At 40.5% G+C, this 71818-nt stretch overlaps 1 protein-coding gene across 1 annotated transcript; it reads left to right on the top strand.

Annotated features, from left to right (window-relative positions):
- The first annotated feature begins 21871 nt into the window (after positions 1-21871).
- Positions 21872-22606, top strand: LOC149029095 (uncharacterized). Its single transcript, XM_089142070.1, has one exon. It carries the CDS (start codon positions 21872-21874, stop codon positions 22604-22606), a length of 735 nt encoding a protein of 244 aa, XP_088998196.1.
- The last annotated feature ends 49212 nt before the right edge of the window (positions 22607-71818 follow it).

Genomic DNA, 71818 nt, shown 5'->3' with positions numbered 1-71818 from the left:
CCAAGGACAGAAGTGTCGTTAGGACACCCCCCAATCCCAAGTCATACGTAAGCAATCACATATCCAATCTCATCATTTCTCATGCATCCAATGCATATTCATAATAGTAATCAAATCATGATATTGAAACAAATCATTATAAACATAAGCAAATCAAAATGATAAAGTAACACAACAAGAGTATAAAGATTTAAATGCTATTGTTCTAACACATATGTAACAGTCTCATAATGATTGAAAGGAAATTTAGGGATTCCATTCTTTAAATAAAGCATAGTTCAATATTTGATAACTTATATGTTTATGTATATAACCATCCTTACCTTGGATGAATTGATGATGAATTGAGAATACCAAGAATAGTCCAATAGAATTGTTAAGGCCCTAAACAAACATCAATAATAAGTTAGAAAAGAAGTCGGGAAGTTCGGATGTCATTTGGGTCAAAACTGACTAAGGTTGCTGTCAGCAACAACTTTGGTCGATGGTCTTGGTCGATGGTATCGACCAAAAGGATCGACCAATATTGTCCTCGGGGCAGAATAGTGGATTTTGGGGATTTTGGTCCGAAATGAGTCTTCTGGTGTTCGGATCAATATGAAACTTGGAGGCATACTTAACAACAGTAGTAGGACACTATAAATCAAGGAATTAACCCAATCCAATGGTCTAATTAAAAACCCCCCAATTTGAGCTATCAAGTTCAAGTGATAAACATCATGGCATGAGTTGGAATTGATTGCATTGATGAGGAATAGCATGCAATAGTTAAAGGAACTAATAGAAATTCGATTGGAATCATATGGCAATGTTAAACATGAACATAATATACTCTATAGCTCAGTTTGATATCAAATGGTATGATGTTAGTAGGTAAATCATGGAATACATATGCTAGGCATGAGATATAAGCATAGCATCAATGAATCGCTAAGGAAATCATGGATTGAGCATGAGTAGGCACTTGGAGTGGTGGTTGCAAGGTTGCAGCACCATTCCAAATGTCTCAATAGCAAGGTGACAATAGAAAAGTGTAGAAAATGGTAGGGTAGAGAGTGGAATGAGGAGTCATACCTTAGTGTGGAAGATGAAGACAAGAATCAATGATAAACTAAGTGTCTTTGATGAGATACCCTTCACACTAACCAAGGAGCTGCTTTGGGAAGCTCTCCCCACGTTCCCAGGTGAGAAAAATGATTGCAAAAGGCTCAAGGCTCGAGGTCATATTAAATAGAAAAGGAATATTCCATGGAATCATTAACTTGGCAGACTGGGATATTTTGGTCGATGGTCCTTGGTCGATGGTATCGACCAAAAGGATCGACCAAAATATTTTCAGCAGAAAACTCAGGTTTAGAACAGCAACTTCAAGTAGGGATTTGAAAGGCTATACAAGGTCAAATTGAGTGAGGTTTTCTTCCACAATTCAATCAAGAAGTCTAGTTTCGGGGAATACCTTCGGATTATGCACAAGTGGTCATTTGTTACATCAACCATATTAATCTTCTCCAATGCGCAGACTTTCCTTAAACACTGACAATGCATTTAAGCAAGGGGTATCATTGTCAATGTCCATGGGCTCGGTCTTCGAATCATGATCATCAATCAGAATGGTCCACAAATCTCTTCTTCCACCGCTTCGGGTCTTCGGACCTGAATACAATAGTGGATCCGGGTCAGGGTCAAGGTTAGAATAGGGCTGGATATTACAAGAGCGATGACTTAAACCCCAGCCATGGATTGTCCCAAGGGTAGCAGGACCCATTTACCCGGCTTGAGTGATTGAGACCCACCCAAAGAAGTATGGTGCTATGACTTAAAGCATGTCCACCATAGAGACTAGCATATGTAGAGTTAGAATCATGTTTGCATCATGCTATGCTTTGTATCATGTATCTATGTTATTGTGGAATAACCTGCCTTGCTGAGTTCTTCTGAACTCTCTCCTTTTTGCAACATCTTTTGTTAGATTCTACTGCAGGTACTGCTACTGTTGACTATGATTCAACACTATGAAGATGAAGTTGATGACTCTTAAACTACTGAATATGGTGACTACATTGGTGAAGACTAGCAGTCTGAGATTATTGCTTATCTGGAGTAGTTCGGCCTTTGCACTGGTGTGCTAGTGTTGGGATATCGTCTCATTTTCTTTTTAACCTTTTTATTTGATTCTTCGAAATAGTAGTTTAGTTTGTTCCCTTGTCATTTTGGTAACCGGTTGTAACCCTTAATTTTAGTCGATCTACCTTCCGCTATTATTATAGGACGGGTTTTCCCCTCCTTTTCACACTTTGACGATTTATCCTATTTATATCATTTCCGCACTCTGATGTTCTTGTGATCCTTCTGAGATCCTTTATTGACTTTTATTATTAAATTATTTGAATACAAAGAATTGTTCTTGCTTTTGATTATATTATTGTGCTAAGTGACTATGGTAGCCCTTGAGTGGATTAGGGCGGGATGTGACAGTTTGTCTCCGTTTCGTCTCCAATCATTAGGTTTTGATCTTTATGTTCTATACTTATTTGTTTGGGTTATTTTGGTGATTTTGGACTTACCCTCTGACCTCTTTCTTCGGAGATTATGATTCAAATATAAGGTGAGTACATTTACTCACAATTAACACAATTACATGCTTTGATATGTTGGAACTCATATGCAAGTGTTAGCTACTGTAATAATACTTTTTCTATAATGTTATACTTTTGTAATTCAAGAATATGTTTCATTATGTAAATTGCAAACTTGTATGAATGAGAATTGATTTGATTGTGAGTTGAACTTTAATCATGATGTGACATGATTGCCTAAGTGTGGTTTTGGATTGGGGAATGCCATTCGGGCGTTTTTGTCATTGGACACCAGTGGAGTTTGTATAAGACGCATTCCTATGGTGCCCCTTGGTGCTTTCTGCAATACTGGATGACATACCTAGGAATTGTCTAAATGAGTTTGGCAAGGAAACCCCGTTGTATCTAACCCCGCAAGGGTATTGAAGCCGAGTGACCCGTGGTAGCAATGGAGATTGTGGGCACTCAAGACTAGTAAACACCCATGAGAGGACGCAATCACATTGTGGGGGCCATTCATTGGTAAGGTTGCACATAATAAACCTGAGCTCATGGGTTCTCAAGACCGGTAACCTACCCGTGAGAGGACATAAGAGCTTCCCATTTATTATATGTGGATGACCAATAGGGTTAAGAGTCCGTAATCGGAGTTGGTTGGAGCCATAGGATACAATGACGATAGGGAGAGAGGTACCATAACGGACTACCTAGGCACAAAAGGGAGGCTATCATATACCGGAACGGACTGTCTAGTGCACGAAAGGGAGGTATCCGACTCTGAGTTAATGTGACTTAGTAGAGGACTATGCATTGGGCTAAGTATAACCTTGACACGAACCAATACTCATACCAATGGTGGAGTGAGAGAATGGTGCCCTAAACCCCAACCATGGAATGTCTAAGATGGATGCCTTGACCCAATTATCATGGGGAACCCAAGATACTAAGATGGTTGAGGGAAGAGTGACTGAGACTACCCAGAGGAGTATTGTGAAATCCCCCAAATTTCTAACCCGTTAACCCATGATTTCAGGACCACGAACCCGAGCCTCAAGTCGGTGACAATTGTGGACCATTCGAGTTGAACCCGATAGTTCGGAAGTAGATCCAATGTTGGTGGATGACCCTTGTGATGACTCGACAATTCTCATAGAGTTTAAGAGAAGAGAGAAGGTTATTCACGATGGTGTTAAAAGGAAATTTTGGTAAGTCCATTGATTGGAGATGGAGAGTCCGATTGACGAGATTAAGGTATCCAAACGAAGATCATTGAAAGACCTTTCCATCAAACCAAAAATCACCATATTTGGAGTCTGTTTGGGGGTCCAACCATGGACTGGTCGACCGCCCCAACCCGCCGTCCCTTTTTCTGCTCCAGGATAGAATCGGGATTCCGAGTTTTTAAACCCTATTTTATGTTTTAACTCACCTTTAAACGCATTTTTTTTATGCTAGAACGAGGTTGAGGCTAGGGGAAGAGGAGAAACCAAGGAGAAGAGTGGATCTCAACCAATCAAAGGCACTTTGTGACTCGGATCATTGCGGGAACATTAGGAAAGGTTAGAATTCTTAAACCCTCTCTTTAGACACAGTTTTTTGGAAAAATTTCTTCTCTCTTTTGATGAGATTGTGGTAGTGGGAGCATGTTAGGTTCTTTGAACATTCTTGAATTCTCTTGTTAAGGTTGTTCTTTTGTATATGAGATAATGGTGCGAACCCTTATGAAAGATTTGCATTTTGACTCTTTGAGTCCCCCACAGGCAATTTAGGAGAGCCATTTGGGCCTTTTTTTATCTAGTTCGAATTGGATCAAATTGAAGGTACCATTAGGATCCTTTTACTATGAATTAGACTTTCCCATAGTTTCGTTTCGTTTCGACTTCGAATCGGTGGCCAAATAATAACTTTTCAATGAATTAGGTTAAAACATCGAGTTAGAACCTAGTTTTCAGATTGAGTTTTCGTGCGAAGATTTTGAGATATTTTCTAAACCCAAATTAACTTCTAATTTATATTTGTCAATCCTCTTGCATGAATAGGTTTAATTATCTTTTAGTCACCAACTTGTGGAAGTGAATCTTTGAACTTTGGAGAAAAGAATCCAAGTGAAAGGTGAGGAATGACTAACCATCTTTGCATAGTTTATTATTGCTATTTTAGATTCCTTTGATGATATAAATTGCTGTAAATCTCAATCTACCATGATATGCTTGTGATATGGAGAATTTGTGATCTGACCGGGTTCATACCTGGTCCGACCCTCGACCCCGGTCGAGACGGAGAAAACCGAATCGCTCCCGAGTGAACCGGATCCGGAAGATGGCTTGCTGAAGAAGAAAGCTTATTCGGCTGCAAGCGTGCCCTAATCTTACTTATGGATTAGGGTAATCACCCTGATGATGGCAGACTCAAACTGACGGCTGCGGATAATCATTATCGAAGGGATAACTATCGCATAACCTAAAGGTTATCTCAGGAGTCCTCTACTAGCCCAAACTAGTAGAAGTCTATCGCTCAACGGATCTAACTGATAAGATCCAACGACTACCCGAAGAAGGCTCAAGTGCATCCAACGAAGGAGATTCGAAGGTACACTCTATATAAACCTCACTACCATACAAGGTGAGAGACGGATCAATCGATCAAGAAGAATACTATCTGAGACTCATGTTCAGATACATATTGATAGACCTAAACTATCCGCGATCTGCTATCTAGATCACCTTTCCCAGTTCTCAATTCCTTAGCTCTGTGCTTCTAGCAGAGCCGTTTGTGATTAAGTTCATCAAATGACTTAGCCTTCGGAGGTGGACTCCCGACCCCAGCGGTCGGGCCACATCTGACGCTTTCGTTTTGCAGGACATCACGTGGAGATCCAAGGGCTAAGCAGATTTTGGACGCATCATTTGGCGCCGTCTGTGGGAAAGACTTGAAAAGCCATGGTGACTAGATCAGCAGCCGCAGTAGCCGCTGCACAACGCAATTCCGGTGTTCAGATACTTGGGGTGAATAATCCAGATATTCCCCAGGAAAGCCAAAATTCTATCGAAGTGGATGATGGCCAGGGAGGACGTAATCCTCCTCCTGATACAATCCAAGATCAATTGGATCAGGTAAAGATTCAACTCTTGGAGGTGAGCCAAGCACTCCGCATGCTCACCAGACGAGTGGTTTTACCACAAGAGCTTGATCAACGATATTCAGGGAGACGTGCATTGCCACGTGACCAGAGAATGGCTGAAGACCGGAATGTTGATCAGAATTTCCGTGAAGGAGACCGAGGACTTCGGAGGATCGATGATCAACCGAGGCGAGACGATCGGTTCGACAGACCGCAAGAGAGTACAACTGATTCAAACACAAGGTTGGATACAGGGGTAAGAACTCACTCACCCACTGTCAGAAGAACCGTTCGTGATGATCGAGCAATTCGTGACGAAAGGAATGCTCGGGAAGGACGGGCTGTTCGTGATGATCGAGTAGCATGGGATGATCGTGTTAATCGAGGTCGTGATCATATTGCTGAAGATCACCCGACCCAGATTGGTCAAGAATTGGCCAACATCAATGAGAAATTATGGCAGTTGGCTAAGGGAAGAATAACTGAGGATATTTACTCAGTCATTCGGAAGACTCCTTTTGCTGAGCCAATTGTGGGATATCGGTTTCCTCATAACTTCCGTTTGCCTACCTTCTCAACATTCGATGGCTCCGGAGATCCAACAGCTCACATCGGCTATTACCAACAGACCATGGCAGTTTCAGGATATACCTACGACTTATGCTGAGTTGGTACAGAGATGCCAGAAGCAGGCTGAAGTCATGGAGATTCTAGATGCGCGCCAAGGAGATAATAAAGTCTCCAATAAGGAACAAAAGGCTCCTGAGCAGAAGCAGAAGCCAAAGAAAAATGTTTGCGATCGGGTTGGAAAATCCCAGCCTTGGCGCCAAAGATCCCCCGGTAAAAGTGAGTACACTCCATTGAATGCTCATCGGGCTGATATTTTGAATATCCTCAAAAGAAAAAATATTTTAAAGTGGCCGCCTAAAATTCTTTTGAAACCCGGAGAGCAGCAGGATCGGGAAAAGTATTGCCGATTCCACAAGGACTATGGTCATTACACTAATGACTGTCGTCATCTGAAGGCAGATATTGAGAGATTGATATCTCAGGGACATCTGTCCAGTTTTGTTAGCAGGAGAAGGGAGGAGCCACGTAGGCCACGTGCGGCTGCTCCAAAGAGGGATCGTTCGGTTAATTCAGAACGATCAAGGGAGGCCCCAAAGTCTAAAAAAGGCAAGGAGGTGATTGAAGCTGCTACTCGGTCACCGATCCTTACCATCTTCGGGGGACCAGAGCCCGAATCATTCCGGAGTCTGAAAACAAAATCCAAATTTGTTGGAGCCGGAGAGGCGCAAAAGCGGAAGAAGCTGAATGGTGAAGATTCTATCACCTTTAGCGAGGAAGACGAAAGAGACTTATGTTTACCTCATGATAATGCTATAGTCATCAAGGTAGAGATTGCACGGCGGGAAGTGCATAGAGTATTGATTGATACAAGGTCTGCAGCTGACCTAATTTCCTACGAAGTGTATCAAAAATTGAAGGTTGATCAGGACTTGATGAAACCTTCATCTACACACCTATATGGCTTTGTAGGGTCATCTGCAGTAGCGGAAGGATCGGTTCAGTTGGATTTATCCATTGGAAGTTTTCCTAAGGAAACAACTGTCCGAATCAATTTTTTGGTGGTTCGAGAACTACCAGCCTATAATATGATTCTCGGGCGACCATCTTTATCCAAGATAGGTGCTATTGTTTTGACAAAACACCTGAAGATAAAATTCCCGACTGACATGGGAATTGGTCAAGTCTCCTCTGACCAGAAGATCTCTCGGTAGTGTTATGTTGCCTATTTAAAAGACAAGGAGGGTCTGAGGAAGGTTACTGCCCTCCCCATAGAAGTTCGAGATGATCGGGAAGAGACAGAGATGCAAAGGCCCGAACCAGTGGAGAAACTGGAGCAAATCCAGCTGTGTACCGAAGATGAGAAAAAGATTACTTATATCGGGTCCGAGCAGTGGAAGAGTTTAAAGATGAGTTGAAGTTTTTTCTTCAACAAAATAAGGATGTATTCGCATGGTCTCGTTGAGGACATGCTCGGGATCGATCGGGCCATTGCAGAGCACAAACTCTGGATAGACCCTAAGGCGAAACCAGTGATACAGAAAAGAAGAAATTTCTCTATTGAAAAATATGAAGCCGTTCGAAGCGAAGTTGAAAAACTTAAGAATTCTGGTTTCATAGAACCAATCGAGTGCCCAACTTGGTTGGCCAATGTGGTGATGGTGAAAAAGGAGAATGGGAAGTGGAGGATGTGTACAGACTACACAGATCTAAACAAAGCTTGCCCGAAAGATTGCTACCCGTTGCCTCGGATTGACCTCTTGATAGATGCGACTGCAGGATATGAAACTTTAAGTTTCATGGATGCCTACTCAGGGTATAATCGGATCCTTATGAATAAGGAGGATGAGAAGTATACGGCTTTCATGACTGATCATGAGAGCTATTATTACAAGGTCATGCCTTTTGGCCTGAAGAATGCAGGAGCAACATATCAGAGGGCCGTCAACAAGATTTTCAAAGAGCTGATTGGAAAGAATGTTGAAGCTTATGTTGACGACATGCTAGTGAAAAGCTTTACAAAAGCAAATCATATTGCAGCTTTTGACCGAGGTTTTCAAGATCTTGCGAAAACATCAAATGAAGTTAAACCCAAAAAAATGTGCCTTTGGAGTCTCCTCGGGCAAATTTTTGGGTTTCATGGTATCACAGAGGGGAATTGAGGCTAATCCTGCCAAAATACAAGCTCGATTGATATGGAGGCTCCCAAAACTGTTCGGGATGTACAATGTTTTGACAGAGAGAGTTCTTGCTTTAAATCGATTTATCTCCAAGTCCGGAGAAAAATGTTTGCCTTTCTTCAAGGCACTTAAAGACCTGAAGGGCGATAAGGAAGCAAAGTGGACTCGAGGAGTGCCGAGAAAGCTTTCGAGGAATTAAAAGAAGCACTTGGAAAACCACCGATCCTGTCTAGGCGAGAGAAGGGGGAAATATTACAGCTATATCTAGCGACGTCCCTTTCGGCGGTCGGTGCAAGTACTTGTTCGGGAGAAAGATAAAAAACAGTGGCCGATTTACTATGTAAGCCACGTGTTGCTAGATGCGGAGACGAGATATTTGCAGATTGAGAAGCGAGGCTCTGGCTCTCATGATGGCCGCCAGGAAGCTAAGGCCATATTTTCGAGCTCATCCAATTGAGGTATTTACAACTTTTCCTCTTAGTAAAGTTCTTAACAAACCCGATTTGTCCGGAAGGATGGTGTCCTGGTCGGTTGAGCTCGGCGAGTTCCAAGTGAGCTTTAAGCCCCGAAGCGCAATCAAGGCTCGGGCATTAGTCGACTTTGTAGTAGAAACTACTGCACCAGTGGAGCCCACCATTGAAGATCCCATTATACCAACCACTTGGGAGGTATATGTGGATGGTTCGAGTAATAAAGATGGAGCAGGCGCTGGAATTCTATTAAAAAGTCCAGCAGGATTTATTATTCGATATGCTTTGAGATTCGCATTTGATGCAAGAAATAACGAAGCAGAATATGAGGCCCTGATAGCAGGACTTCGATTGTCAAAAGCATTAGCTATTACAGATGTTACTATTTATAGTGACTCTCAGCTTATAGTCAACCAAGTCCAGGGGGAGTATGGCATTAAAGAACCACGCTTGCAAAAATATCGGGAGATAGTGCGGGCATTTCAAAACCAATTTCGGAATTTGAAGATATCTCGGATTTCGAGGAATGAAAATTCAGTGGCGAGATGAGCTATCCCGACTAGCCAATGCCAAGGAAAAGAATCTAGACCCTTCGGTCTACATTGAAGAGATAACTTTTCCAAGTTATCATGAGAAAGAAATTTCTTATATTGAAGCAGAATGTTGCTGGATGGATCCGATAATCGAATATCTAAGGGATGACAAATTACCCGAAGATCTAGTGGAGGCAAGGTTGATCAAGATTCGATCAGCTAGATTTGTCATTCAGAATGGGAGACTATACAAAAGATCTTATGCTCGACCCCTTATGAGATGTATAGGCCCCGAAGGAGCAAAATCAGCTTTGGCTGAAGTTCATGAAGGAATTTGTGGAGCTCACATGGGTGGCCGAGCCCTGGCCCACAAAATTCTAAGACTTGGGTTATATTGGCCTAAGATCCAAGAGGCTGCTATGGACTACGTTCGTCGATGTAGTAACTGTCAAATTCATGCTACAGTATCAAAGCGCCCGGCGGAAACTATGACTTCAATTCTAAATCCCATTTCCTTTGCAATGTGGGGAATTGATATCATGGGCAAATTCACCAAGGCATCAGGCGGACGGGAATATCGATAGTAGCAATTGATTACTTCACAAAATGGGTAGAAGCCGATCACCTGGCGACAATTACGAGAGAAAAAGTGGAGAAATTTGTGCTTGAATCAATCATATATCGCTTTGGGATTCCAAAGATTATTGTCATTGACCATGGTACTCAGTTCGACTGTCCACAATTTGAGCAATTCTGTGGAACATATATGATCGAGCATCGTATGTCCTCAGTGGCATACCCCCAAAGCAATGGCCAGGTAGAGGTTACTAATCGAACGCTACTGGAAGGAATAAAGAGAAGACTCGAAGCTGACAAAGCTTCTTGGGTCAAAGAACTACATAATGTACTGTGGGCTTATAGAACTACGGTTCGAACACCCACAGGAGAAACTCCATTCAGGTTGGCATATGGATCCGAAGCATTGGCACCTGTGGAGATAATGGCGGGGACGTTACGGGATCGTGAGTTCAAGGAAAAAGCAAATGAACAAGGATTGCTTGATAGTCTTGATTTGTTGGACGAAGTTCGGGCAAAGGCAATAGCACGAACTCAACATTATCAAAGAAGGATAGCGTCTCATTATAATACTCGAGTGGAGGATCGTCGGTACTTAGCTGGAGATCTGGTGTTGAGAAACACCCTAGCTTCCGACCCGCGTCACCAGAGAAAGTTGGACCCTTCCTGGGAAGGACCTTATATGGTTGTGAAACCGGTCGGTTCAGGAGCTTACAGGCTGAAGAACATCGATTCCCAGAAAGAGTTGGATCGTTCGTGGAATGCTAGGCATCTCAAAAAGTTTTATCCTTGAGGATGATTTCAATTTTGTTCGCGATGTAATCATTTTCAACTCAATCAATGCAATTTTTGGCTTTCAACAAACTATCTTTTGATTGGGGGGCATCATACACCACATTCAAGAACAAGATCCAACTATAAGGCATCGGATGAAAATTCGTATGGGTCCTTCAACACTTCAACACTTATGGAAATTTTTCGAACTTTCTTAAGTCAGGGCATCGGATGAAAATCCGAGTGAGTTCCTTTTGCAAGGTGTCGGTTTGAAACCCGAGTGAGTTCCTTCGAGACTTATTGAATTTTTGAATTATCCTTAACTAAAGGCATCGGTTTAAAACCCGAGTGAGTTCCTTCTCAGACTTATTGTATTTCTCCGGAAATCCTTAAGTAAAGGCATCGGTTTAAAACCCGAGTGAGTTCCTTCTCAGACTTATTGTATTTCTCCGGAAATCCTTAAGTAAAGGCATTGGTTTTAAACCCGAGTGAGTTCCTTCTCTGACTTATTGTATTTCTCCGGAAATCCTTAAGTAAAGGCATTGTTTCAGACAACTAAGACCTAATACAAGTGGCGATTCAAGTGGCTAGTAAAGTTCGAGATAAAGTAATTTCTTATTTCTTCAAAAGATCTAAAGAGGCCAGTATCAAAACAATTACAAGAGCTGGATACAATCTCTGATCAAAGAAGAAAGTCATTACAGGTGACTGTTAACAAGTTATACAAGATCGACGCGACTTTGCTAGAACAAACATATGAGTCAACCATTGGTGGGGATACAAGGAAAAGAAGAAATGAGGATTACAAAAATATTTCGGTATGCATAAAATCCTCCGCAATTTCATACTCTTTGTCCAGCTTGTCTAGGAGAAGAATGGTCCTCGACCAAATTCGCATTCAGTACAAGCTCGTCATAATTGACTTTTTCTAGCGGAGAATAAACAGGAGAATCATCCAGATATTGCATAATATCTGGATCGGAAGGTGGAGGATCAATCTTATCCTTGGTCCAGTCGGGAGGAGGAAGACCCGGGTCGGTAAATACTTCGGGATGGCAAACAAGACCTTTAGGGGAGTCGTATCAAAATGAGGATCCTTCCTTAATATTGATTCCCATACTTTGTTCTCACCATCCCGGTACGCCTGCAAGTTATAAGCATTCAGCACATCAACAAAGGGCTTACTGTGTAAATACTTGAAGACGCAGGCTCTGCGAACATCAGTTGGAAGGGATTCGGGCAAAGGAACGACAGCTTGCCTTTCGGGTAACGTTTCAGATCCTTTGGCTCCCGACTTTCCAACTGCTCGCTCCGATCGCCGGATCTTCTCCCTGGCATCATCCAAGTCCGACCGAAGACGACCAATCATCGAATTTTTTTTCTCCTGCCACCTCCCAAGCTAGATTCCGAAGGCGAGCAATCTCAACATCTTTAGCTTCGGAAATTTCCCGAAGCCTAGAAACTTCATTGCTCAACCTCTCGAGTCTAGTAGCTTGCTTCCACTTGGTTGTGGAAGTTACCGACAAGACTCCTGCAAACAACTTCCGAGTTAGCGAGGAGTAGAAAAGTAATTTTTCAGAATCGAGAGGATAATGAAGAAAGACTTACATCACCGGTGACTTCGTAAAGACTTCATCTGGAAGTTTGGAAAGAAGCTGCGCTCTCGAAGTCATTCGAGCAGCAAGTACACCATTCCAACGCTCTGTCAAACTCGTTTGACACTAATTCGAGCGAAGGATGAGAAGGATGAACTACATCAAGAGAAGGATGAGTTTCATCACTTGTCACCCGACGGCGCTTCCTAGTGGCAAAATCCTCCAACTCAGAAGGAGAGGAGGAGGATGCCAAACAAGCACTAGAGTTAGAAATAGGAGCAGCACCTGCTGGGACCACACCTTCATCAGACGCCAACATAGTTGTCTCGGATGCCCGAAGTGTCTCCTTCGGGGGTGCACCAATGAGCTCACCAGCGGGAGCGCCAGCAGCACCATCGGCAACGGAGTGATGAAGATCTTCCCGGGAAAGACGAGCGATCACTTCGGGCAAAGGAGGCGCAGGGACGGCATCAATAGAAGCTGCGGGAATCGACTTGAAGATTCACCACCAGCAGTCGCCTTACGCTTGGAGGATTCACTAGCTGAAACCACCGCACTGGCCCCAACCACCACCGACGGAACGATTTTCTTGCACGATTTAGCTCTGATAAAGTTCGGGTTGATCTTGGGAGCCACTATGCAAAACAACAAAAAAAAGAAAAAACCAGCCGTATCAGTACAGAAATAAACGACAAGACGGTGGGGAAACCCTAGTTTTCTACGAGCTTCGACAAACCAACAAACTAAACCCCAAGTATAACTACTGTGCAGTTTACTCAGGGGGGAAGTGGGGAAAGAGATGAGTAATCAAAAAACTCACTTGTTCAGAAGTGGATAGAGCTGTTGTTGGAGTACGAGGAATACGGAGGCAGGCCGAAGGACGAAAGGTCGCTTTGGCACTTTAGCAAATCTAACTTGCGGAAGTCAGGATGGATGGAGAGTACCCACGAAGGCTTTAAATAGCCTCAGGTATAAGACGACGGTTGAAGGCTGAGGACAACCGACGACCCAGATCGAAATGACGCTTCGAAATCCGCAAAAAGCAAGATCAACGGTCGAAGGGATGCCACATGGAAACATGTGGAAGCGAGCACTGATGCGAGAGATACCTCCAATTGTCGCACTTGCCATTAAAATAGCGGATGTATTTCCAATTCATTGGAAACGAGTGAATGGTATACAAAAGCGGAAAACGTTTGAACTTCGCGAGAAGGGAAACGTGCGGACTTTGCAATAAATGAAGTAGTGGGGAAGATTAATGCATCTTCCCGAAACGCATCTTCACAATATTTCTACAAGATTATTATTCGGCGAGGAATGAAAAGTTAAGTGATAAGTTTTATCATTAATACTTTGATATTCAAGGCAAGATTTCGGCAGGAGACGGGGAAATTTAGAGGCCAACATGAAAAAAGAAATGTCTATTCATTAAATTGAGGGTAAATCTTTACAAAAGGACAACTCCCTAAGCCTTTTCTTCATTGTTGCCCGAGGGACCCTGGTCGGGAGGACTTTTCTCAGGACCATGAGAAGAGCCTTCCTCAAGAGTGGCATCGGCTGAGTCCTCTACAGCAACAACTTGAGACTCGGCTTGTGATTTCTCCTCTGGAAGTGCCGGCTCGTCATTCAGGTATGCCTCATATTGAGGGTCAGCTGGAAAAGGATCATCTTCTTCCTGAGCCCAGTCCGGGAGATCCATACCAACTTTCCCGAAGACCTCTTGGTGGCATACCTCACGAAAAGGAGCAGTGTCGAAGTCAGGGATCGTTCCAAGGATTTGCTCCCAAACGTCGTTCTGACCCATGCGATAAGCTTGAATGTTGTAGAGACCTAGCAACTCGGAGAAAGGTACGCTGTTCAGGTATTTCCGAATGCACTCCTTCCGAAGCTCTGGCTTTATATGCTCAGGCTTGCTAGGGATCGCCAACTTCAGATGTTCTTCGAGCTCCCTACTTTTGATTTCAAGGCTGTCACCAAACAACGTGGCAGCTGCCTTTTGCTTCCTGGCCTCGTGCTCGGCAGCAGAGACACGAATCTTCGAAGCTTCGAGGGCTTCCTTGAGGGAGATCACTTCTTCCTCATGCTTTTTCTGCAGCTCCACGGTAGCTGCGGTCGGCTGGTCTATTTCGGAATTGGCCTTGGCCAATTTCTCTTCACAAGTTTGCAGCAAGGAGCTGGTGCGACCAACCCGGCTCAATGCTTCCATGTGTTGATAAAAGCTCAACACAGCATTCCTGGGAAGACGGAAGATATCAGAAGAAGTCATAAGAAATTATGAAAACATAAGTAATCAAGAAGACCGGTACCTTGTAGATTGACTAACAAGGGAGGTGTCATCCAGGGCTTCAATCTCCTGGCGATCAGAAGGAGCAAGACTGAGGGAGCTCCATTCTACAGCTTTCTTGGGATCCCGAGTAACCCTATCGGTCATCTTCAGGGTCCACTGGGGGATGAAGACCTCCTCACCATCCGTCGAAGCTTTGGATTTTTTATTGGAGGGAGCATCAATTGTGTCATGCCTCCTCTTGGTTCGGGCGGAGGAAGAGACATTAGCCCTCTCCACCATTGGTTTCTTCCCTTTACCCGAAGCATCAGCTACAGGCCTGATATTCCTGATACCCCTGTAAGAGGGGTCGGGAGAGGGAAGAGAAGCCTCTTGATCTACGGTCAAGACCACGGGCGATCGTTGCTCGGCTGTCACAACGGCCCTAGCGGCCTTCACCCATGAGCTTTCGGGGTTCATTCGGGGAGGCACTTGCAAAGAAGAAGGACAAGAGTCGAGAATTCAAAACATATCACTTCAGTCAAATCAAAGGATGATGGTTAGAAGCTCACAATGAGCCAAGCCCCAGTACTGAAGGATGGAGTTATACTCCACTTCATATCCATGTATCTCTTGATACCACGGAATGGATTTGATCTTCCTGATGGCCGCCTCGTCTTCTCTGGATAAGGGAAGGCCCCGGTTACTCTCGGACGAAGAAGTAAACCTCCTCCAGGCGGTTGGGAAGTTAAGATCTGATGGAGGCGCTCGACAGAAAAAGTATCGTTCGCGCCATCTTTTGTGGTTAGAAGGGCAAGTTCCTTTGACAAGGATGCTGCCCCTCCAATCAAGATCAGCCTTATTGCGTTTGGAAAGAAAGACCCATCCGGGAGGATGGGAGATAGAAAGAACATGAAAATGTACAAAAAGAGAAAGAGATGGTGTAATGCCAAGCTCTAAACACAAACCCAAGAAGCCGACGATGAGACGCCAGCTATTGGGGAGGAGCATTCCGGGACAAATGTTCCAGTGATTCAAAACTGCGGAGAACAAAGGATTAAAAAAGGGAAAGCGAACCCCGCTTTCCAGGTGCATCTATATACGAGAGAAAATTCACCCGAAAGGGATGAATCAACCCTCTCATCGGGGTGGGGAGCCCTAACCTGATATGAGGAAGGAAGATCAAAATCTTGGACAGCTGAAAGAAGGGTTTCCTCATTGTAAATGGAGGGAGCAGAGCCGAGGTCCACCATTGGACCCGGAGGTTTGAGGCTGCCTAGAAGACTCGACAATCTTGGAAGATCCGGACTCGAGAAGGACGGGAGAAGTTTTGGTTTTTCTTTCAAAACCTTTTGAGAAACTTCAGTGAACTCCTGCCAGAGGACAGTTAGGGTTTTGTTATCACTATCCGACTGTTCGGGAGTAGGAGAAGCAAAAGCATCACTGCTATTACCAACATGGGGTACTAAAGAAGCCCTATCGTCCGCCATTACTCGTTTCAGTAAACTACAAAAGGAAAAAGACCAGTAAACTTACTGATTCAGTGAGACGGAAGCTTGAGGGTAGGAAGGCGCAAAGCAGACGACAAAGGTTCAAATTCCAGACAGGATGAATGAAACCTACGAAGACAACGAACCGCTTTTAAAACTCCTGCACGAGTGTTCGGGAATCTGAACGATCGAGATTGATTCAAAATCAACGATCAAGATTGAAAGATCAACTGCAACGACAGATCCGAAATAGGCGTTCAGAAACCGTCGCTTGGATGACGTGAGCCACGACAGATCAACTGCAACGAGATATGTGGCCTTACACTCACAACGCTCGAGGAAAAGTGACCACCGCATTAAATGTGATATGACATTTAATGAAGCACGCAGAGATCATCACCTGACGATGAACCCAGTTAAAAACCAAGCCCTCGGGATCGACCGAACGCTTGGTCTGGGGGGCTCGTGATATGGAGAATTTTTTATCCGACCGGGTTCATACCTGGTCCGACCCTCGACCCCGGTCGAGACGGAGAAAACCGAATCGCTCCCGAGCGAACCGGATCCGGAAGATGGCTTGCTGAAGAAGAAAGCTTATTCGGCTGCAAGCGTGCCCTAATCTTACTTATGGATTAGGGTAATCACCCTGATGATGGCAGACTCAAACTGACGGCTGCGGATAATCATTATCGAAGGGATAACTATCGCATAACCTAAAGGTTATCTTGGGAGTCCTCTACTAGCCCAAACTAGTAGAAGTCTATTGCTCAACGGATCTAACTGATAAGATCCAACGACTACCTGAAGAAGGCTCAAGTGCATCCAACGAAGGAGATTCGAAGGTACACTCTATATAAACCTCACTACCATACAAGGTGAGAGACGAATCAATCGATCAAGAAGAATACTATCTAAGACTCATGTTCAGATACATACTGATAGACCTAAACTATCCGCGATCTGCTATCTAGATCACCTTTCCCAGTTCTCAATTCCTTAGCTCTGTGCTTCTAGCAGAGCCGTTTGTGATTAAGTTCATCAACTGACTTAGCCTTCGGAGGTGGACTCCCGACCCCAGCGGTCAGGCCACATTTGACGCTTTCGTTTTGCAGGACATCACGTGGAGATCCAAGGGCTGAGCAGATTTTGGACGCATCAACTTGTATGTGACTTTGTGCAAAAAGAAGGTGAAGCTATTTGTTTTGATATTACTCTTTACATTTGAATCTTATATTATTGTTATGAAAGTGGTATGGTAATGTATGAGAAGAAAGAAGAGGAATGTTATTATTCTCCTTACCTTGTATTTTCTACTAGGGTTGTGGGTTCACCCATTACCCTAGTAACCTTATATGGTGGCATTAAACCCAAATGCATGATTGATAGGTGTCTAGTAGTGTTGGGCTAGGAATCCCTATGAGTACTACTACCCTTCTAGTAGGGGCATTGAAGCCGGTTAACCCGTGATGTAAGTGGCTGGGTCCTGAATATCGAGCAGGCCCACTATTATCATAGAGAGGTAGGGTTGCATATAATTAAATAAGGGCTCTTGGGCGCTCAAGACCAATAACCAACATGTGAGAGGACATGGAGAGCATCCTGTCCATTATATGTGGATGACAACTAGGTTAAGGAATGGGATCCAACATATGACTTCCGTTGAGGATTCCATTCATAGGTGGGAAGGTATCGAACCAAAAGGGCACTAGGCATGAGGGGAGATATCCGAACCTTATGTAGTATGAGGCCGTATGACCTTGCACTAGGTTTAGGATTATCCTTGACACGTGCCAAATCTTATACCAAATGGTGATGTGAGAGAGTGGTGATCTATACCCCAACCATGGCTTAATAAGACTTTACCCAACAACCGCGGCAGAGATCCAACTTCCCAATAAGGCAGGTTCTTCATCAAGAGAAACCAGATCCATGGGTTCAGGGTATGGATCATGGACTTCAATCCGGATACTCCACAACTTAGCTCGGCTCGACCTTTGGGCTATCGGACTTGAAATAAGGATTCCGGGTTAGAATTACGGGGGTTGTAACAAGTGACCAGCCCAGCCAGTCGACTGGCCACCCGACCAGCATGTCACTGGTTTTGGGGTCAAATTTTTTTTCTTTTTTTGGAGGGGGCTTCTGCTCCCAGAAGTCCACTGGTTGAGTGGGTGGTCGTGTAATATCCAACCCTATTCTAACCTTGACCCTGACCCGGATCCACTGTTGTATTCAGGTCCGAGGACCCAAAGCAGTGGAAGAAGAGATTTATGGACCATTCTGATTGATTGATGATCATGATTCGGAGACCGAGCCCATAGACATTGACAATGATACCCCTTGCTTAAATGCATTGTCAGTGTTTAAGGAAAGTCTGCGCATCGGAGAAGATTAATATGGTTGATGTACCAAATGACCTCCTGTGCACAATCCGAAGGTATTCCCCGAAACTAGATTTCTTGATTGAATTGTGGAAGAAAACCTCACTCAATTTGACCTTGTATAGCCTTTCAAATCCCTACTTGAAGTTGCTGTTCTAAACCTGAGTTTTCTGCTGAAAATATTTTGGTCGATACCATCGACCAAGGACCATCGACCAAAATATCCCAGTCTGCCAAGTTAATGATTCCATGGAATATTCCTTTTCTATTTAATATGACCTCAAGCCTTGAGCCTTTTGCAATCATTTTTCTCACCTGGGAACGTGGGGAGAGCTTCCCAAAGCAGCTCCTTGGTTAGTGTGAAGGGTATCTCATCAAAGACACTTAGTTTATCTTTGATTCTTGTCTTCATCTTCCACACTAAGGTATGACTCCTCCTTCCACTCTCTACCCTACCCTTTTCTACTCTTTTCTATTGTCATCTTGCTGATGGGACATTTGGAATGGTGCTGCAACCTTGCAACCACCACTCCAAGTGCCTACTCATGCTCAATCCATGATTCCCTTAGCCATTCATTGATGCTAATGCTTATATCTCATGCCTAGCATATGTATTCCATGATTTACCTATTAACATCATACCATTTGATATCAAACTAAGCTATCGAGTGTATTATGTTCATGTTTAACATTGCCATATGATTCCAATCGAATTTCTATTAGTTCCTCTAGCTATTGCATGCTATTCCTCATCAATGCAATCAATTCCAACTCATGCCATGATGTTTATCACTTGAACTTGATAGCTCAAATTGGGGGTTTTTAATTATACCATTGGATTGGGTTAATTCCTTGATTTATAGTGTCCTACTACTGTTGTTAAGTATGCCTCCAAGTTTCAGATTGATCCGAACACCGGAAGACTCATTTCGGACCAAAATCCCCAAAATCCACTATTCTACCCCGAGGACAATTTTGGTCGATACTTTTGGTCGATACCATCGACCAAGACCATCGACCAAAGTTGTTGCTGACAGCAACCTTGGTCAGTTTTGACCCAAATGACATCCGATCTTCCCGATTTCTTTTCTAACTTATTATTGATGTTTGTTTAGGGCCTTGACAATTCTATTGGACTATTATTGGTATTCTCAATTCATCATCAACTCATCCAAGGTAAGGATGGTTATATCCATAAACATATAAGTCATTAAACATTGAACTATGCTTTATTTAAAGAATGAAATCCCTAAATTTCCTTTCAATCATTATGAGACTGTTACATATGTGTTAGAACAGTAGCATTTAAATCTTTATACTTTTGTTGTGTTACTTTATCATTTTGACTTGCTTATGATTATAATGATTCGTTTCAATATCATGATTGAGTATTATTGTGAATATGCATTGGATGCATGAGAAATGATGAGATTTGATGTGTGATTGCTTACGTATGACTTGGGAATTGGGGGTGTCCTACTGACACTTCTGTCCTTGGGCATCGGAGGGAATAGTATGGGATGTTTTCCGATAGTGCCTATCGACACTCTCCCGAGTTATTGGATGACATACATAGGATTGTCTAGTTGTGTGGCTAGGTTCATCCTTGTTGTGTCAGACCAGAATCGGAAGGGCATTGAGACCGAACAACCCGTGGTAGTGTATGGTTGGATGGGCGCTCTAGGCCGGTAACCGATCCGGTAGGGGACATAAACCATGCTACGGATACCTTAAAGGGGCCATTTATTGGTAGAGTTGCATATGGATAGACTTGGGCTCACGGGCGCTCAAGACCGGTAACCAATCCGTGAGAGGACGTGAGAGCTTCCCGTTTACTATATGTGGATGACCAATAGGGTTGATGAGTCCGAAATCTGGGATTTCGCTGACTCTAGTGTGAAGGATACCTGAAAGGATCGCCGGGGGCGAGGAATGGACGTATCTGAATCTGACTTGACCGACTGAGTAGATGACTTGCATTGGGCTAGGCTTTACTGTGACATGCGCCAGTACTTGACCAAATGGTGATGTGAGAGAGTGGTGACCCGATCCCCTTACCACGGCTTTTTGATGACTTTACCGATCTTCCCCGGGCATTCCCAAGATATGGAAATGGGAGAGTGACTGACGAGCCAGAGAAGTACGGTGCTATGACTTAAAGCATGTCTACCCTAGAGACCAGCATTCATAGAGTTAGGCTCATATCTACATCATATGTTCCATATCACATTGCATTATTATATGTTCTGAATGTGTATGATTTCTAATTATGGAATAACTTCCTTGCTGAGTTCTTCGAACTCATTCCTTTTTGTGCAAATGTTTTAGATTACATTCCAGGTACCGAAGATTACGATGGCACCTCCTATGAGGCGGACTATGATTCCACATACTACCCTCCGAGTAGTGGCGTCGGTGAGGATCCGTATATTGGAGCCGAGGAGGATTACTATCCCACCAGGGTTAGCCCCACAATTGTGCGGGAGTGGCAGCGCTAGGTTTACTTCATCCGTACTGTTGAGGAGGCTACCATTAGTATAGAAGAAACCCTAGCATAGTGCCCCATTCCCCTGGTGTATTTGTGGAACCTTGGATATTGTAATTAACTTGTCTTTGAATTATTCCGATGACACTTGGATATGTAACTAACTTGATTTACTTCTTTTCCGCTGCTCTGAGAGGGTGGCTACCACACCTTCTCACCCTTTATGATTTTGATCACACTTTATTATTATCTATATTCCGCACTTTGATTTAGTTAATCTTATCTTATTCATGATACTTAGTATTAGCTGTTTTTACCATTGATTATTACTGTTCATGATTGTGTTACCGTGTATGTGGGAGGCATGGACCTCAGAGCATTGATCCTTGGACTGTGGACCACATCCCGGGTATTCCAAATGGGGTACCGGCTGGGTGGATGTGACAGGTCGAGTGAAATGACTGGCCCAACCCCCCCAGTCCCTTGAAAATAAATTTTCTTTTGGGGTCTTTTAAACACTTCATTGGTTTTCATGCTTGCTTTTAGCTCAATTGTTGTTGGAGTTTTAAAAAAGAGATGGATGTCTTGAGCTTGTGCGTTTGTGGTTTAAAAAATTAACGAAATTTTGTGGTTTTATCAGGATGGTAAACTTGAGAAACTGAGTTGTTGCGAACGGAAGTTGTGTAGACGCACCTAATGGTTCTAGCCATGAAAAAGGGAATGGTGTTCCTCTATCGGCTATTGAAACAACCCTTCCTCAAGGTGGTGACTTACCTAATGCAACACCATTGGCCACGACACAGAATGTGTTCAGCATCATGACCAACATGATGTAGCAGCAACAAATGCAAATAAATGCACTCATGCAAGGAGTGGTAGCGATAGGAAACTGGCCTGCACCACAAGCTCATGGTGACGGAACCTCTGCTTTAGGAGGGAATGATGGAATTTTTGGTTTGGGACCTCACAACAAACTGATGGAACATTTCCTCAAGCTTAATGTTCCAGCATTCACCGGAATCACTAAGGATGTCTTGTTTCCGAACAAGTGGTTGAGAGAGATGGAGAAAGCCTTCCGCCACTTGAGGTGTGATGAAGAGCAGAAGATCTTGTGTGCCGAACAAAAGCTTCAACATTATGCTAATGCTTGGTGGAACACCACACAACCTGTCTTGGTGGCACAACATCCGGTAATTACATGGGAGATTTTCAAAGAAGCATTATGCCAGGACTATTTTCCAGTGTTGATTAGAGACTCCAAGGAAGCAGAATTCATGGCGCTTCAGCAAGGACCTCTCTCTATTCTCGACTATCTGCAGAAATTCGAGGAGCTCTTCTTCTTTGCTCTGGTATTTAAGAAGGTTGACTTGGAGAAAGCCAAGAAATTCTCGAAAGGTTTGAGGCCTACCATCAAAACTTATATGGCGATACAACCTATCGTGAGTTATGCTCAAGTTGTGCAAGCGACAAAGAAGATAGAGGAAGGAGAAAGGGAGATGTACCAACTACAGAGGAGTCTAACTAATAGGGGACCCAACCCTTATGTGAACAGGAAGCAAGGAAGGTTCACTAGGCCTTCACCTTACCCCACTCCTTAGTTTCAACCAAGAGGAGCAGGGTTTGGTTATGGGAATAGCGGTGCACCTATGTGGCTAGCTAGTACTACACAACCGTCAGGACCTATTTATGCTAATCTGCATCCTGTCAATGGCCCTAGACCAGCAGTTCAGCCAATTATAGTTCGAGGTCAAGGAGAGCTCATATGCTTCATCTGCAAGAAACCTGGACATATGGCTCGCTTCTGCCCACAGAAGGGTAGTCAGCCGAATACTTCTTTCAGGCCACCTCAGCAACCTCAGGCGGGAAAGATGTATAGTTTGATTGGGACAAAGATGGACCAAAGTCATGATGTAGTGACAGGTACTCTTCTTATTGCTTCAATTATTGCATTTGTATTATTTGACACTGGAGCATCACACTCATTCATTGCATCGTCATTCGTGAGGCATACTTATTTACCATCTAGTAAATTATATCATGAATTAGTGGTTAGTACACCCACTCGGTCTTTAGTAAAGTTTGATGAGGTAGTTGGACCTTGTCCTATTACCGTAGAAGGAAAATACCTAGATGCCCAACTTGTGAAGTTAGATATGAAGGACTTTGACGCAATCTTAGGCATGGACTGACTGACAGCACATAAGGAAGTCATCTCATGTTTGAGAAGAAAGTCCAATCTCATCCCGTTGATAGCCCTGTTTTTGAGTTTCAAGGTGATTTGGGAAAGCAATATGAGAAGACTATAGTGGTAGCACTTCAAGTCAAGGAACTAGTTGGAGGTGCTAAACTTTTTGCATCCATAGAAGAAAAGAAGGAAGTGAAGTCTATTGAAGACATTGAAGTAGTGAAGAACTTCAGGGATGTTTTTCCTGATGAATTGCCTGGAATACTGTCACATCCTCCCAACCGGTACCCTAACTGGCATACCCGAGAGTGTGATCCACAGCCCTAAAGATCAAGTTTAGGAATGATCATATCCATTTCGCACAATAACATAATCAAAAGCAAGAACAAATCAAAATGTTCAAGTAATTTATAATAAAAGTCAAGAAAGGATCTTAGAAGGATCACTCTAGAATATCAGAGTGCGGAATAACAAGATACCAAATCAAAAGACAACTGTAGAGTATAGCGGAAATATACCCTACAAACACATGCGGAAGGTAGATCGAAATCTAAGTAAAGCTCTAAGCTAATACAAGTAAAGTAAAAGATAAGTCTAGAAGAATGTAGAGAAATCTAATCCACATCTTCAGTCATCTCTTCTTCTCCTTCAGTCTTCATCTTCTTCACCTTGTGCTTCCTCATACGTACCGTCAAAGAAATCCGAACCTGTAGAGAAGTCTAACAACAGATTGTACAAAAAAGGAATGAGTTTCGAAAGAAACTCAGTAAGGCAAGTTAATCCATAACAACATAAATAACAAGTGGCAAAACATAACAAGATGCAATGCAATATGAAACAAGTGATGTATGTATGCATCTAAACTCTATGTATGCTGGTGTCTATGGCAGACATGCTTTAAGTCATAGCACCGTACTTCTTTGGGAAGGTCCGCTCACACCCTCAACCATATAAGATATCTTGGGTTCCCTCAACCATTTAAAATATCTTGGGCAGCCGGTTGGTAATGGGTCCTGCATCCCTCAAGACAAACCATGGTGGGGGTTAAGTCCACACACTCTCTCACAACCATTTGGCAGAAGTACCAGCGCATGTCAGGGAAAAGCCTAGCCCAATGCAAGTCATCTACTCAGTTACATCAACTCAGGTCCAGATACTTCCATTCCTCGTACCTGATGATCCTTTCCGGTATCCTTTCCACTAGAGTCCTAATAGTCCCTGACTACGGACTCATCAACCCTATTGGTTATCCACATATGGTAAATGGGAAGCTCTCATGTCCCCTCACGGATCATTTCACCGGTCTTGAGCACCCAAGAGCCCAAGTCTAACCATATGCAACCCTCCAATAAATGGCCCCCACAATGTGATTCCCGTCCTCTCACGGATATAACTCACCGGTCTTGAGCGCCCATGAATCCCCATTGCTACCACGGGCCCATGAATCCCCATTGCTACCACGGGTCATTCGGTCTCAATACCCTTCCAAATCGGGTCTGATATAAAAGGGGTATATCCTAGCCAAACACTGCTAGACATACCTAGGTATGACAACCATTGATTCGGGAAAGCGTCGATGGGCATCTTCGGAAAACATCCCATACTATTCCCTCCGATGTCCAAGGACAGAAGCATCAAAAGGATACTCCCCAATCCCAAACCAAACTTAAGCAAACACATTCTCAGAACAGTCATGACATACACAACCAGCAGTTCATCATATACAAGAGAATGTAAAAGAAAAAATCAAATTAGGCAATAATACGTAATTCATAAATCATGAATAATGAAAAGACAATATAAACAAGTGCTACTGTTCCCACAGTAGGAGATCAGAATTAAAGTACAACAACAGTAGGTAATCTCATAGTTTCATAAAGTAGAAACCAGAGAACAAGCAATCTATGTAGTTAAGGAATTAACTGTCCTTACCTTGATTATCGCCGAAGATAATCCAAAGATCAAAGAGAGAGACACCAAACATGGCAAATAAACCCCTAACAAGCATAGATACAACATTAGGAAAGATACCTAAAAGATCAGAGAGCAAACGAATCAAATTGAGCGAAAATTGAAGCTACTGTCTTCATTGATCGATTGATTGGTCTACTAACCTAGTCGACCAATCAGTCGACCAATCGAGTCAGTACGAGATAGTGAAAACTGTTTTGGCCATAACTTCTTCGTTTGAAGTCGGATTGATCCGAAATTCGAAGGGGAACTTCCTAGGATGTATTAGAATCATATGGGAAGATAAAATCATCAAGTCATGGTAAAAATATGGGTTCTTGATTTGACCCATGAAACTAGGGTTTCAACCTTTATGGCTCTCATGAAAAGGTTATGATCACGGAAAGAGAGGGAATGATTGTTATCAAGAAAATAACAAGAAATCATAGAAATTCTGGTTTAGGTTAATAGAAACATTATGGGAAGATTAAATCATCAAGTCATGGTCAAAAGATGGGTTCTTGATCTAACCCAAGAAACTAGGGTTTCAACCTTTATGGCTTTCAGGAAAAGGTTATGATCACAAGAAGAAAGGGAATGGTTGCAATCAAGAACATAATAAGAAAATCTTGTTTAGGTTAATAAAAACATTGCCCATGAGATTGATGACCAAGTACAACCTAACCCTAATGAAGACATGGGGGAGATCTTAGTCTAAAAATCAAACTCAGAAGGTCTATAACAAAGGGGTTAGGGTTTCATCATACATAACCGATGGCTCTCATGGAAAGGCTAGGGGTAATCAAGATTCACCCTAGGGAAAGAGAAACAAAGAATGCACAATCAGAAAAGGTGTTGGGAAGTTTCCAACAGATAAAAGAACATTAGGGTCTCAGATATGGTTACTTCTCATAAGAGTTGGTTACCTCCCATGAGAGTTACCCATAATTAACTCTCACAAAAACAACCCAAGATAGATAAAGGAACATCTCATTAGTATTTCAAAATCAAGAATGGAATTAGGAAGGGTCTACCAATGAGAGAAAATAAGGTTCTCAATTAAAGTGAAAGGAAAGAAATTCAAATCATACGATTAGGGATTTACTAACAAGGATCCATGTATCCCACGGAAAGACTAGGGAGAATAAAGATTCACCCTAGGGCAAAGAATTTACAATCAAGAAAGGTTTTGGGGAGGGTCCAATGAATTAACAGAAATAAAAGGGTTCCCAAATTGGTTAACCTCTCATGAGAGTTACCCAAGAATTTCCCCTCAAAATCTCTCCCTTTTGGCTAGGGTTGAGATCATGACGATGATCATAGATCTCAAAGATGGAATGAGATCATGGAATAGATGGTTGCAAGATTGCAACATCTTCTTCCTGATCTCAATCAAGAACAAGAACAAAGAAAGAATAATTAGAAACCCTAATTAGGTTAAACATGGATCATGAAGAAAATATAGTATGGTTAAGGATAAATAACTAGGATATGAAAGGTTACAGATCTAATAAAGAAAACACATTGATTGGATGTTAACAAGATCAAATTAAGGGTTCTTGGTTTGATCCAAGAAGTTAGGGTTTCACCTTTTTTGGCTCACAGGAAAAGGTTGAGATCGCAAGAGGGAGGGAATTGATGATAGACCAATTACAACAAGAAGAATTAAAGAATATTGAATTTAGATCAACCTCCACATTACCCATGAGGTTTCCTTCACATGGGAGGTTACCAAAGGTTCTTTGGATGATCACACAAGGTTAGGGTTTCAAAGGTTAGGGTTTCAAGAATTCAACTGGCTGGGGTTGAGATCATGATGATGATCATAGATCTCAAGGAACAATATGAGATCATGGAGTGGATGGTTGCAAGAGTGCATCATCTTCTTCCTGATCTCAACCAAGAACAGATTAAAGAAAGAAAATCAGAGATGGAGAAGAAGGAAAAGAGAGTAGACATACCTTTGATGCGAGAGGAAGAAGATTACTTCAAGTCTTGTGAGAGATCACCAAGGAATGCAAGGGAATTGATTAGATTAGGGTTCTAACTCATTCCAGAGGCTTAGGAGGCATAGGAGGTGAAGTAATCCCAATATTTGGACTAAAATAGAGCAGCCACGACCTAATTAGCAAAAACAGAACTCATTGGTCGATTGGATTGGTCTACTGGTCTAGTCGACCAATGAGTCGACCAATTAGGACAGCAAGGTTCAAATAGGGATTCCGAGGGCTATACAAGGTCAAATTGGGTGAGGTTTTATTCTAAGAGTCAATCAAGAAGTCTAGTTTCCAGAAATGCTTTCATATCAAGCATGGGAGTTCATTAGGTCCACCAACTAGGCTCACCTTCTACGATGCGCAAGCAGGATTTGCCAGACATAGTTCAGAAACTTCGAACAGAGATTTGGAGGACTATATGGGGTCAAATTGAGTGGGGTTTTCTCCTACAAGTCCATCAAGAAGTCTAGTTTCGGGAAATATATTCAGATTGGGCACAGGAGTTCATTAAGTATTTCAACTAATTCACCCCTCTTCGGTGCGCAGATTCAAAACTAACACTGACAATGCTCTCAGGTGAGGGGCATCATCGACAATGTCCATGGGCTTGGGTTCTGACACCAAATCATCAACCAAAAGGGTCTACAAGCAACAAGCTAAGATCAAATCAAGGTCCAACTTTAAGGTGTAACATTTAAACTAACCCTTCTTTACCCAAAACATATAGGGTGACCTGGCTAGGTTTGGGTTGGATTTCACAAATACCCCCAGAAAGAGAGTTGGAATTTGCCATTGAATTGGTACCTGGAGCTACACCTGTGTCCAAAGCTCCGTACAGAATGCCACCCATGGAGTTGAAAGAGCTTCAAGACCAACTAAATGAATTACTAGAGAGATGTTTTATCCAACCGAGTGTATCTCATTGGGGAGCTCCAGTGCTGTTCATGAAGAAGAAGGATGGAAGTATGAGGATGTGTATCAACTATAGAGAGTTGAATAAGCTTACCATCGAGAATAGATATCCTTTACAAAGAATAGATGATTTATTTGATCAATTGAAGGGAGCCTTGATTTTCTCTAAAATTGATTTGCGGTCAGGATATCATCAATTGAAAGTGAAAGCAAGCGGCACATGCAAAACAGCTTTTAGGACTAGATATGAACATTACGAATTCAGAGTGATGCCTTTTGGTTTGACTAATGCACCAGCCGCTTTCATGGATTTGATGAATAGGATATTTCATGATGTCTTAGATAAATTTATAATAGTATATATTGATGACATCTTGATTTATTCTAAGGATGAAAAAGAACATGTTGAACACTTAAGGTTTGCTTTGCAAAGGTTGAGAGAAAAGAAGTTGTATGTGAAGTTCTCCAAGTGTGAGTTTTGGCTTTCACAAGTAGTGTTCTTGGGTCATGTGGTATTTGCGAAAGTGGACCCAGATAAAGTCAAGGCAGTGGCAGATTGGGATCAACCCAAGTCGGTTACTGAAATTAGAAGCTTTTTGGGACATGCTGGATACTATAGGAGATTTATCGAAAAATTCTTTAGGTTATCCGCCCCATTGAAAAGATTGATGAAGAAAGGAGTGAGGTTTGTGTGGAGTGAATCTTGTGAAAAGAACTTCCAAGAGTTGAAAAAGAGATTGACCAATGCATCGGATTTGACTGTACCCGTAACTTTGGAGGTTTGAGGGTTTACACGGATGCATCGAAGATTAGTCTTGGCTGTGTTTTAATGCAACACGGGAAAGATTATGAACACAACTATCCCACTCATGATCTTGAGTTGACTGCGATGGTTTTTGCTTTGAAAATATGGCACCACTACCTTTATGGAGAGAATATAGCCATTTCATCAATCATAAGAGCTTGAAATACTTCTTCACCCTGAAGGAGTTGAACATGAGGCAAAATAGGTGGTTGGAGCTAGTAAGGGACTACGATTGCGATATCCAGTATCATCTGGGTTAAAGCAAATGTAGTGACCAATGCTTTGAGTAGGTAGAGCACTTCAGGAGTGATTGATCTTAATGTTCTTAGAAAGCCTTTGTTGAACTCTATCATGGAGTTAGAATTGGAGATTGTACCGGAAGGTTCTGATGTAATCCTTGCCGCTTTGACAGCAAGGCCTACCCTAAGAGACAGGATCATTACCCTACAGCCTTCAGATCCATTGATGGAGAGTCTGATTAATGAGATTAAAGTATCCAAACAAAGATCATCTGTGAAATCCAGCCCAAACCTAGCCAGGTCATCCTATCTGTTTTGGGTAAAGAAGGGTTAGTTTAAATGTTGCCTTTAAAGTTGGACCGTGATTTCAGTTTTGTTTAATGTTGACTTTGAAGTTTGACCGTGATTTCAGTTTTACTATCTTTGAAAATCTTAGGAAGCCATGTCAGACCTTTCTCTTAGGGTTGATCCAATGTCCCAAAATGAGGGATGATGTCTTTGTGGGCCATCTCAGTAGAAGATATGGTGTTTGACCCAAAACCCATGGATATTGATGATGGTGTTTCCTTATGGAAACTTTAATTGATTTGGTGTTGAACTACTCATTGGTGAACAAGAACTTAGTTGATGGACCTAAAGCTTAGTTGGAGCTGGTTTGAAGACATCCCTCCATACTAGGTAAGTAGTATGATGCATTGAAAGAAGCCCATCCAAAAATATTGAAGTTAGGCCCATTAAATCCCTATTTTTGAACAAGCTGTCTAGGCAGTGGCGTTTTGGTAATTTTCTGTTTTGAAGGTTTTTAAAAGCTTTATTTCTTTTAATTTCGTGGTAAACAATCCCACTAGGTTTCTAACTCTCTAGAGAACGTGGAAAGGACCTTAGAACTTCCTCTTTGGCAACCAATCAATCAACAGGGTCAGTTTGGTCAGTTTGGTGAAATCCTAGTAATTCTTGGACTCGTGTGCTATTTAAAGAGGGGGAACTCCATGTTTTTCAATCCCAATCTGTTCTAAACCTTTGGAGAACGTGGGAAGAGCCCTAGATCCTCTCCTTCGAAGCCAAGAAAGACCCTCAAACATCTGTTCAGATTTCTTCATCGGTTTCTCTTCTAAAAGGTTAGTATTCAATTCGTTTCTTCTTTAATTCATTCTTTCTTCTCTACTTCTGATATTCTGATTATGAGAAGGGTATTACACTGCTGTAATGACCTCTTCTCTAATTCTTTTAGCCCTAGAGTGAATTCCCCAATTCACTCTATGTTCTTGAAGCCATATGGCGATGATTCATGAATTTGATTCCACCAACAATATTGATGATACTTTCCCTGAATTTTCTACCTATCTTTATGATTGTGGGGAAGGTCTCATACTATTACCATGACCTTCCCTTGTGTCCTCATGATTGAGGAGTTGATCCTTGTTTTTACTTGGACCAATTGGCAACCCTTCTATTTTCTATTAATTCATTGGATCCTCCCCAAGACTTTCTTTATTATGATTTCTTTATCTTTATTCCCTAGGGTGAATCTTTATTCTCCCTAGTCTTCCCATGGGATATTAGGATTTCTTTCCTTTGAATTTATTTACATTCTTTTCTCTCATTGGTACACCCTTCCTATTTCCATTCTTGATTTTGAAATATTAATGAGATGTTCCTTTATCTATCTTGGGTTGTTTTTGTGAGAGTTTATTATGGGTGACTCTCATGGGAGGTAACCAACTCTTATGAGAGGTAACCATATCTGAGACCCTAATGTTCTTTTATCTGTTGGAAACTTCCCAACACCTTTTCAGATTGTGCATTCTTTGTTTCTCTTTTCCTAGGGTGAATCTTGATTACCCCTAGCCTTTCCATGAGAGCCATCAGTTTTGTTCTGAATCTGCGCACCGAAGAAGGGTGAATTAGTTGAAATACCTAATGAACTCCTGTGCTCAATCCAAATATATTTCCCGAAACTAGACTTCGTAATGGACTTCCAGGAGAAAACCCCACTCAGTTTGACCCCATATAACCTTTCAAATCCCTGTCCGAAGTTGCTGAACTATGTCTGTCAAATCCTTCTTGCGTATCAAAGAAGATGAACTTAGTTAGTGGACCTAATGAACTCCAATTCTTGATCTGAAAGTATTTCTGGAAACTAGACTTCTTGATTGACTGGTAGAAGAAAACCTCACTCAATTTGACCCTGTATAGCCCTCCGAATCCCTGTTTGAACCTTGCTGTTCTGCTTGGTCGACTGATTGGTCTACTGGACCACTCGACCAAGCACTCGACCAAAGGGTTTGCCAAATCCGAGAATTTGTAATTTTTAGGGTTTTTCACTTCTATTTAAACCCTACTTCGAGTTTCTTAGTTACGACAGCCTCCTAAACACTTTTTGAACGTGAGAAGACCTCTCTGAAACTCTCTGGTGATTTCGAACGATTCCTCTGCAGATTTGAAACCTCTCTTCTTTGATCTGACAATTCAAGGTTAGTATCTCTTCTGAAATTATAATTATTCTTTCTTTGATCTTGTTCTTGATTGAGATTAGGAAGTTGATGCTGCATCCTTGCAACCATCCCTTCGTGATCTCCTTCGTTTCTTTGAGATCTATGATCATCATCATGATCTCAACCCTAGCCGAAGATTTTCTTGAAACCCTAACCCTTGTATCATCCTTCTGGAAAATCTTGGTAACCTCCCATGCGAGGGAAACCTCGTGGGCAGTGTTTCTATTAACCTAAATTAGTTTTCCTATGATTTTCTTATTGCTTTTGGCCAATTATTTAATTTTCTTTCATTCTGTGATCTCAACCTTTTTATGGGAACCATAAGGTTGAAACCCTAATTTCTTGGGTTAGATCAAGAACCCAAATTTTCCCCATGACTTGATGTTTTTTTTATCTTACTATATGATCCTAATATACCTTAGGAAGTTCCCCTTCGAATTTCGGATCAATCCGACTTCAAACGAAGAAGTTATGGCCAAAACAGTTTTCACTATTCCGTCTTGACTTGCTTGGTCGACTGGGCCAGTCTACCAAGCACTCGACCAAAGGAGTCATTAGCTTCATTTTTCACCCGAATTGATTCGTTTGCTCTCTGATCTTTTAGGCATCTTTTCTAATGTTGTATCTATGATTGTTAGGAGTCTATTTGCTAAATTTGGAGTTGCTCTCTTTGGTTTTGGATCATATTCTTCGATAATCAGGTAAGGACAGTTAATTCCTTAACTACATAGATTGCTTGTTCTCTGGTTTCTACTTTGTGAAACTATGAGATTACTTACTGTTATTATAATTTAATTATGATCTCTTACTGTGAGATCAGTAGCACTTGTTTATATTATCTTTTTCATTTTTCATGTTATATGAATTACCTATTATTGCCTAATCTGATTTTGCTTTTACATTCTCTTGTATATGATGAACTGTTGGTTGTATATGTTATGACTGATCTGAGAATGTGTTTGCTTAAGTTTGGTTTGGGATTGGGAAGTGTCCTTTTGACACTTCTGTCCTTGGACATCGGAGGGAATAGTATGGGATGTTCTCCGAAGATGCCCATCGACGCTTTCCCGAATCAATGGTTGTCATACCTAGGGCTGTCTAGCAGTGTTTGGCTAGGATATACCCCTTTTATATCAGACCCGAATCTGAAGGGTATTGAGACCAAACGACCCGTGGTAGCAATGGGGATTTGTGGGCGCTCAAGACCGGTAACCAATCCGTGAGAGGACATGGATCACATTGTGGATACTCGAAAGAGGCCATTTATTGGAGGGTTGCATATGGCTAGACTTGGGCTCATGGGCGCTCAAGACAGGTGAAATGATCCGTGAGGGGACATGAGAGCTTCCCGTTTACCATATGTGGATAACCAATAGGGTTGATGAGTCCGTAGTCCGGGACTATTAGGACTCTAGTGGAAAGGATACCGGAAAGGATCGCCCGGGGCGAGGAATGGAAGTATCTGGACCTGAGTTGATGTAACTGACTAGATGACTTGCATTGGGCTAGGTTTTTCCCTGACATGCGCTGGTACTTATGCCAAATGGCTGTGAGAGAGTGTGTTGACTAAATCCCCTACCATGGTTTGATGAGGACTTTACCCAATTACCCGGCAGACCCAAGATGCCTGGATGGCTGAGGGGGAGTGACTTGACCTACCCAAAGAAGTACGGTGCTATGACTTAAAGCATGTCTACCATAGAGACCAGCATACATAGAGTTTAGTTGCATACATACATTATCTGTCTCATATTGCATTGCATCTTGTTATGTTTTGCCACATGTTATTTATGTTGTTATGGATTAACTTGCCTTACTGAGTTTCTTTCGAAACTCATTCCTTTTTGTACAATCTTTTGTTAGACTTCTCTATAGGTTTGAATACTATGACGATACGTATGAGGAAGCACAAGGTGAAGAAGATGAAGACTGAAGGAGAAGAAGAGCTGACTGAAGATGTGGATTAGATTTCTCTTGTTTCTTCTAGACTTATCTTTTACTTTACTTGTATTAGCTTAGAGCTTTACTTAGATTTCGATCTACCTTCCGCATGTGTTTGTAGGGTGTAATTCCGCTATACTCTACAGTTGTCTTTTGATTTGGTATCTTGTTATTCTGCACTCTGATATTCTATAGTGATCCTTCTGAGATCCTTTCTTGACTTTTATTATAAATTACTTGAACATTATGATTTGTTCTTGCTTTTGATTATGTTATTGTGCTAAATGGATATGATCGTTCCTAAACTTGATCTTTTGGGCTGTGGATCACACTCTCGGGTATGCCAGATAGGGTACCGGCTGGGAGGATGTGACATCATCAAAAGACCTTTCCATCAAGCCAAAAATCACCAAAATCAGAGTTTGGATGGGGGTCCAAACATGGACCGGTTGAGTGGCTGGTCGAGTGGCTGGTTGGGTGACCAACCCCCCATCCCTTTTTCAATTACGGGACAAAATCAGAATTTCGGGTTTTTAAACCCTATTTTAGGTTGTAACTCACCTCTAAACGCATTTTTTTTATGCTAGAATGAGGTGGAGGCTTTGGGAAGAGGAGAAACCAAGGAGAAGAGTAGATCCCATCCAATCAAAGGTGCTCTGCGACTCGGCTCATTGCGGGAACGTTGAAGAAAGGTGAGAATTCCTAAACCCTTCTCTTTAGACATAGTTTGTGAGGTTTCTCTTCTCTTCTTCTGTGGGGTTATGGTAGTGGGAGCATGTTAGGTTTCTTGAATGCTCTTGATTTCTTGTTTTGAGGTTGCTCTTTAGTATGAGAGTTGTTGGTGCGAATCCTTACTAAAGATTTTGCATTTTGACTCTTTGAGATGCCCGCGGGTGATTTGAGAAAGCCAAATTGGGTTTTTTTGATCTAGATCGAATTGGATCAAATTGAAGGTACCTGTAGGATGCTTTTGCTACCAATTAGACTTTCCCAAGTTTCGTTTCGATTCGACTTCAAATTGGTGGCAAAATAGTGACCATTCACGATTGAGGTTGAGAACTACCCTTTTTAAACTAGTGGTCAAGATTGTGTTTTCGTGGGAAGATTTTGGGATATCTTTTGAAACTCAAATTGACTCTAATTTATGATTATTAATCCTCTTGCATGAATAGGTTTATTTATCTTTTAGTCACCAACTTGTGAGAGTGAATTTTGGACTTTGGAGAAAAGAATCAAAGTGAAAGGTGAGGAATATACTTAACCTTATATTGCATGTTTAATGATGTTAGTTAATTATCATTATTAATTTCATGCTTTGCTTTAATATTATCTTGTGATTATGTGTGTGACTGTTGAAAGGTAGAAAATATGTTTGCTTCTATTTTTCAATATTCTTTGAATGGTGATATGAGAATGTATGAGATGGCGGAGATTGGATGGATTCAGTTTTTCTTTTATTTTTTAAATCTTAAATTATTGATATGAAAATATATGGGTGATGTTGAATTAGATTACTCCTTTTATCATATGTTACACTAAGGTTGTGGATTCGCCCATTACCCTAGTGAACTTATATGAGTATGCATCCAAACCTAAGTACATGAATGCTAGGTGTCTAGAAGTATTTGGCTAAGTAACCTCATGAGTACTACTACCTTTTTGGTAGGGGTATTGAAGCCAGTTAACAGTGATGTTAGTGGCTGGGTCCTGAGTGTCAAGCAGGTTCATTATCATCATAGAGAGGTAGGGTTGCATATAATAGATAAGGGCTCCTGAGCGCTCAAGACCGGTAACCAACCCGTGAGAGGACATGGAGAGGATCATGTCCATTATATGTGGATGACCACTGGGTTAATGAATGGGATCCAACAGATGCCTCCCGTTGAGGATTTCATTCATAGGTAGGAAAGTATCAAACCAAAAGGGCATTAGGCATGAGGGGAGATATTGGATACTGAATCGAGTTGGTTGGTGCCATAGGGAAGTATCTATACCATATGTAGTACGAGACCATATGACTTTGCACTGGGCTTAGGATTATCCTTGATACGTGCCAAGTCTCATACCAAACGGTGATGTGAGAGAGTGGGGACCTATACCCTAACCATGGCTTGACAGGACTTTACCTAGCAACTGCGTAGAACCCAATAAATGTCTCTTGTTGAGGGAGAGTGACTGAGACCGCCCGAGGAGAACCGGTGTATAAACTTAATTTGTATCTACCATAGAGACTTCATGATAGAGTTAGGAGCATAATATCATAATTATTCATATATCATACCATTAATTACATTATCAATATTCATGTTATATGTGTGGTGTGGAATTTTGTGAACGAATGCATAATATGATGTTGAGTTGACCTCACTGAGTTCTGTTGAACTCATTCCTTTTTATATGTCTGTTTCTATTTAGAATATACGCAGGTTATGAGGACTCCTTCCAAGTGGAGGATTCATCGCCGGAAGACCTTCTCGAGGGAGCAACTAAAGAAGATTTAGACTCGCATGAAGCTTCATGTCAGTGCCAAGACTGTTCTTATGGGGTTGGATTCCATTAGAGAATTAGTTTAGTTTAATTTACGCTACGAAGAAACTATCATCTTTTCTTTTCAAAACTCTGATGTCATAACTTTTGATTTGAAGTAATGGATGATTGTAACCATTATTTCAGAATTGATAACTTATTATTTGAAACTTGATTTATTCTTGTCCGTTTGATTATACTATATCATATGATGTATGGAATTGTCACTAAACCTAGGTCTTGCGGTGTATCACCCCCATGGGTATTCGAGTATGATCGGATCCGGCTGGGTGGGGTGTGACAGGTTACATATCGATTGGCACTTCCAACATCTTTGGTAGGTGTACATAGTATGTTCCACGTTTCCAAGCATCGTCAATGCATAGAGAACTTAGAACACGTATTACCACAAGAACCTGAAGGATTGAGTGCAGATTTGTCTTATGAAGAAGAGGCTGCTAAGATATTGGACCAAAAGGACAAGCAACTCTGAAATCAAACCATTACATGGTGAATATTAGGTGGAAAAATCACACAATAGAAGAAGCCTCGTGGGAAAAAGAAGATGAAATGTGGGCGAAGTATCCTATCCTATATGGTGCCTCAGGTACATCAATTTCGAGGACGAAATTTCTTTTAACGGAGGAAGAATGTGAAATCCCCCGGATTTCTAACCTGTTAACCCATGATTTGAGAACCGCGAACCCGGCCCTTGATGGCGACAACTGTGAACCATTCGAGTTGAGCTCGACAGTTCGGAAGTAGATCTAATGTTGGTGGATGACCCTTGTGATGACTCGACAGTTCTCAACGAGTTTAAGAGAAGAGAGAAGATTAATCATGATGGCATTAAAAGGCGATTTTGGCACATCCTTAGATCGGTGATGGAGAGTCTGATTGACAATATTGAGGTATCCAAAACGAAGATCATCGAAAGACCATTCCATCAAACCAAAAATCACCAGATTCGGAGTCTGTTTGGGGGTCCAACCATGGACAGTTCGACCGCCCCAACCCCCGTCCCTTTTTCTGCTTCGGGACAAAATCGGGATGCGAGTTTTTAAATCCCTTTTTGTTTTAACTCACTCTAAAAGCATTTTTTTTATGCTAGAACGAGGTTGAGGCTAGGGGAAGAGGAGAAACCAAGGAGAAGAGTGGATCTCAACCAATCAAAGGCACTTTGTGACTCGGATAATTGCGGAAACGTTAGGAAAAGTTAGAATTCTTAAACCCTCTCTTTAGACACAGTTTTTTGGGAAATTCTCTTCTCTCTTTTGATGAGATTGTGGTAGTGGGAGCATGTTAGGTTCTTTGAATATTCTTGAATTCTCTTGTTAAGGTTGTTCTTTTGTATATGAGATAATGGTGCGAACACTTGGGAAAGATTTCGCATTTTGACTCTCTGAGTAGCCCATAGGCGATTTAGGAGAGCCAATTTGGGCCTTTTTGATCTAGTTTGAATATGATCAAATTGAAGGTACCCTTAGGATCCTTTTACTGCTAATTAGACTTTCCCATAGTTTCGTTTCATTTCGACTTCGAATCGGTGGTGAAATAATAACTTTTTGTCGAATTAGGTTAATACAACGAATTAGAAACTAGTTTTCAGATTGGGTTTTCGTGGGAAGATATTGAGAGATTTTCTAAACCCAAATTAACTTCTAATTTATATTTATTAATCCTCTTGCATGAATAGGTTTAATTATCTTTTAGTCACCAATTTGTGGAAGTGAATCTTTGAACTTTGGAGAAAAGAATCCAAGGGTGAGGAATGAGGAATGAGGAATGACTAACCATCTTTGCACAATTAATTATTGCTATTTTAGATTCCATTGATGATATAAATTGCTGTAAATCTCTATCTACCATGATATGCTTGTATGTGACTGTGCGCGAAAAGAAGGTGAAGCTATTTGTTTTGATATTACTCTATACATTTGAAGCTTATATTATTGTAATGAAAGTGGTATGGTAATGTATGAGAAGAAAGAGGAGGAGTGCTATTATTCTCCTTACCTTGTATTTTCTACTAGGGTTGTGGTTCGCCCATTACCCTAATAACCTTATGTGGTGGCATTAAACCCAAATGCATGATTGATAGGTGTCTAGTAGTGTTGGGCTAGAATCCCTATGAGTACTACTACTCTTCCGGTAGGGGCATTGAAGCCGATTAACCCATGATGTTAGTGGCTGGGTCCTGAGTATCGAGTAGGCCTACTATCATCATAGAGAGGTAAGGTTGCAAATAATAGATAAAGGCTCCTGGGCGCTCAAGACCGGTAACCAACCCGTGAGAGGACATGGAGAGCATCCTGTCCATTATATGTGGATGACCGCTAGGTTAAGGAATGGGATCCAATAGATGCATTCCATTGAGGACTCCATTCATAGGTGGGAAGGTATCGAACCAAAAGGGAACTGGGCATGAGGGGAGATATCCGAACCATATGTAGTATGAAACCGTATGACCTTACACTGGGCATAGGATTATCCTTGACAAGCGCCAAATCTTATACCAAACAGTGATGTGAGAGAGTGGTGATCTATACCCCAACCATGGCTCAATAAGACTTTACCCAATAACTGCGAAGAACCCAATAGTCGTCTCTTGTTAAGGGAGAGTGACTGAGACCGCCTAAAGAAGATTGGTGTTTACACTTAATGCGTGTCTACCTTAAAGACTACATGATAAAGTTAGGAATATCATACCATCATCATGCATCTGTTGAATTACCGTGTTGATCTATAGAGTTGTTTTCCACTATCTTTTTATTCCGCACTCTAATATACTTTGAGATTTATACTGAGATATTTCTTTGATTGTTTCTTGATATAATTATACAGTAATTATTCTTTGCTCTTGGTTATATTATTATGCAATGAGGGTATACGATCTCTCTAAACTTGACCATGGGACTGTGGATCATACATCTAGGTATCACAGTTAGGGTAGTGGTTGGGTGGATGTGACAGAATGTGCACAGTGCTATTACTAGATTGAAGTCGAAGAAGAGAAAAGTGAGGATGAGCTTGAAAAAATGGAGCGGGGAAAGGACCTGGTTTAAATAGTTCAGCACACTTAATATCAGATTTCTTACTGGTGTATACCTAAGCTGTGAGAAGTTATAAAGAGAACTAGATGGGTTGATAGACCTTGCAATAATTATTGATTCTTGATTCAAAGAGTTGTAAAGGAGCAATAGCCTCGAGGTATGAAGCACGAAGGATTAGAGGCTTTCCACCGATCATCCGCGGCCCCTCAAATCAGTAGAGAAAAAGCAATCTCCACTAACCTTGGAATCGTTTTTCTTCCAGGACATCAATTAGGGGAGGGATGAAGAACAAGAACAGAGAAGAATAGTGAGCCAAATGAAGTTTCAACGGTCAATAGAAAAAGGAGGAAGTAGTGACCGATGCAATCGATTTCCATAAAAAGCGTAAATGGAATTTTGACGCACAGGATTAAATCTAATAGAATTAAAGGTTGAGAATATAGGATGTCTAGCCAGCGTATTTTTACGGCCATTCATCTACCACCTTCCCTAAATAAAATGTAAAATAGTAGTGTTAGGTACAATTTATACAACCTATTTCTACATAAAAAGTTGAAAAAAATATGAAAATGGAAAAAAATAAAAATAAAAAGGTTAAGACCTGTTTTGAATCTTCAATTTTGTGTGAGAACAAGTTTCATTTTGTTATAAAATGAAGAAGTACATTTAAGACAAGAAAGAGAATTAGAACAAGATGAGATCAACTCTTCTATTGATTTATTCATTATATATTTATATTGGAACTAGCATCTTCTCTAATATGGAAATATTAGAGTCTACAAAAAAATACAATATATGATTCTCGTACACAATAAGATGATCTTGATATGAAATGATGGATTGGTAAGATTTCAATTAATATGGGAATGCGGATTGCCAAGATCGCACGCTGAGATAGCTGAGATCTTCATATGGAAGTTACATCTTTGGTATTATCTCTTTGGGGTAATGGACATTTATAAATAAATATTATTTATAACACTCCCCCTTGGATGTCCATCAATAGATAATGTACCTTGTTAAAACCTACTAAGAAAAAACCCTGTGGGAAAAAATCTTAGTGAAGGAAAAAGAGTATACATATCTAAATAATACGTATTGGTAAATGTCTAATTAAAAACCTTACCAGGAAAACCCAGTGGGACAAAACTTTGGTGAAGGGAAAAAGAGTGCAGCACGTATTTTACTCGCCCTGATAATTACATCATTGAGTTTGTACATCTCAATTTCATGTACCAACTTCTCAAAATTTAAAGTAAACAACTTCTCAGTAGACAAATCTGCCAAATTATCACTTGAGCGAATTTGTTGAACATCGATTTTTCCATTTCATTTAAGATCATGAGTGAAGAACAACTTTGGTGAAATATGTTTCGTTTTATCTCCTTTGATATATCCTCCCTTCAATTGAGCTATGCATGCATCATTATCTTCATATAATATTGTTGAAGCCCATTTTTTTCTAGTAGAAGACCTCATGCTTCCTGAATGTGTTGTATCATTAATCTTAACCAAATATGTTATCAACTTATTTCGTAGATCGTTATTATCTCTGCATGATTTGAAGAAGTGATAGCTATAGTTTGTTTTGTTGAACGCCATGAAATAGCTAACATTCACTTGTGAATAAATAGCCTGTTTGAGTTCTAGTTTTATGTAGATCAGATAAATATCCTACATCTGCATAACTAGTAAGTTAATGTCCATATTCATAAAATAACATCATGTCAATAATTCCTCGAAGGTACTGAAATATATGTTGAACAACATTTCAGTGTCTTCGTATTGGAAAAGAGATAAATCTTGCTAATACACTTATAGAAAATGTTAATTCGATTGTGTATTATTTGCAAGATACATCAATGTTCCAATTGCATTGAGATATAATACTTTAGGACCAATAAATTCTTCATTGTTTTCATGGGGTCGAAATAAATATTTCTTTATGTCAGGCGATCTCACAACCATCGGGGTTCTCAATGGATGTGTTTTATTCATGTAAAATCGCTTCAAAATCTTCTCTATAGAAGTTGATTGATGAACGAATATTCCATTCGCCAAATGCTCAATTTACAAGTCAAGACAATACATTATCTTTCCAATATTATTCATTCAACTTTCTTCAAATAATATACTGCTTTTGGAAGCTCTTCAGGAGTTTCGATGATATTAACTTATACACTTCTTATAACAAAGTTATATTCATATCCTTTAACAAAGGCACAATAATAAATTGAATCATTTTTATACTCTTCACTTAGTGAATATTCACTAAGGCGGTTATACCATATATGCCCTGATTATTTCTGAAGCCTTATTAAATAAACTTGCTAGGAATATTTATGTGTTTTAGGCATTTTGAATCCTTCAAGGATTTTCATATAAATTTCACACTCGAGTGAGCCATATAAATAGGCTATAATAATATCAATTGGACACATGTCAAAATTTTCATATACTCCCAGACTAATAAGATATCTGAAGGTGATTGCATCCATTACAAGAGAACATGTCCATAGAACCAATGCTGGGCCTTTGCGAAAATTCTTATGCCATAATTCATGCTTTATATATCACGATTTCCTTCTTTTTCTCATTTTATTTTTGTACGAAAACTCATTTTTACCCCCACTGGCTTTATACCTTGAGATGTTTTGACTACAAGTCCAAAAATTTTACTTTTTCGAACGAATTCAATTATGTTTGAATTGCATCTTACCATTTTGGCAAATCATTTCTTCATTTACATTCATTAACAAATTTATATTCAAGATTCTCGTCTTGTTGCATTATTTCAACAATAACATAGTATGCAAAAATGTTGTTGACAACTTTATCTTTTAGGTTCCATCTTTTTCTTGCAATGACATAACTAATCGAGATCTCTTCATTATTTTCAGGTATCTAAACCTCTTCTGGGGTTTATAGCAAGTTATGTCTTCAGGATTTTCATAAATCAATTGTCTCCATATTATGACCATCTTGATCATTTGCTCCTGTCATTTTTCTAAGATTTTATCATTGGAACCAATTGACATTCTACGTTTTAAACGTGGTTTAATTTCATTTGGATTGATAGATTGTCCTACCGGGACATTAACTCAAATTCGAGCATTTGTAGCTGGAATATGAGATTTAGTAACTCTTAGCAAGTCAGCAAATCTGGCAGTTGATTCATAATATTTTGGAGATGCATTATCGTTTGAACTTTAGGTTCACATTACTCAGTGCGAGGATCTAAATGAAATAATGATAATGCATTTCAATCAATCTCTTTTTTCAATTGTTTATTCTCTCCCCCTCATGTTGGAAAAAACTAATTCATCAAAATGATAATCATCAAGTCTTGCTTTAAATAAATCTACAATCATTGGCAATATATTGAATTATATAAGGAAATTCATATCCAACATATATTCCTAACTTTATTTAGGGACTCATCTTTGTGCGTTGTGGTCGATCAACTGGAACATAGATCGCATATTCAAAAATTCTAAGATTAGAAATATTTGGCTTCTGACCTTGAGCTAATTATAACGGGGAGAATTTATGACAACTTATTCGCTTGATGCGTACAAGTCATGTCGCATATAAAATAGCATATCCCCATGCCGATACGAGATTTTGTTTTCAAAATAGTTTAGCTATTAATTGTAGACATTTAGTAAGGCCTGTTTGGTTACTTGAGTCTGGAGATTTCAAAAATCTAGAGATTTGAAATCTATGGAGTCATGGTTCAAATGTTTAGCTCTTTTATAATAGGGGTGAAATCTCTAGATTTCATCTTATACCCATAAATCTACAGATTCATGTTTTTAGTGTAAAAAGGTGAATCCCTAGATTTCATGAATTCAGGGATTCACACAACCAAACGGGTATAAATGTCCCATTTGTGAATCCAAAGATTTGAAATCTCTAGATTCATATAACAAACAGGCCCTAAATGATTTTGCCAAACCATTTTGGATATAAAAATGGGCAACATGCTATTCAACTGTGATCTCAGTTGTTATACAAGAATAATAAAGCCTGAGATATAAATTCACTAATATTATCAAAGCAAATTGTCTTTATCTTATAATTCATAAATTGTGCTCTTAATCTAATTATTTGAATAAATAATCTCGCAAATACAAAATTGTGAGTTCATAATGAATATACATGTGACCATTTTATAGATGCATCTAGTAAAATCATATATTATCTGAATGGTCCACATGATGGGTGAATGAGCCAATATATTTCACCCTGTATACGTTTCAAAAACGCAGAATGTTTAATTTCAACTTTAGCTGGTGAATAACTAATAATAAACTTCCCTAATGCGAAATCATTAGCAATGAATCGTACAAACAACTTCTAAACTATAGGGGAACATAAATAGAACTAATTGCAAGCATTCAATGCATTTAATATGCTCCATCTACCAAGATCTAACATTTATTGTGAAAGAAACATCACAAACCTAAGTTTAGAGAAGAGATGTTGAAGAACACTCTCCTTTCTCAACATTCTCACCATGATCCGAGTCTCAACGCCACTTCGTGTGGGTGGAATCCAAGATTCTCCTTGGTTTCTCCTCCTCTCCAAGCTTCAGCCCCACTCTAGCATTAGAAAATGCGTGTAAAGGTGAAGAGAGGCTTAAAATAGGGTTTACCAAAATTGCCTCGAAACTCGGGGTGGGCAGTCGATCCAGACCGGTCAACCGGTCCGACCGACAGGCCCTTGGTTGAGGGTAGGGATGTCAATGGTGCGGTTTGGGGCAGTTTTGGGCTGAACCTAATGGTTTTAGGCCAAAAAACACTCAGCCCAAACACGGCCTGTTAGCAAAAATAACGGTTTCGGGTCGGTTTCGGTTTGGTGCAGTTTGGGTTTAGGCTAACTAATGGTCTATAATCGGGTTGACTATCGGTTTGGGCTAATTTATCGTATGTATGAAAAAGAGTAAAAATAAATAGTCAAGCATCCTACAACAAGAGCCAAAATTCTATGGAAAACAAAATTGCTATCGATCAATTTTTATTGAAAAATGAAAAGTCATTCAATGTTGTAGAAATCCCACCCACCTTATAGAATCAAGAACTCAAATAATAAGTAGTAATATAGAAATTGCAAGCTCATTCCTTAGGCTCTACCAGATAGTCCTAAAACAAATCTTCAAACCAAAAACCTTTTTAAATTATAACTTGTGCTATAATTGATTGTCTTGAAATTGGGTTCTTGTCTTGTGAGAATGTTGATTTTTCTTTTCCCTTCTATGAAATCCGTGTCTTTTTTGGGTTGGTATTTAGTTGATATGCAAAAGAAATACCTTTCGATAAATATAATCATACTTAATCAACATTCTCATACTTGATAAATATTTACTTAATTTAAACAAACTTTGTACATTCAATTGGACATTCATAATCCTTCTAATTGTCTCTTACATGTAATAGATTGACTATTTGATCTTTTTGAATTCATGCTCAATTTTTCTGCTAGTCTATACCAACTACCTAGTGGTAATATGATGATTCAAACAATATTTAATGTTAAACTATATACAGGGTTCTAAAACGGGTTATAACGGATTGCGGTTTGGGTTGGGGTTGGTACAGGCTCTGCCACCCTCAGCCCAAACACAGCCCATTAAGGTTCAGTTTGGGCTATAACGGGCCAGTGTGGTTCGATTTTAACGGTTTGGGTTGCAAATTGACACCCCTAGTTGAGGGGGTCAATCAAGGTCCAATTTTGGTGATTCTCTGCTTGAAAGAAAGGTCTTTCAAATATCTACGTTTGGGTATATTTACCTTGTCGTTTGGACTCTCCATAATCGGTTTCTAGACGTGCCAAAAGCACCTTTTAATGCCTTCGTGGTTGACCTTCTCTCTACTCTTAAAATCAATGAGAGGTGTCAAGTCATTACTAGGGTCATCCACTAGCATTGGGTCCATCTCCGAACCTTCGGGCTTGACTCGAATGGTCCACAGTTGTCGTCGACTCGAGGCCAAGCTTCGTGGTCCTAAAACCATGGGTTAAAAGGGTTAGAAATATGGGGGATTTCACACCTTCCCCTTTTAGTTGTGGCTCGTATCAGAATATTCACGACCACGATGCTGCTCACCACCATGATCATAATCCTGGGTGGCATGTGTGAAATGACTCTCCCCAGTGTATCTGAGTGGGGGCTGCTGTGTCTCTGGTAGTGGAACATGCAAATGCTCTTCAAGGCCTCTGCCACCACCACCACCACCACCACCACCATCATCATCATCATCATCATCCCTCGTAATCTGACTGGGCACGAGTGTGCCATATGAATGTGCCTACTCATCTCGAGAGGCCATAAACTCATCACATCAACCCCTACAGCTCGAGCTAGCTCTGGGTTAGGCCTCCCTCCAGGTTGGTCCAACACCGGCTCACCCATGTCCAACATCCATTGAGTGAGGGGATTTGGCTCATCTGCGCCCACCTCAAATATATCATCGAGATCGATGTATAGCCGAGTACCCTCAACCTACTCCCTAACATGTTGTATCTTCAACTTCATATTGTAGTGACAAAATACTAGATCATTTAAGAGCTGGCTTCCCAATTGGTTCCTCCTCTTGGAGTGGATCATGTTAAATGTAATCCAATTCCTCTCACACCCATGGGTAGAGCAAGTCTAAGACAGGATCCTGATTGCCAATCTCAAAAGGTTGGATGCACTGTTCCCATAGAGATACCACCACTTAGTTGCGTTATCACAAAAACATTAAGTTTGAACTTTAATACTTAACATCAAATCAACTTATCTATAAATTATAATAATTGTTGGGAAATGCCATGTACTCATATGTAATTGCACTCAGTTATACACATATCATGTCATCAGACTGACCTAGGAGGCTAGGACATGTTAGGAGAGTGTAGGAAGCTTACGGTTGGCTAGAAACCCCTAAAAACCCAATCAAGTCCCTGAATGCACATTACTGTGCACTCTGTGCTTCAGACGGACGTCTGTTTGATCTAGTCGGTCGTTCGTCTGGTTTAAAGAAGTGCCTCAACGACTATTTTTTAAATGGCTACTTCCACTAGTTGCAACCTATTCACGCTGCTCTAAGTTGCACCAACGATAATAATAATAATGCATTTATGCATCTAAGGATCTAAGTATCTAACTTGGATCACTGGTTTCTTTGCCCCATACAACAACATCTCCACTAAAGGACTCAAATGCGTCCCTACACAACTTGATCTACAATAGTTTAATCATTTATGTTGATTGGTTAGCTAAATTCTTTAAACAATAAATACAAGTTCTAATCGTTTGAAATTCCTGATGTCTCACCTCGTTGTGGCAAAATGATTGGAGCATCGGATTTGGCTCAAACCCCGAAATCACCTATAACAAGGGATCCAACAAGTTTGTGTCCAACCCCAAATGTTCACTATATTGATATCTAAGGTTTAGAAGATAGGCTACACAATTAAAAAAAGCTTACAATTAGAAATCAAAGTTAGGTTTGAATGAATTACCAATACCTACAACTACAAGTCAACAACCCACAATATTTACTTACCAGCCCTATCTAGGGGATGCATCAGATGAGCAATCCATCGTGCATACACAATATCTAAGAAAGCCTCGTGCCCTCTAGGGTTTGCTGCCTCTATAGCAACCTTTATACACTCAAGGGCTACATACAAGTGGGGCATAGTGGCTCCCCTCATGGAAGAGTCCACTATACGCAAGACCTTTATAATAGGCTCTAAGGTCTGCAACACCATAGTAATATTTTTGCAGAACTAATCAGATGATATTGTGTTCTGTGCTTCGCGCCCGTCGGTCGTGCTAAATTATCACAAACCCATTAAGTCAATAGACAGTAGATAACTAGATATACAAGATAATCATAGACTCATATTAATAATTTTTAAGATGAAATACTAGATAGTTATCTTACTTGGATCCAACCCAATTAAACCACTCCTGGGATGCAAACGTAGATCTAAGGCCCGACTTCTTTTCTTGCATACTGCTCAAGGCAACGAAATTCATCGAGAATCGAATAGCAAAGCCTTCCTTGGAGATATTGCTACACTTCTTCCGTTCTTCTGTTCATCCAGTGATCTTGTAAACGCAAAGCCTGTAGCGAAATTGGTAGACTTCAGAGGATTTCTTGAAGTTCTCAACAAGTTTTTTGAAGCTCTGGTCCTTGTTGACGCTTTGAGAGAAGTTGAAGAAGATGGGCTAGTGGTGGTAGCTGAAGTACAGAGGCTTCGGTAGAGAACGCGAGCTAAAGAATATTTGTAAATACAGTAAATATTTCGCTAGTTCACTGGATATCGCCGGAAAATCGACGACTTTTCGGCGATATATCAATTTTCCGGCAATTTTTGGGATATATCGCTTTCGACTGGCATTTCGGTTCGCTGTCAACCAGATGACTGAATTTCGGTGAGAAGTTGTTCCGTGGTCACCATCCACCCTGTGAAGAACCAAGTCCCCTCTGACTCCCACTAGTAGACATGATGACTGTTGCATTCAAAATAATTGCATAAGTCACTGAACAACACCGAAATAATTTTCTCTACACAAATAAACAATTATGTATGATGTACTCATGTACCTAAGTATAAGTGTATAACTAGAAATTCTTCATTTTATTTTCAAATATAAAATAAATTTTTTACAATTTTTTCAGCAAAAATAATAGGCTGCCCATATCAAAACCTGAATAAAGCGACATGGGCAACACTTGAGAAATACTTACATAATCATTCCATAATTTTCAAAACCTTTTTCCTTATTTTCCCATATGTTCTCAATTTTTTTATTTATAATTATTGATATTCTTGTTAATATTTTAATAACTTTTGAAAAATAAAATAATTATTTATTGGGTGGAAAAATATTTTGACTCCGTGAGTCTGTAGGTCAGCTCATGCAGTTCCACAGATGTTTTTTTTTTCTATCATCATACAACAGATATATTACTTAAAAAGTAATAATTTTCAGTGTAAAAAAAATATAATTTTTTACTCCCAAAAATAAATAAATAAATAAATTACTTTGCGAAAAAAAATTCCGACTCTTTGAGCTCATAGATCAGCTTATGGTATTCAACATACTTTAATTTCATAACCATCCAACAACATTATGGAATGCATTTTGTCAAAAATTAGTTTGAGAAGAATGGTTATATGAGAAACGAAAAAACTTGCAGATCTGTGTGAAATCCCTCTTGGTCGACAGAAACAATGTGATATCCAGCAATAATGAAGCAAGATGTACTTGTAGATATTGAAGATCAGACAAAATATGGTGAAAAGTGCAAGAAATAAGAGAGAGAGGCTCTGGAGAAGTTTGGAGAGGAGAGACTAATTTGGTCAAAAATTCGACTGAATTTCTATTTTATTGTCGACATTAGACTATATATCACCAAGAAATTGGCAATATATCTTCAACGATTGAAAAATCAACCATTTACTATATATAGCCGATTTCTTGGTGATATATCGTCGACACTTTGTAAATGTCATGTCGCTGGGGGGAATCGTGTCACCCCTAGTGACAGGGCGATGTATCACTCTGTTTCAATGCCAACACTTTGTACAGAGACTGTGGACTGAAATCGAAGTTTTTTGGAAATGGCATGTCACTACCGAAGATTTATTGAGAACTTCTTTAAATTAGCTACTTGATGACTAAGCTTACTAGAAAAGGGGAGAAGTTCATGTAGAATGATGCTCGTGAGAAGAACTTCCAGGAATTGAAGGATAGACTGACACGTGCCCCAGTGTTAATTGCACCAGATGACTCTGGAAGATTGACAGTTTATACAGACGCTTCAAAGATTGGATTAGGTTGTGTTTTGATGCAACATAGAAAGGTAGTGGCGTATGTCTCAAGGCAACTGAAAGATTATGAGCAAAACTACCTTACTCATGATTTTGAGTTAGCAGCAATAGTTTTTGCTTGGAAGATTTGTCCCTTCCTCCCAGCCGGTACCCTAACTGGCATACCCGTGAGTGTGATCCACAGCCCCGAAGATCAAGTATCGAGGAAATCATCCTCCCACATATATAATAACATAATCATAAACAGAAATAAATCAAGGTTTAATATTATAAACAAGGTTCAAAATAAGAAATGAACAATCAGTATAATCAGAGTGCAGAAGATACCAGATATCCAATGATATCAAAAAGGAGTGAAGTGAGGCGGAAACTCACTTTACCAAAATAGTGGAACGTAGTATGAAAATCAAAAGGGATTACAACTGAAACAAATGTACTAAGAAATAAACTAAGATCAAGCGTCTTCAAGTTTATAGATAACGTCTTCATAAGTATGGACTTCATCAATCCAATGAATCCGTTCTAACTCTATGTTGTTCTCAAAAGTAGTACGCAGCTTGATCCGCCGGGGGATCATCAAAGTAATCTTGATTGTTGCCAGCACTTTGTGTGTAATACGCTTCATCAGCTTGTGCTTCGCTGTACCGCTCGTCATAATATTCTGTTTCTGCAGGATAATCTAACAAAAAGAAATATACAACAGGAATGAGTTTCGAAGAAACTCAGTAAGGTAGTTAATCCATAACATCATAGATAACATGTGGCAAAACATAACATGATGCAATGCAGTATGAAACAAGTAATGTATGTATGCATCTAACTCTATGTATGCTGGTCTCTATGGCAGACATGCTTTAAGTCATAGCACCGTACTTCTTTGGGAAAGTCCGCTCACACCCTCTACCATAAAAGATATCTTGGGCTCCCTCACGGATCATTTCACCGGTCTTGAGCAGCCGGTGGGTAATGGGTCCTTCATCCCTCAGGACAAACCATGGCAGGGGGTTAAGTCAACACACTCTCTCACAACCATTTGGCATAAGTACTGGCGCATGTCAAAGAAAAGCCTAGCCCAATGCAAGTCATCTACTCAGTTACATCAACTCAGGTCTAGATACTTCCATTCCTCGCCCCGGCAATCCTTTCTTGGTATCCTTTCCACTAGAGTCACGGATATTACTCACCGGACTCATCAACCCTATTGGTTATCCACATATGGTAAACGGGAAGCTCTCATGTCCCCTCACGGATCATTTCACCGGTCTTGAGCGCCCATGAGCCCAAGTCTAGCCATATGCAACCCTCCAATAAATGGCCCCCACAATATGATTCCCGTCCTCTCACGGATCATTTCACCGGTCTTGAGCGCCCGTGAATCCCCATTGCTACCACGGGTCGTTCGGTCTCAATACCCTTCCGAATCGGGTCTGATATAACAAGGGTATTGTTGCTTGTATCTCAAGATATTTCGCAAGTATACGTATCGCAATCAAATAATAAATGATAAGTAAAGTATCGATCCCACGGAGAATTATATCCTTAACTTTCAATGTAAAAGTAAAATTGATTTAAATGAAATTAACAAGGTTGATTGGTGATTGATTAACTAAATACTCAAATGACAGGTAAAGAAAACTAAGGAACTAAAATGTAGATTAAGCAATGGAAGAAACTTAATGAGTGACAAGTGTGCTAGGAATCAAGTTTCCCTTCCCCTGAATTTTATAACACAAATACTAAAGCAATACTACAGCCCCAAGATAAATCAAGAACTTGGAATGAATGGCAATATGGTATTTTCCAATACACATAAGCTAGCATCCTAAATCAACATCTGCATATTCCTATGAATAATTGAATTAAGAATGCAATTTAAACCCAATCCAATCAATGGTAATGTGAGGTAATTGGGTATTCCTACCCAACCTACTAATTAATACAACCTAATTAAAGATGATGCTAACTCACACAATTCAACAAACACCTAGACTTCATTAATTTTCCAATTAATGAAATCATAACATTCATTCAAGAAAGATCATTCAAGAACTGAAATTAGTCAATATAACATGCTGAATTCATTAACAATAAAGTGGATTGCAATAAAACTAAAGAACACATGATTAGTTACATATCAAAATTCAGGTTTAGGTATTACTATCATCCCAACACAGCTAAGATTTAGCCCATAACAGAATTCAAATGCATAAAACCAAGTATAGTTGACATGAGACTAGAAAATAAGAAGATAGAGTTATAAAAACAAGAATAAACTAAGGCTTCAATGCTTCCACATGAGCTCCAGCTTTCTTCTTCAGCAAATCAGCAACTCCAGCAGCTCCTTGCTTCCACAAGAGCTCCAGCATTCGTTCTCTACCCCCTTCCTCTCAGCCAAGTCTCTCTTCCACACCTTGGTCGAATGTCTCCTTCTCTCCTTCTTGCCTCTCTTCTCTTTCTTCCATAAATGTCTTCAATCATTACGTTAGATTCTGGCCATAGGATTAGAACCTTCCTCCTGAGATCAAGGGCTGAAAACCATCATGTATTTACAAGAATTTAGTCCACTTAAGTTAGCCCTTTTTGGTCAATTCCATTTGAATTGGGTCTGAGAATATTCTGCTCCGTTGTTGTAGCAATGCAGCAACAACTCTATAACAAAGTTAGTGGACATGTTCTTCTATTATGAATCTTCACCTACATGTTCAAGAGAAAGAGAAACAGTCAAATTCATCCATAAAAAGAAGGAAAATTCATGCAATGTGACAAAAAATGAACTAAACAAAATGCAACATGTTGAGACTAAATAAAACAACACCTAATGAATACTATCACTAAAACAAAGACAAAATACTCCTAAATCAAGCCATCTCAAGTATAAAAGTTATAAATCTTAACTCTATTTCATAGAGTTATCAGGTATATCCTAGCCAAACACTGCTAGACATCCCTAGGTATGACAACCATTGATTCGGGAAAGCGTCGATGGGCATCTTCGGAGAACATCCCATACTATTCCCTCCGATGTCCAAGGACAGAAGCATCAAAACGACACTTCCCAATCCCAAACCAAACTTAAGCAAACACATTCTCAGATCAGTCATGACATACACAACCAGTAGTTCATCATATAAAAGAGAATGTAAAAGCAACATCGGATTAACCAATAATAAGTAATTCATATAACATAAATAATAATAAAAAATGATATAAACAAGTGCTATTGTTCCCACAGTAGGGGATCAGAATTAAATTATAATAACAGTAAGTAATCTCATAGTTCCACAAAGTAGAAACCAGAGAACAAGCAATCTATGTAGTTAAGGAATCAACTGTCCTTACCTTCTAACTTGAATGGAATCTTAAAGAATCAAGTATGATCTTGACTAAACCTGAGAAGATAGTCCTAAACAAGTGCACACAACATGTTAGGAAAGATGCATAAAGGAAAAGATCATAAATCAATCGAAACAGACCAAGATTGAGGTTGCTGTACTCATTGGTCGATTGATTGGTCTATTTGGACCAGTCGACCAATGAGTCGACCAATGCGATGATGGCCTCGCAAGAATCCGAATTTTGAGAATCCAGAACCGAATTCGATGGTTCAAAAGGGTACAATTAAGAGGGGAATTATCATGGTAGTATTTTAAGGTATAGAGGATATCAAATCATAACTCAAAACAAGTTCCCAAGTTACAACCTAGAAATCATGAGGTTAACCTAATTAGGTTGAACATAGGTTAGGAGGGAAAAATAGAAAGATTAAAGATAATGAACTAGGATATGAAAGAATTCAGATCTAGTAAGGAAAACATAATAATTGGGTTAACATGATTAACAAGGGGGGTTCCTGAGTTTAATCCCAGAGAATTAGGGTTTCACCCTTTTGGCTCCCTGGACAAATAATTGTGAGATCTGGATGAACAAAGACAAATCAAAACAGGAAAGTATAGATGATTAAGTTTTAGGTTAACACAAGGTCACCCAAAAAGGATTTCCCTTTCACAAGGTAGGTTACCAAAAGTTCTCCAGACAATCACACAGGTTAGGGTTTCAAAGAATTAGGGTTAGGGTTTTCAAAGATTCCACTGGCTGAGGTTAAGATCATGATGATGATCATGAGTCTTAAAGAATATGGTGAGATCATGGAATAGATGGTTGCAAGAGTGCATCATCTTCTTCCTGATCTCAACGAAGAACAGAATGAAAGAAAGAAAATCAGAGATAGAAGACAGAGTGAGTGAGATCATACCTTTGCCGTAGAAAGATGAAGAATTCTTCAAGTCTTTGTAAGAGATCACCAAAGAATGCAAGGGAATGGGTTAGATTAGGGTTCTAACTCGTTCCAGAGGCTTAGGAGGCAGAGGAGGCGGAGTATTCCCGAGATTAGACTTAAATAGAAGAGACAGGATTCGAATTTCAAAAACAGAATCAATTGGTCGATTGATTGGTCAATTGGTCCAATCGACCAATGAGTCGACCAATCAAGACAGCAACTTCAAAACAGGGAATTGAAGGCTCAGATCAAATCCAAACATCAAGGGGTTTTGTACACACCTAGAGTGACATACCTAGGAGTTAGAAATGCCTTTGAATCAATACAGAGACCACTCCAAGACCATCAACTAATCCAATCTTCATCCGGGTGCAGTTTCCACCATTGGGACACTAGCATCAACACTCATGGATTCCAATCCAGCCATCAAGTCTTCAACAGAAATGGCCCAAAGATGACTTCTTGCCTTACTTCGGGTCACTGAACCTACAATAAATAGAGTTTCCGGATTAGGGTCAGGGCTGGGTTTCACATTCTCCCCCCCTTAAAAAAATTTCATCCCCAAAATTGAAAGCGTACCTGTGCTTCCAAAGAGGTGGGGAAACTTCTCCTTCATATCTTCTTCCTTCTCCCAAGAAGCTTCTTCCGGGGTATGGTCCTTCCAACGAATCTTTACCAAAGGGATGGTGCGATTTCGCAATTGCTTGTCTTTCTTATCCAAAATTTCAGCAGGCTCTTCATCATAGGTATGATCAGCACTAAGTCCTTCAGGTGCCTGCTGTAAGACATGTTCTAGATTTTCAACATATTTCCGGAGCATCAAAATGTGGAACACATTATGCACAGCAGCAATAGCCGGAGGTAATGCCAATCGATAAGCAACGGGTCCAACCTTTTCCAAAATCTCAAAAGGTCCAATGAAACGAGGGCTAAGCTTCCCTTTAACATTAAATCTCATCACGCCCTTCATTGGTGAAACCTTCAAGAAAACTCTCTCCAACTTGAAATTCCAGATCAGTCCTTCTCTTGTCAGCATAGGATTTCTGTCTTGACTGGGCAGACTTAATCCTTTCTCTTATCATATCCACCATTGTGCTCGTAGCTTCAATCAAATCAGGACCTAAGACTTTTCTTTCACCCGTCTCAGTCCAATACAATGGTGTTCTACAAGTGCAACCATACAAAGCCTTAAACGGAGCCATGCCTATCGTTGCTTGATAACTGTTATTATAGGCAAACTCAACCAAAGCTAAGTGTTCATCCCAATTTCCACCCATATCCACCACGCAAGATCTGAGCATGTCTTCCAAAGTTTGAATTGTCCGCTCAGATTGTCCATCTGACTGGGATGATGAGCTGTACTCAAGTTCAATTGGGTTCCCAAGGCTTTCTGTAGATTGTTCCAAAACCTTGAGGTGAACCTCGGATCACGATCTGACACAATACTCATCGGCACACCATGTAGATGAACCACATTATCCACATAAAGTCTAGCTAGCTTATCCAAAGTGTAACATCCAGCCCAAACCTAGCCCGGACACCCTATTTATTTTGGGATAAAGAAAGACTGGTTGAATGTTAGACCTTAAAAGTTGGACTTTAATTTCAATATTATTATCTTTGAAAACCTTAGGAAGCCATGTCAGACCTTTCCCTTAGGGTAGATCTGTAATGTTTGGCCTTATCCTACCTTGGCCCGGCCCGGGACCTATTATGTTTGTAGGTCCGAAAACCCAAAGTGGGGGAAATGAGACTTGTGGACCCTTTTGGTTGATGATTTGGTGTCGGAACCCAAGCCCGTGAACATTGACGATGATGCCCCTCACTTGAGAGCATTGTCAGTGTTAGTTTTGAATCTGCGCACCGAAGATGGGTGAATTAGTTGAAATACCAAATGAACTCATGTGCTCAATCCGAATATACTTCCTGAAACTAGACTTCTTGATGGACTTGTAGGAGAAAACCCCACTCCATTTGACCCCATATAACCCTCCAAATCCCTGTCCGAAGTTGCTGAACTATGTCTGGCAAATCCTGCTTGCGCATCGAAGAAGGTGAGCTTATTTGGTGGACCTAATGACCTCAAATTCTTGATCCAAAGGTATTTCTGGAAACTAGACTTCTTGATTGAATTGTAGGAGAAAACCTCACTCAATTTGACCTTGTATAGCCCTCCGAATCCCTGTTCGAAGTTGCTGAACTATTTCTGGATTTTCTGCTGAAACCTGTTACCTGTTTTGGTCGATCATTTTGGTCGATGCCATCAACCAAAACCAACGACCAAAGTTGCCCAGAATCGAGAAAAAGATGCTTTTTGGATATTCTTTCTTCTATTTAAGTGAAACCTCGAACCTAGAACGATATTTCACTCATTTCAATACCTGAGAACGTGGGAAGGCTCCTCTTAGGCTCCTCAGCTTGGGTGGTGACCTTCTACAAGAATCCTTGTCTCTCTTCTCCAACTACCATATTCTAAGGTATGATTCTCTCTCTTGCTCTCTATTCTATTCACTTCCCTTCTTCTTTTACTGATGAGACCATGGCCAAGGTGCTGCAACCTTGCAAACACCTTGCCATGAACGTCTCTTCCCATTTATACTTGCTTTTACTTCATTCTTGCTATGCTTCACTTGCATCTTGATCCTTACATATACATTACCATAATTCCTTGCTTAACAACTTGATTTCTTATACTAAACTGAGATGTGGAGTATGATTAGTCTAATCTCTGGCTTGCAAATGATTGTAATCATGTTCCTAACCTATTCCCCAACTAATTCTCTAGCTTCCCTTTCAATTACATCAATTTCTCATGAATGCTAGGATTCTTGTCTTTAGAACATAGGACCTCAATTTGGGGGTTTTCATTTGGACCATTGGATTGTGATAATACTTGCTAGGTAGTGTTCTTACATTGTTATTAATCATCCCTCCAAGTTTCAGATCGATCCGAACCCCGGAAGACTCATTTCGGACCAAAATCCCCAAAATCCACTATTCTGCCCGAGGACTATTTTGGTCGATCATTTTGGTCGATACCATCGACCAAGACCATCGACCAAACTTGTTGCTGACAGCAACCTTGGCCAGTTTTGATCCAATTGACATCCAATCTTCCCGATTCCTTCTCTAACTTATTATTGATGTTTGTTTAGGGCCTTAACAATTATTTTGGACTATTTCTTGGTACTCTCAATTCATCATCAACTCAACTTAAGGTAAGGATGGTTATCTCCATAAACATATAGATCATCAACTTATGATTTATGTTCTTATTTATGAATAGAATCTCTTGATTTCTTTTAATCGTTATAAGACTGTGATATACGTGTTAGAACAGTAGTATTTAAATCTTTATACTCTTGTCATGTTACATTACTATTCTTGTTTACTTATGTCTATGATGATTCATTTCAATATCATGATTTAACTTGTATTATGAAGATATATTGGGTGCATGAGAAGTGATGAACTTGAATATGTGATTGTCTAGGTATAACTTGGGATTGGGGAGTGTCCTATTGACACTTCTGTCCTTGGACACCGGAGGGAATAGTATGGGATGTTCTCCGATGGTGCCTATCGACTCTTTCCCGGGTTATTGGATGACATACATAGGATTGTCTACTTGTTTGGCTAGGATGTCCCTGTCGTATCAGACCCGAATCGGAAGGGCATTGAGACCGAACGACCCGTGGTAGCAATGGGGATTTGTGGGAACTCAAGACCGGTAACCAATCCGTGAGAGGTCATAAATCTCATTGTGGGGGCCATTTATTGGTAGGGTTGCATATGGATAGACTTGGGCTCACGGGCGCTCAAGACCGGTAACCAACCCGTGAGAGGACATGAGAGCTTCCCGTTTACTATATGTGGATGACCAATAGAGTTGATGAGTCCGTAATCCAGGATTACGTTGACTCTAGTGTGAAGGATACCGGAAAGGATCGCCGGGGGCGAGGAATGGACGTATCTGGAACTGAGATGATATGACTGAGTAGATGACTTGCATTGGGCTAGGCTTTACTGTGACATGCGCCAGTACTTGACCAAATGGTGATGTGAGAGAGCGGTGACCGATCCCCTAACCATGGTTTATTTGAGGACTTTACCGATCTTCCCCGGGCATTCCCAAGATATGGAAATGGGAGAGTGACTGACGACCCAGAGAAGTACGGTGCTATGACTTAAAGCATGTCTACCCTAGATGACCAGCATACTTAGAGTTAGATTCATACTTAGAGTTAGATTCATATTTGCATCATATGTCTCATATCATATTGCATCATGCTATGCTGCGCATCATATGATTTATGTTATTATGGAATAACTTTCCTTGCTGAGTTCTTTCGAACTCACTCCTTTTTGCAACATACTTTGTTAGACTTTCCTGCAGGTACTACCACTGTTGACTGTGGCAGTCAACCCTCTGGAGGCCGAGTTGAAGACTTGTATCATACTGGTGGCGATGAACCAATTGATAAAGACAAGTAGACCGAGATCGGGACTTGTTTGTAGCAGTTCAGTTTTATATTTCTGTGTTAGGGATGGGATGTCGCCTCATTCCCTTTTTAACCTTTTATTTGAATTGTCGGGACTATAGCTTAGTTGTTTCACTTGTTATTTGGTGAATCGGTTGTAACCTTTACTTTAGTCGTTTCATCTTCCGCTGATATTATAGGATGGGTTTCCTCCCTCCTTTTCACACTAGATGGTTTATACTAATGAAATCCTTTCCGCACTCTGATGTTATTTTTGAATCCTTCTGAGGTACTTTCTCGACTTTTATTATTGAATTATTTGGATACAAGGAATTGTTCTTGCTTTTGATTATATTATTGTGCTAAGTGATTATGATCATTCCTAAACTTGATCGGCGAGACAGTAATTCACTCCCCGGGTAATCCAGATAGGGTATCCCCTTGGTGGATTTAGGGCGGGATGTGACACAAAGTATGAGTGATCTTCATAGGAATAAAATGGGCTGATTTGGTCAACCTATCAACAATCACCCACACAGTGTCATTGCCTTTACTTGTCCAAGGCAAGCTAGTCACGAAGTCCATAGAGCTATCTTCCCACTTCCAATTAGGAACAGGAAGGGGCTGAAGCAATCCAGATGGAGGTTGATGAACGACTTTCACACGCTGGCAAGTCTCACACTTGGCAACAAAGTCGTCAACATCGGCCTTCAAACCAATCCACCAAAAATGTTCCTTCAAGTCCTTGTACATCTTGGTGCTTCCAGGGTGTACTGTAAAGATTGATTGGTGTGCTTCCTTCAATATTTCCTTCTTAAGATCTTCATTTGCTGACACACACAATCTACCTCTAAACAATAAAGCACCATCCAAAGATATACCAAAGTCGGGATCCGACTCAGGATTCGAAGAAATCTTCTCAACTTTGTCCTTAAGTTCCGGATCAAAACTCTGCAAAGCAACAATCTTATCTCTAAGACCAGACCTTGCCGTCATAGTAGAAAGAACAACAACAGAATTCTCAGGAACAACTTCCAAATCAAAACTCTCAATAGAAGACAACAAGGGTAGACTCAAAGCATTCAAATCCAAAACCTTCTTCTGAATCTTCCTACTAAGAGCATCAGCAACAACGTTTGCCTTACCAGGGTGATACTGAATATCACAATCATAATCAGAGACTAGTTCCAACCATCTTCTTTGCCTCATGTTCAACTCTTTCTGAGTAAAGAAGTATTTCAAACTCTTATGGTCCGTGAATATGGCAATTTTCTCACCATAGAAGTAATGTCTCCAAATCTTCAAAGCAAAAACAACAGCGGCAAGCTCTAAATCATGAGTGGGGTAATTCCACTCATAATCCTTCAATTGCCGAGAGGCATAGGCTACAACCTTATTGTGCTGCATCAGTACACAACCCAAACCAATCTTCGACGCATCAGTATAGACCGTCATACCACCAGAACTATCAGGTATAGTCAAAATCGGGGCACTTGTCAGTCTATCCTTCAATTCTTGGAAATTCTTCTCACAAGCGTCAGACCAAACAAACTTCTCTTCTTTCCGGGTCAACTTAGTCATAGGAGCAGCTAACCGAGAAAAGTTCTCAATAAACCTTTTGTAGTAACCTGCCAGACCAAGGAAACTTCTTATTTCCGTTACAGTCTTCGGTCTTTCCCAATCAGCAACTGCTTGGACTTTCTCAGGATCAACACGAATACCTTCAGCAGAAACCACATGGCCGAGGAATACTACACTCTTTAGCCAGAAATCACACTTGCTAAACTTAGCATAAAGTTTCTTTTCTCGTAGTCTTTGCAAAGTGAAATCTAGATGCCTTTCATGCTCTTCTTCACTTTTTGAATAAATCAGAATATCATCAATGAAGACAATACAAACTTATCAAGCACATCATGGAAGACTCGGTTCATGAGGTCCATGAACACAGCAGGAGCATTAGTCAAACCAAAAGGCATGACTCTAAACTCATAATGGCCGTACCTTGTTCGGAAAGCTGTCTTGAATACATCACTTGACTTCACTTTCAACTGGTGATATCCAGACCTTAAGTCAATCTTTGAGAACACAGCTGCACCCTTCAATTGATCAAAAAGATCGTCAATCCGGGGCAGCGGATATCTATTCTTGATAGTCAACTTATTCAACTCACGGTAGTCAATGCACAGACGCATACTACCATCTTTCTTCTTGACGAACAAAACCGGAGCTCCCCAAGGTGACACACTAGGTTGTATGAAACCTCTTTCAATGAGCTCATTTAACTAATTTTGCAACTCTTTTAACTCAGTAGGAGCCATCCTATACGGAGCCTTAGATATCGGAGCGACACCAGGGACGAGATCAATAGAAAACTCAACATCCCTATCTGGAGGCACTCCCGATAGATCATCAGGGAAGACATCAACAAAGTCATAGACAACCTTGACTTCATCAACTCTTTTCTCCACTTTTCTCTTGCCTTCAGAAGAAGCATCATCTACTATGGTGTAGATTTGCATCAGTGCGGACAATATCTTTTTACAAACTCGTCTTTTCTCACCTTGAAATTCAAAAACTGAACCTACGCAAGTGTTGAATTGAATCTTTCTCGAGGAGCAAAGAAATACAGCTTTGTGGGCTGTTAACCAGTCAATTCCCAAAATAACATCGAAGTCTTTCATATCAAGAAGTACCAAATTAGCTTCCAAGTTTATCTTACCAACCAACACCGGACATTTAACTAATCCTTTATCTAGTTTCACAATAGGACCAGTAGGTGTACTAATCAATAAACAACTAGACAATTTCTCAGGGATTAGGTCAGTCTTCTTAATGAATGCAGATGATATGAACGAATGAGATTCATCCGTATCAAATAAAACAAATGCAGGAAAAGAAGCGACTGACAATGTACCTGTGATCACATCATGGCTTCCCTCTTGATCAGTACTAGAGATACTGAACACTCTACCAGAGGGAGGAGCAGGAGCACTCTTCACCACTGGAATAGGCTGCTGGACAAGCTTCTTCGGACAACTGCTAGCAAAATGACCGGACTGGCTACAGTAGAAGCAACCAGGATTGCTCGGTCCTACCGGAACAGCTACAACAGGAGGCTTCTGAACAAAAGGCTTAGGATTCGCATTCATTGGCCGAGCACTTGCATTCACTGGTGGTCGATTCCCGCCATACTGAAACTGACTAGGCTGTCGAAGACCAGGGCTTTGACCTATACTCCTAGGCTGAAAAGCGGGAGTGGGATAGGGTGTAGGTCTCACAAAGCGCCGATCATTACGATCCACCAAACCAGGGTTTCTAGACTGCCAAGGCCTTTGTACGCGAGCATTCTCCTTTTCATTTTCTTCCAACTTCTTCGAGTTCTGCACCACTTGGGCATAGCTCTCTATAGGCTGGACAGTCAGATAGCCTTTAATGGCAGGGCGCAATCCCTTAAAGAACTTCTTCGCCTTACCAATATCAGGCTTTAGAGAATCCGGAGCAAAGAACTGAAGTTCCTCAAACTTCTGTTGGTACTCTAACACAGACAAGGATCCTTGTGCGAGAACCATGAACTCAGCTTCCTTCGCATCCTTTACCGCCTCAAGGAAATAATTCATGCAAAAAGCCTCTTTGAATAAATCCCAAGTTACAACACCTGCATGTAAACCTTCCAAAACAGGCCGAGTGGAAGTCCACCAAGCATCAGCTTCATGCTGCAACTTATGCTTAGCAAACAAAATCTTTTAAGCTTCGGAGCATTGCAGATGACGAAAAGTCTTTTCCAACTCACAAATCCACTTGTTAGGGAACAAGAGATCCTTGGTAACACCAGTAAAGTTGGGCACCTGCATCTTCAGAAAACTCTCCATCAGGCGAGTATGAGGAGTTCCAGCAAGGCCACCCGCATTCGGAACTGCGGCATGAGGATTCACATTAACACCAGCACGAGTCTCATTATGCAGTGTCATGAGACCCGTCAACATCTGATTAAACTGAGCTGCTTGCTGTTGCATCATATTGCCCATAATGTTGGCAATATCATGAAAACTTCCGACATTCGGGACACCTGGTATGTCCTGGGTACCTTGGTCACCAGTCTGCTGATCATGACCGCCTTCAGGTATTTCACCACGACCACTTCCATGACCACTGGATTCGCCACGCCCACTTCTCAAAGTAACCATTCTGCAAGAACCGGAAACGTCAAAATACCAAATTTCGAAGTTTCAATGAAATCAATATGTCCAAATGATTTGAAAATTTAAATCATGCTCAAACACATCCATTTAGTCATCCAACAACAATTCATAGGACAAAAATCACGTTTTCCAACATTTCAACCAAAATTGGAGCTACTGGGTCCATTGGTAGGTTGATTGGTCGATTGACCCAATCGACCAATGAGTCGACCAATGCTCACAGAATACGAAAATTCGCATTATAAGCCTCATTTTCATATTCAGACTTCATTTTAACTTCTTCCACAAGTGAGTGAGCTCTAGGGAAACATCTTCTAAGGTTCTTCCAAGCATCTTTGGGTGATTCAAGTGTTTTAACAACAACACCACAACTCACATTCATCAAACACAAGGTAAGACTATCATTTTCTCTTTTACTTTCATCTTCTCATGCTTGCATTTCAATCAAATCCATGTTTTACTTGTATCCATTGTTAGAAATCATGTTTAGGAATACTTAGAAACATATTCCCTAGGTTTTAAACACAATGCCATGTATGGACAACAAGTTCTAACACCTTCTTGCACTTCTTGCAAAGTTTTCGTACCGAAATCGTTATCTTTAGAAAAAATTTGATTTCTCACAAACCACTTGGAGTTTTCGCATGAAATCAATTGCTACATGCTCAAAATGATACGTAGATATGTCCATATAGTTTGATTTAACCAATTTCAACTTTTCAAAAATATCAATTTTGACCTAGAATGCAAAATCCCCAAATTCTTTCTTGCTCAATTTTTCGCTTTAGATCAAGTTTTCGATCGAATTTCATCAAATGAGTTTCATAGACATGCAATTCCAAGTATTATGCACATGCTAGTATCTTCAAATAAAATTTTCCTCAAATTTGAAATTTTCCAAAAATTTACGAAAATACCCTTTTGGCTTAAGTCTTGAAATAGCACTTAACCAACAATGTCATTGTATCTTCTACATATATTCACTATGCCGAGAGGAGTACGCGGACGAGGTAGAGGTCACATAGTAGGGGCACTCAGAGGTAGAGGTCAGGTTCCTTCAGAGCCTAGACAGTATGTCCGGAGATCAGATCGCTTCGACACTCCATAGGCCGAGTTCCTGTATGAGGCCTACTTCAGCTACTGCCAGATCGAGCTAGGACGTCTATTACACCTTCGCCAGCTTCGGGTCTTTAGGATACAGCAGAGGCTTGACACCTTGCAATGGACTCATCTCTTCACAGATGATCTGCCTGTATATCCTGAGTTAGTGAGGTTGTTCTTCAGCAACCTTACTTACATCGAGGAGGCTAGAGGTCCAGGGCATCCACTTAGACTTGTCCTCAGGAGCAGGGTCCTTCAGACTCGGATTCGCTTTTCCACCAGATCGTTAGCCGAGATCTTGCGGATCCCTCACTACCCAGATCAGTGCGTATGGATACCTGCAGGAGCAGCTATAGATAGCTACTTGATGCCATACGAGCTGCACGAGATATGCTCTACACTGTGGGACAGCCGCCGGTGCTTCACTCCTAGGAACAGCGGACATATGACAGATTCTGCACGAGTTATCGGTCGCATTGTCGGTCGAAACATCATGCCGAAGGCTGGACATCACCATAGGATTACAGTGATGGAGGCCATAGTCATCTACCGGATTTACATGGGCTTCGAGATTGACCTTTCCTACATCATACAGCAGGTCATGCTGGATCTAGTTTTGTGGCCTAGCATGCGGAATCTTTGCTATGGGAGGTTACTGACTTTGATCTTCAGGCATTTCGAGGTCAGTTTCGAGGATACACCAGTGGACACTGGTCCACGAGGATACGTCATGGGGACTAGGATGGTACGTCAGATGGGACTGACACAGACAGTGAGATCTCCTGATCCAGAGGGTGAGGAGAATGATGAGATAGAGGATGAGCAGGAGTCAGAGGATGGTGGAGAGGATATCGGTCCTGACAGTGATGATGATCAGGCCGAAGATGATACTGAGATGCACGAGAAAGTGCTGGAGCATCACGATTTCCCTTCCTCGCACTTCGAGACAGGTGGTCCTTCTCATGCGGTTCCAGAGACTTCGGATCTCAGTGCACAGATGAGATCGATGACTTCCATGCTGGAGAGGATGGAGGTCAAACAGGAGCAGATATATGAGAGGATGGAGTCACGACGGGATAGGATAGAGTATCAGGTGACTCAGTTTTCAGAGGAGTTCCGAGCTTACAGAGATCAGAGGAGATCACCTAGATAGACTGTACTAGGATTTTCTTTTATGCTTTTCAGATGTAATAGTTGTAAAACTTTTTTTAAAGTTAATGAAGTTCTCTTTGTTGCACTTTATTACTGTGTATTATGCACTTTTCTTTTATTGCATTAAGTGATAATTGTTTAAGTATAATTATTGTGCATTATTCAGAAGTATCCAGTTATGCTTCATTAATAGTTTCTAGTCCAAGTGTTCTATTATTCACTTCTAAGAGTAGATGAGTCACTTCTAGATCTATGACTCAGGAATGTTCTGTTACTGTTTTCTGTGGTTAGGATTTCCTTGAACTTTGGGCTCTGATACCATTCTGTCACATCCTCCCAGCCGGTACCCTAACTGGCATACCCGAGAGTGTGATCCACAGCCCCGAAGATCAAGTATCGAGGAAATCATCCTCCCACATATACAATAACATAATCATAAACAGAAATAAATCAAGGTTTAATATTATAAACAAGGTTCAAAATAAGAAATGAACAATTAGTATAATTAGAGTGCGGAAGATACCAGATATCCAATGATATCAAAAAGGAGTGAAGTGAGGCGGAAACTCACTTTACCAAAATAGCGGAACGTAGTATGAAAATCAAAAGGGATTACAACTGAAACAAATGTACTAAGAAATAAACTAAGATCAAGCGTCTTCAAGTTTATAGATAACGTCTTCATAAGTATGGACTTCATCAATCCAATGAATCCGTTCTAACTCTATGCCGTTCTCAAAAGTAGTACGCAGCTTGATCCGCCGGGAGATCATCAAAGTAATCTTGATCGTTGCAAGCTCTTTGTGTGTAATACGCTTCATCAGCTTGTGCTTCGCTGTACTGCTCGTCATAATATTCTGTTCCTGCAGGATAATCTAACAAAAAGAAATATACAACAGGAATGAGTTTCGAAGAAACTCAGTAAGGTAGTTAATCCATAACATCATAGATAACATGTGGCAAAACATAACATGATGCAATGCAGTATGAAACAAGTAATGTATGTATGCATCTAACTCTATGTATGCTAGTCTCTATGGCAGACATGCTTTAAGTCATAGCACCGTACTTCTTTGGGAAAGTCCTCTCACACCCTCAACCATAAAAGATATCTTGGGTTCCCTCACGGATCATTTCACCGGTCTTGAGCAGCCGGTGGGTAATGGGTCCTTCATCCCTCAGGACAAACCATGGCAGGGGGTTAAGTCAACACACTCTCTCACAACCATTTGGCATAAGTCTTGGCGCATGTCAAGGAAAAGCCTAGCCCAATGCAAGTCATCTACTCAGTTACATCAACTCAGGTCCAGATACTTCCATTCCTCGCCCCGGGCGATCCTTTCCGGTATCCTTTCCACTAGAGTCACGGATATTACTCACCGGACTCATCAACCCTATTGGTTATCCACATATAGTAAACTTGAAGCTCTCATGTCCCCTCACGGATCATTTCACCGGTCTTGAGCGCCCATGAGCCCAAGTCTCGCCATATGCAACCCTCCAATAAATGGCCCCCACAATGTGATTCCCGTCCTCTCACGGATCATTTCACCGGTCTTGAGCGCCCGTGAATCCCCATTGCAACCACGGGTCGTTCGGTCACAATACCCTTCCGAATCGGGTCTAATATAACAGGGGTATATCCTAGCCAAACACTGCTAGACATCCCTAGGTATGACAACCATAGCTACGGGAAAACGTCAATGGGCATCTTCGGAGAACATCCCATATTATTCCCTCCGATGTCCAAGGACAGAAGCATCAAAAGGACACTTCCCAATCCCAAACCAAACTTAAGCAAATACATTCTCAGATCAATCATGACATACACAACCAGTAGTTCATCATATAAAAGAGAATGTAAAAGCAACATCGGATTAAGCAATAATAAGTAATTCATATAACATAAATAATAAAAAAAAAATGATATAAACAAGTGCTACTGTTCCCACAGTAGGAGATCATAATTAAATTATAATAACAGTAAGTAATCTCATAGTTCCACAAAGTAGAAACCAGAGAACAAGCAATCTATGTAGTTAAGGAATCAACTGTCCTTACCTTCTAACTTGAATGGAATCTTAAAGAATCAAGTATGATCTTGACTAAACTTGAGAAGATAGTCCTAAACAAGTGCACACAACATGTTAGGAAAGATGCATAAAGGAAAAGATCATAAATCAATCGAAACAGACCAAGATTGAGGTTGATGTACTCATTGGTCGATTGATTGGTCTGCTGGACCAGTCGACCAATGAGTCGACCAATGCAGACAGTGGCCTGCAAGAATCCGAATTTTGAGAATCCAGAACCGAATTCGATGGTTCAAAAGGGTACAATTAAGAGGGGAATTATCATGGTAGTATTTTAGGGTATAGAGGATATCAAATCATAACTCAAAACAAGTTCCCAAGTTACAACCTAGAAATCATGAGGTTAACCTAATTAGGTTGAACATAGGTTAGGAGGGAAAAATAGAAAGATTAAAGATAATGAACTAGGATATGAAAGAATTCAGATCTAGTAAAGAAAACATAATAATTGGGTTAACACGATTAACAAGGGGGGTTTCTGAGTTTAATCCAAGAGAATTAGGGTTTCACCCTTTTGGCTCCCTGGACAAATAATTGTGAGATATGGATGAACAAAGACAAATCAAAACAGGAAAGTATAGATGATTAAGTTTTAGGTTAACACAAGGTCACCCAAAAAGGATTTCCCTTTCACAAGGTAGGTTACCAAAAGTTCTCCAGACAATCACACAGGTTAGGGTTTCAAAGAATTAGGGTTAGGGTTTTCAAAGATTCCACTGGCTGAGGTTAAGATCATGATGATGATCATGAGTCTTAAAGAATATGGTGAGATCATGGAATAGATGGTTGCAAGAGTGCATCATCTTCTTCCTGATCTCAACGAAGAACAGAATAAAAGAAAGAAAATCAGAGATAGAAGACAGAGTGAGTGAGATCATACCTTTGCTGTAGAAAGATGAAGAATTCTTCAAGCCTTTGTAAGAGATCACCAAAGAATGCAAGGGAATGGGTTAGATTAGGGTTTTAACTCGTTCCAGAGGCTTAGGAGGCAGAGGAGGTGGGGTATTCCTGAGATTAGACTTAAATAGAAGAGATAGGATTCAAATTTCAAAAACATAATCAATTGGTCGATTGGTCCAATCGACCAATGAGTCGACCAATCAAGACAGCAACTTCAAAACAGGGAATTGAAGGCTCAGATCAAATCCAAACATCAAGGGGTTTTGCACACACCTAGAGTGACATACCTAGGAGTTAGAAATGCCTTTGAATCAATACAGAGACCACTCCAAGACCATCAACTAATCCAATCTTCATCCGGGTGCAGTTTCCACCATTGGGACACTAGCATCAACACTCATGGATTCCAATCCAGCCATCAAGTCTTCAACAGGAATGGCCCAAAGATGACTTCTTGCCTTACTTCGGGTCACTGGACCTACAATAAATAGAGTTTCCGGATTAGGGTTAGGGCTAGGTTTCACAAGATTTGCCGTCATTATCTGTTTGGGGAAAAAGTCACCATCTACATTGATCATAAGAGTTTAAAGTCTTCTTCACCAGAAGGAGTTAAACATATAGCAACATAGGTGGTTGGAAATGGTTAAAGATTATGATTGTGATATTCAGTATCATCCTGGAAAAACCAATGTAGTCGCAGATGCACTCAGTCGAAAAAGTTAGCGAGACGAAAGAGATTCGAATGCATTAAGCAAACTGCTTTTGTTTTCCATCTTGAAGTTTGGACTGGCATTTGTTCCAGAAGGATCTGAAGTAATGCTTGTGATAGAATAATCTCTCTACAAGATTCGGACCCAGAGTTGAAGGAAAAGATTGAGAAGATCTCTTCTAGTTCATAGGAAGAACCTGATTTCTTTATGTCTACCGATAGTGCTTTGACTTATAAGGGAAGATTGTGTGAGCTAGCAGTAGAAGAAATTAAGAAGGAAATTTTGAAAGAAGCACATCAATCAATATTCACTATACATCCCGGAAGCACCAAGATGTATAGAGATCCGAGGGAACACTATTGGTGGATTGGACTGAAGAATGATGTGGAAGATTTTGTGGCTAAGTGTGACACTTGCCACCGAGTTAAAGATGTTCGACAACTGTTGTCAGGACTTCTGCAGCCACTTCCCGTTCCTAGTTGGAAGTGGGAAGAAATTACTATTGACTTCGTCACTAGTTTACCCCGTACCAGTAAAGGGATTGACATTGTGTGGGTGATCATTTATAGATTGACCAAATCAGCTCATTTCATTCCTACGAAGATCACATATACCATGGATAAGCTAGCAAGATTGTATGTGGACAATGTAGTATGTCTACACGAAGTTCTGGTAAGTATTTTATCGGATAGAGATCCAAGATTTACCTCTAGATTCTGGAATAGTCTGCATAAAGCCTTGGGAACTCAACTGAACCTAAGTACAACTCATCATCCACAAACCAACAGACAGTCAAAGCAGACAATTTACATTTTAGAATATATGCTCAGATCTTGTATAGTGGATACGGGAGGTAATGGGATGAGAATCTAGCTTTGGTGGATGCCAATCAGCAATAGGCATGGCTCCTTTCAAAGCATTGTATGGACACACTAGAACCCTAATGTACTAGACCAAAACTGGTGAAAGATTCAAAGTTCAGAGATGATTGACGCTATAAGTGCAATGGTTGATCTTGTCACGCCCTCCCAGCCGGTACCCTATCTGGCATACCCGAGAGTGTAATCCACAGCCCGAAGATCAGGTATCGAGTGATCAACCTCCCACATAAACAATAACATAATCATGAACAATCATAATAAAAGTGCGGAAGATAAATCATAGATCCAATAAAGAAAGAATGAATCATAAATGAATCAGAATAATAGATATAATCAGAGTATCAAACAGATAAGTAAAGTGAGGCAAAAATCCCACTTTACAACCAGCGGAAAAGTAGCTCTAAAGAGAATAAACTAAATAAAATCTAATCCCAGTAGCTAGTACATTGGGTAACTAAATTGTTCTCCACTTTATAGACAACATCCTTGTAAGTGTAAATCTCATAAATGGCACAAGGACGCTTCCACTCAATGGTCGGACTAAGCATCGTACGGAGCATAACCACTCGCGGGATCTTCAGAGTAATTGTGGTAACCGCAATCACCTTCCTAGAGATATGCCTCTTCGCCTTGCGCTTCTTCATAGGGACCGTCATAGTACTCAAGACTGCAGGATAGTCTAACAACATTGTACAATAAAGGAATGAGTTTCAAAGAAACTCGGTAAGGCGATTAAAAATCCATAATAACATAAATGGCGGGATTCCGGAACAAACATAAATGCAATATGATATGAGACAAGCAATGAATGAATGAATCTAACTCTATGTATGCTGGTCTCTATTGGCAGACATGCTTTAAGTCATAGCACCGTACTTCTTTAGGAAGGTCCACTCACATCCTCAACCATTTAAGATATCTTGGATTCTCTCACGGATCATTTCACCGGTCTTGAGCAGCCGATTGGTAATGGGTCCTTCATCCCTCGGGACAAACCATGGCAGGGGGTTAAGTCAACACACTCTCTCACAACCATTTGGTATAAATCTTGGCGCATGTCGGGGTAAAACCTAGCCAAATGCAAGTCTTCTACTTAGTTACATCAAGTCGGATCCAGATACTTCCATTCCTCGTCCCCGACGATCCTTTCCGGTATCCTTCACACTAGAGTCCTCATAGTCCCTGACTACGGACTCATCAACCCTATTGATCATCCACATATGGTAAACGGGAAGCTCTCACGTCCTCTCACGGGTTGGTTACCGGTCTTAAGCGCCCGTGAGCCCAAGTCTAACCATATGCAACCCTACCAATAAATGGCCCCCACAATGTGATTCCTGTCCTCTCACGGGTTGGTTACCGGTCTTGAGTGCCCATGAATCCCCATTGCTACCACGGGTCGTTCGGTCTCAATACCCCTCCGATTAGGGTCGACATAACAGGACATCCTAGCCAAACACTACTAGACAATCCTAGATATGTCATCCAACAGTTTAGGAAGGTGTCCAGAGGGCATCTCCGGAAACATCCCATAATATTCCCGTAGTAGTCCAAGAAAGAAGTGTCAAAAGGACACCTCTCCTTTCCAAACCATACTTAAGCATACACATGCATCAATTCATATCATCACATATATGGTAACTTCATATATGGAAAGAAATCAATAATTACAATCACTTTTATAACATTGGTAAGTAAATCATACATGAATCAATTTAATATGAATAAGTAATGCTACCGTAATCAAAGTTATGCAACAGTAGTATATCATTGTAAGAATCTAATTTAGGAATCATATCTATGATATTCAAATATAGAAACTAGATTCATGCTATCTATGTAATTAAGGAAATAACCATCCTTACCTTTTATAACTCGCAAAGGAATCCTAAGAAGTCAAGTAAGATCTCGGCAAACTTGAGAAGAAGGTCCTAAACAAGTATATACAACATATTAGGAAAGATCCCTAACAAAAAAGATACCAAAACATCCAACATAGACCAATTCTGGAGTTGCTGTACTCATTGGTCGAGTGGATTGGTCGATCGGGTCCATCGACCAATCGATCGACCAATGCGAGACGATAGCCTATAAAATCGAGTTTTAAGATATGAAATCCGAATTTGGTGGTTCAAAAGGGTACTAATCAAGGGGTAGACTACATCAGTAGTATTCTAACATATAGGGGACCTCAAAACACCAATCAAATCAAGATATCAAGATCCAAATTAGGAAACAAAAAGTTACCATAATTAAATCAACCATGGATCTTGATGAATTTGAAATAGAAAACAAAGACAAGAACAATAGGAGGATGGATCATTGCTTCAGGTAAAGGTATCATGAAAACATACTTAGATCTTCAAGGAACAAGGCTTAGAAGCATAAATCTAAATTAGGAAATAAAACCTACCATATATGTAACTACCATGCTTCATGAAGAACACATAGTATGGTAGAAGAGAACAACTAGGGATTGATAGATCATGGATCATGGAAAGAAAACACAGTAACTAACTACTAACATGATCAACATAGAAGATCCAAAGAGATCAGAATTCAAATCAGATGTTTAACAAGATTAGATCATGGTTTGATCATGATTCCTTCAAAAGCTTGCAATGATCATGGTTAAGATCATTGCTCTAGCCTCAAATCCTTAGGATGATCATGAGAACATGTTCAGAGATGTTTGCAACAGAGAATGCAGCATCTCTTCTACTGTCTCAACTCAAAAAGGAAAGAAAAACAAAGATGGAGGAGAAGAAGAGAGAGTAGACATACCTTTTGATGCAAAAAGAAGAGTTTCGACGAAGATCCGTCAAGAAAACACCAAGGATGCAAGAGAGATGACTTGCAGAGGTCTTTGGTTCGTTCCAGAGAGTTTGGAGGCAGCAAATACGAAGTGGACTCGAGATTGGACTTAAATAGAGCAAGAACAACCTAATTGCCAAAGACAAGACTCATTGGTCGAGTGGATTGGTCGATCGCCCGATCGACCAATCGATCGACCAATGCCGACAAAGAAGACCAAAACAGGGAATTGAAGGTCCAGATCAAATCCAATCCTAAAGGGGTTTTGC

This window comes from Hakea prostrata, chromosome 1 (genome assembly GCF_041222555.1).
Source record: "Hakea prostrata isolate BN-2017 chromosome 1, UWA_Hpros_2, whole genome shotgun sequence".
Lineage (NCBI taxonomy): Eukaryota > Viridiplantae > Streptophyta > Magnoliopsida > Proteales > Proteaceae > Hakea > Hakea prostrata.
This window is presented reverse-complemented; position numbering and strand designations above follow the sequence as displayed.

Excerpts from the sequence above, each read along its gene's own strand:
- LOC149029095 (XM_089142070.1), top strand. The coding sequence starts at position 21,872 with ATGCAAGGAGTGGTAGCGATAGGAAACTGGCCTGCACCACAAGCTCAT.